The sequence below is a fragment of the Marmota flaviventris genome, chromosome 4, assembly GCF_047511675.1.
Source record: "Marmota flaviventris isolate mMarFla1 chromosome 4, mMarFla1.hap1, whole genome shotgun sequence".
Lineage (NCBI taxonomy): Eukaryota > Metazoa > Chordata > Mammalia > Rodentia > Sciuridae > Marmota > Marmota flaviventris.
The window spans coordinates 134,791,955-134,864,043 of NC_092501.1; the positions used below are offsets into that span (position 1 = coordinate 134,791,955).

Sequence of the window (72,089 nt, forward strand, 5' to 3'; positions counted from 1 at the left end):
TACTAAATAAAAGAATTTTAATTATCTTAGCCAACTTTTTAAAATATAAGATTATGGTCAAAAATTTCTTTCCACTGAATCACAATATTTGATCAAAATGAAATTATTTTATGCTTCACTATAACAACTGTTAAATGGTCAGGATTCCAGTTCATGCTGTTCCTTTTAAAAGAGCTAGGAATAAATTGACATACCACAGTCTGAAAATTGAGTCTGAATCCAAATAAACTGCATTTCTAATGCATTTTCAAATTACAAGGTATTTTCCTACATCTCTATGTGATAGATTTTACCAAGTGTGAGAAAGCCAAACCTACTTTCCAGTACATTATGTAAACTGACTTATGTGAATGGCATTATGTGCTTTTAATTGGGGAAGGTGCTTGGTTTAACAATTTGTCTGCATCCAAAAAAAGGAAAGGAGGCTGCCAGGGTATTGGGTTTGTGTGAAAAGTCAGTCAACAGTGTTCTGATATTTTCATTAAGAATATATTTTTTTAGATGTGTAGTATCCATTTTCTTAAAGATCCAGGGATCCTTTTAAACTAGATTAGAGTCATTTAACAATTGTGAACTGGTTGAATTGAACTAATTTGTACAACTTAAAAGAAAATACATGGCAAAGAAGAGATAAATTGGTAAACATTTCAAATGAGCAGGCCAATTGGGGCAGTTGCATAGAATTAATAACAAATAAGACAAAGATTTCAAAATAGAACCTACAGCAAAGTAGAATATTTGAACCAGAAATAATAACCAAAAACATAGTGAAAAACAAATTGCTGAGCTAAAAAAAAATTATCCTAAGCTTTTGACCAACAGAGTGTTTGAGATACTGTACATTTTTTTTAGTAAATGAATGAAAAAGACATGTTAGCCAAAATTTATTTAAAACTGTTTGACATGACAGAAGGTTTGCATTTGTTGTTCCTAAAGCATTAAGAATGTTCTGTTTTATGGATCCAATCATAACTAATTTGTTATAATTTATTTATACAGAGATTTTTTTCCCCTGTTATTGAAAAATATTATATTCCTGATGTAATCAGGCTCCAGTATTTCTCTCACATGAGCATTCAAGTTATGTAGTATGAAAATTTTGTTAACATAATCCATTCTGAACATATTAAACAAAGGATAGATACTCAGTTATTATTGTACAATTAGTAAAGACAGGAAAATCAACAGGAAACAGAGGCATGCTGGAACTGACTTTTGGAAGATCAGGAAAGTCATTCATCGAATTGGATTTTCAGAGATGACATTAATAAAAAAATAATTATATAAACTTATTGTTCAACAATTTATGTTAAAAACAAAGGTAATACACAATTTAAACTCATCAGTTTCTAATTATCTTACTACCTCTTGCTATCATTTATGTTCCTGAGTTTATGTAGATTAATTGTAACTGTGTGGTGAACACGCTCTCATAATCGTGTGCCACTGAGCATATCTTCTCACTTCCTCATTGCAGGCTGCTCTTGTGTTGGTTTGTAGATTCAGCACTCATATACTGAATTTCAGTCTTAATTTGAAATTTCCCAACTTTTTGGTCAGTGTAAGCTATTCACACAAAGTCTTTAATAACGCGGTGAACAAGACCACATCTTCTCTTCCTTCTATATCTCTTAAATTGCAAATGAGCAACAGCTAATACTTGGAGATGTCAGAGAGCTACACAGGTATCACTGAACACTCAAAAGTTCAGAAAGGATCAGCATACCATACTGAGCATAAAGAGCCTGATAGTTTACCCTTCTGACTCTTCCCACCAGCACTTTCTGGAAATGCAATTATTCCATGGTTGGAGACTTCCTAATTATTCTGAGGATAATAGAATAAGTGCAAGAGCCTCAGTACAGAATTGAGAAAAGGAGCAGAAGGGAACAGAACTGGGAAGAATACAGCAGCCATATTGATTTGAACCAAGAAGGACAGAACACTGAGAATCAAGAAAGGAACTTGTAGCACATACCTCCAGGCAAGTCAGAGGAATGTCATCAAAAGTTCATAGATTTCAACAAAAAGGAAGAGTATCAGGAGCACCATTCCTACTTAAGCCACTGCTTTCTTCCTCCAAATTTTATGTCAGTTGCAGGAAGTTGTTCCTTATCTTTTATTTCCAGTGAGGGAAAAACAGAACACTCTGGGGCTCATATCCTGAATTTATCTAAAAATTCATAATCTAGTTTATCTACTGTGATCAGAGATTTTTTTTTCTTCAAGTTCCAAGACTTCTCCCCAGAAATTTTCTGTTGCAGCATAAGGACTCATGTTTCTGATGCAGCATAAGGACTCATGTCCTGAAATCTGGATAATCCTTCTCAGGTCCACTTGCTCATCACAAAATTAATTAAAAATATAAATCTCACTTTCTGGTGGAATTTACTAAAATATATTGAAATTAAAAATTAGCTTAAATTGAATTAGGAGGAAAGAATGAAAATGCCACAGGCACATCAATTTAACATAAACCCCAAAGGCACACCCCCAGTGACCTACTTTTCCCAGCCACACCCTACCTTCCTACCATTACCACCCAATCAGTCCATTCAAGTGGATTAATGAACTGATTAGACTAAGACTTTCATAACCTCTAAATTTTCTTGCATTGTCTCACACATGAGCTTCTGGGGGACACCTCGTATTTAAACCATAGCAGTGGCAAAAAGCTAACATAAATAGTGTTCACTATTCTCTTATGTTTTTCTATAAAATCAACTTTTGAGAATATGTGACTTATTTTGCTTCATATAATGACTCCCAGTTCCTCCAAGGTTGTTGCAGGTGACACTATTTCATTCCTTTTATAGCTGAATAATATTCCATTCTGTGTATACATATCTGTGTGTATCACATTTTCCTGATTAATCTGATGGACAGCCAGATGAATCCCACATTTTACTGTTGTGAGTGGTGCTGTCATAAACATGGGAATACAAGTATCTTTTGGTATAATGATGTCATCCCCTTTAGATATATATACCCAGGAGTGGAATTGCTGGTAGTTCTATTCTTAGTTTTTTGAGGATTCTCCATACTGTTATGGAGAATCATAACAGTTATACTAATAAACAGTCCCACCAACAGTGTATAATAATTCCCCATTTCTCTACATCCTTGGTTGTATTTGTAATTTTTTTGTCTTTTGATGATAGTTATTCTAACTGGAGTGAAATGATATCTCACTGTGGTTTTGATTTGCATTTCACTGATGATTAGTGAGACTGAGCATTTTGTCATATACTTGTTGACCACTTGTGTGTCCTCTTTGGAGACATTAGTTCTTTAGCTAGTTTTAAATTGTATTATATTTTAGGTATTCAGCTTTTTTAGTTTCTTATGTATTCTGGACATTAATCCTTTCTCAAATTATTGTTTGCAAATATTTTTCTCTCATTCTATAGGTTGTCTCTGAATTTTGGTCATTATTTTTCTACTGTGCAGAAGTTTCTTAGTTTGATGTAATTTTACCTATCTGTTTTTACTGTAGTTGCTTAGACCTTTTTTTTCCTATGTAAAAATATTACTCTTTATACCAATCTTTTGAAATGTTTTTCCTGTTTTCTTATAATAAGTTCATAAAAGTTTCAGGTTTCACATTTAGATCTTTTCTCCATTTTGAGTTGATTTGTGTATAATGAAAGAAGGAATCAATTTACATTCTACTGCATATCCACATCCACTATTCTAACAACATTTATTGAAGAGACTCTTTTCTCCACTTATGATTTGGCACCTTTGTCAAAAACCTGTTGGCTGTAGGGTAACGAATTAATTTCAGGGTTTTCTCTTATGTTCCATTGGTCTACATATCTTTTTTTATGGATGGAACTGTGCTATTTTTGTTGCTATAACTTTGTAGCGTATTTTGAGGGTCAGGTATTTGTACTACTATGTTTCCAGTTTTTTTTTTTTTTGGTGGGAGGAGGGGGATACTTTGTTTTTGTTTTCCTCAGGATCAATTTGGCTATTCTGTGTATTTTGTGGTTCCAAATGAATTTCATAAACTTTTTATATTTTTTTTTAATTTTCCTATCTGTGGAGAAAGTCATTGGCATTTTGATGGAAATTGTGTTTAATCTATAGGCCATTTTGTTTAGTGTGTCCACTTTAACTATATAAATTCTTTTGACACATGAACATGGGATACTTGTACATTTTTTGTGTGTCCTTTGTAATTTTTTTCATCAATTCTTATAAATTTCATTGTAAAGATTTTTCACTTCTTTGGTTAAATTTATTCCTAACTTCTTGTAGGTATTGGGATGAGATTGCTTTCTTAACTTATTTTTCAGTGGGTTCATTATTATTTCTGTACAAAAATGATACTGTTTTTACATGTTGACCTTTATCCTGCAACTTTATTGAATTTGTCAATTCTAACGGCTTTTTTTTTTTTCTTTTTTGTGGTGCTGGGAATCAAACCTAGGGCCTTGTGTATGCAAGGCAAACACGCTACCAACTGAGCTATATTCCCAGCCCCATACAGCTTTTTAATGAAGATGTTATGTTTTTCTATGTATAAAATCATGTTATCTGCAAACATGAGTAATTTAACTTCTTATTTTCTAATCTGGATGTGCTTTATTTCTTTCTCTTGCCTAATTGTTCTTCTAAGACTTCCTATACTGTACTAAATAGGATTAAAGAAAGTGAACTTCCTTGCCCTATTTCTTATCTTAGATAAAACTCAACTTTTCCCCATTCCTTATGGTATTGGTTATAGATTTTTCAAATATTTTTCATATTATGAGGTATTTTCTTTCTATATCTAATTTAATGAGTGCTTTTATCTTGAGTATATTGAATCTTATTCAATATTTTTTCTATTTTTTTCTATTATGTATTAAAATAATCATGGTTTTTTACTTTTATTTGGTTGACGTTTTGGGTGATGTTTGTTAATTTGCATATGTTGAAGCATCCTTGCTTCCTTGAGTGAATCATGATGTATGGTCTTTTCAATGTGCTAATAGTTTGGTTTGCCAATATTGACAATTCTTTTCTTTGTGTTCATTAGGTTTATGGATGTATAGCTTTCTTTTTTTATTATTATATCTTTGGCTTTGGTATCAGGGTAATGCAGAAGTCATAAAAGAATTTGGTAGTTACTTTTAATTATTTCCTTCTTTGTACTAGCTATGAGTTTGGTTTGTTCTTTTTAATCTAAGTCTTTGAGGTACAATGTTAGGTTTTCTCTTTGAGTTTCTTTATTATGTATGCATTTATTTCTATAAACTTTTCTTTTAATATTGTTTACTTGTGAAACATGTGTCCGACTCAAAGATTTTTTATTTACCTTTTGATTTCTTCAATTACCCATTGGTCATTTAGAAGCATATTATTAAATTTTCATGTATTTTATACTTTCTGTTAGTCTTGCTGATTTTGTAGTTTTATTCTGTTGTGGTATGAAAAGATGCATGATATGATTTCAATTATTTCTTTAAATCATTCAGACTTGACGATGGTTTAACATATGATGTATCCTGGATAATGTTCCATATGTAATAAGAAGAATAAGTATATTCTGTTGCTGTTGGATGAAATGTTCTGTAAATGTCTGACAGGTCCCTAGTATAGTTCAACTTAGATGTTTATTTTTTTGGTCTGGATAATTTATCCACTGAGAAAACAGGAATCTTGAAGTCCCCAACTATTAGTTATTGGAGTCCATCTATTTGTTTAGACTGAATAATATTTGCTTCAGATATGTGGGTGTTCCCATGTTAGGTACATATACATTACAATTGTTATATCTTCTTGCTGAATTGATCTTTTATCAACATATAATTCATCCTTTTGTTTCTTTTTTGTAGTCTTTGACCTAAAGTTTGTTTTACCTGATATGAGTATAGTCACTCCTGCTTGCTTTTGTTTTCCATTTCCACGATATAATTTTTTCCAACCTTTATTTTTAGTTTATGTATATATTTTCCAGTAAAGTAAGCAGCATGTAGTTAGGACTTATTCTTTTTATCCACTAAGCCCATTACTTTAGTTAGATCTATATCACCGTGGCCAATGTACCCAACAAGAAAAACTTAGAGAAGGAAAAGTTTATTTTGGCTCATGGTTACAGAGGTTCAGTCCATGGTCAGCTGACTTCATAGCTCTGGCCTAAAGTGAGTCAGAACATCATGTCAGAAGGGCATGTCAGAGGAAAGCAACTGAGAACATGGCGACCAGGAAGCACAGTAAGAAAGAGGGAGGAAAGGGTGGGGGAGAGAGAGGCAGAGAGAGAGAGAGAGAGAGAGAGAGAGAGAGAGAGAGAGAGAGAGCGCAGAAGCAAATATAAACTCCAGTGGCACTATCCCAGTGACCTAATTCTTATAGCCACATCCTACCTAGAGTGACCTCCCATTAATCCATTCAAGCAGATTGATTCACTGATTAGGTCACAACTCTCATGATTTGATCATTTCACCTCTCAGGATTCTTTCACTGTCTCACACATAAGCTTTTGTGGGACACCATATTTCCAATTTGTAATACCAGTTTATTTCTTCTGATTGTAAATTTAACTCATTTCCATTCAAGTTTATTGTTGATATATATGAAACTTCCTTCTGTTGTTTTAAAAATTATTTTCTGCCTGTTTCATTTATTTTTGTTCCTTTATGCCCTTCTTATCTATTTTTGTGACTTAGTAGTTTCATCATGCTGAATTTTGAGTCTCTTCTTTTTCTCTTTTGTGTATCTGTTCCTCTAGTGGTTTTGTATACTCATGTGCTTATCATCCTTTCCTTTATAGTTTGGGACATCCTGTCATTATTTCTAGTAGGATGGGTCTGGTGTTGATGAATTCTCGCGGGTTTTGCTTATCTGGTGTTATGGTTTGGATCTGGAATGTCCCTTGGAAATCTCATATTTTGAAATATGAACCCTAATGATTCAGAGGTCAGGTTTCAAGCACTAATTAGGCCCCTCACCTCATCCATGGATTGATAATCTGTTCATAGCTGAATGATTATTGGGTGGCAACGGTAGGAGAGGCATAGCTGGAGGAAGTAGTCACTGGGGACATGGCCTTGGACTATATCTGTCCCTAGCACCTTCCTCCATATTTCTGTGGTTCCTGGTTGCCAAGAGCTGAGCAGCTTTTCTCTATCACACTTTTCCTCCATGATGTTGGGATTCACTCAGACCCAGAGCAATGGAGTTGGCAGATCATGGACTGAGACCTCTGAAATCGTAAACCCAAAATATACTTTTCCTCCTCTGAGATCTTCTTGACAGGTATTTTGGTCACAGTGATAAAAAGTTAACTAAGACTTCTGGAAACTTTTTTTTGTTTTTGAGGGATAATTTTGCAGAGTATGGAATACTTGGTGAGCAATTTTTGCTTTTTATTTTCTTTCAGTACATGGTATATATTATTCCATTCTTTTATGGCCTATAATCTTTCTGCTGAGAATTATCATTGTCCTTTGGAAATGCCATGTTTTCTTCCTTGTTTTTCTCTATGTTATGTCTGGTATAATGATCACCTCCTCTAATTTTATGGAATATGTTTTGTAAGATAACTTTTTATATGATTTAGATAGGATATAGGACTTCTGTTGGATATGAGCTTTGACTCTGATTTTAGGAAAGTTCAGCAGTATAGTCTTCTTTGTGATATCTTCATCTTTGATTGATATCAGCAGTGCATAGGAGTGGCTACTTAGTCCAGACCATAGTAGTTCATGAATATAATTATAAGAATTTGCAATGGACATAGGTTTACAGATGCACATGTCCTCTTGCTCCACAGAGTGAAGCACAGAAGACACTAGGGCTTTTGATGGCAGTTGACATAGTCTTAGTGGTGTGGGTTGTGGGGAGGACTTACTGCAGTTACAATGAGACAAGGATAGATGATACCAATGTTGTGGCACCAGCACTCACAGTCCCTGATTCACAGGATCTAAAAGTGACTTTTTCCAGGACTATTAGGATGAATACAGGATATGCCTGGGCCTGTGGCACAGAAGTCATATTTTTGGAGTCATAGAATGGAATAGAACCTTTCCCAGGTCCTATGGGATGAGTACAGGTGACACAGACTTCAAGTTGTGGACACAAAAAAGACCTTTCCTAGATCCTATAGGGTGATTCTGGTTGCTGCTAGTATTTGTATCTCTTTAAGCCATTTTTATATAGCTCTGGAATCCAGATAATAATTTCTCCTGGTCCCAAGGGATAAATAAGCTCAAGTGCTATCATGGTTTGGGAACTAGCAGCCATGGTTCTAAGTCTGTAGGCTATGGACACGTTCCCTAGGTCCCCTGGGGTACCTGAAGGTAGCATTAGGCTTGTGGCACTTTTTCTAAATTTATAGAGGTGTACAACATAAAAGAGATCTCCCCTTTGTCCTGAGGGTATAGTACAGGTGTTGCTGGGGTTTGTGGCTTTGGTATCTGCAGTCCTAAAACTGAAGGACATGGAAAGTCCCTAGGTCATGTAGGTCAAGCTCTAGTACAGAAAACTTTTATGGCATTGATGGCCATGGTTCTCGAACTATAAGACATGCATGGGACCTCCCTGTAAAACACAGGGACAGGCCTGGATGATGCCAGGGCCTTTTCCACCTTCCTCTTCCGTCACAACTATGTGGACTGGGAAACATACCTTTGCTCTTTCCCACCAGCTGAGCACACATGGTGCCCGAGATTGGGGATCCTGGAGCTGCAGGTAGAATGTGACTAGGACCTTTCCCAGTTCTCAGAGGATAGACACAGATTTTGCACCAGTAGCTGTAGTCACAAAGGTATAAGCTGGAAAGGGTCACCTCCCAGTTCCTTCAGGGAAGCTACTGGTCCTGAAGCTAAAGCAGGCTGAAGATGCAGTCTTCTATCTGGTGAGGCATATGCAAGCCCAAGGCTTCTGGCAGCATGAGAGTTAAGCAGCCTGCCCTTACCTGATGGCAGCTCATAGTTGTTACTGTAACAACTTCGGTTCTGAAGGATGATGGAGGCCCATAGTGAGTACCTTCTTTGGAACAGAGCAGTCACTCTTAGACCAGCAGCTCCCCAACTTGGATGTAAAGCTTGTGATTACTGTGAAATTTTCCTAGCCAGTCTTCTACTATGGGGCTTGTGGGCTTGTCAGCCCTTCCTTGTCCACTTACCTTTGCCTTGGCAATGTGCCCACACTCCTGCAACCCCCGTAGCCACAAGTGGATGCAGGGTTGAAGTTGCAGTTGCAATTTGCTTCATTCTCTTCTGTATATTGGCTTTCTGTCTCTCTGCTATTTAGGACTCCCATCATTTCCTTGCTGATTTCCAGGCTTCTCCTTTAATAACTTTCCTTGAAATACAGCTTTTCTCTTGTTACCCTGGTTCTTCCCTGTAGCAGTCACATGCAGGGCACAAAGATGTATATAGCCATCTTTGCTGCTATCTCCTCAATAGTCTTTTGGTGAGTAAGTATTAGTGGACTTTATACATAGGAAAGTTGTGAGGTGTGCCATGTCATAGTCAATAAATGGACAGAGCCAAAGTTCAGAACCAGAACTGTCTGATTTGTTGCTCTGTAAGCCCTATGCTTAAAATAAAAATGTATTTGGTACACCCCACCCTTTTATTAATCTCACAAAATCGGTTGTTTTGGCATATCTCAAGTATAAATTGTGTTCACTTGTTTACAGTGAGAAAAACAAGTCATAAAATTTTTGCAATATCATTGTTCTAGAAATTTTTGTAACAAGATTGGCTGATGTCACTGACATTAACATCAACGTTTTCAAGTTTAGATACACTAACCTTGCACTAAATAAAAAAATCTTTTTAAGAATTAATTGTATATTGGGGTTTTTACAAAATCAGTCTGTCATTTCAAATATGAAAGATATTTTTGATTTGTCAAATTTTAAGGAATCAGAAGGAATCTAAAACATTTTAAAAGAAATTTTCAAGGTCTTTATTAAAATAAATATTTTTACTAAAAAATCAAGAGAAAAAAACTTGATATTATACCTCATCTATAAACATACTTAGATAAAACAGAGGTGTTTTTATATATAAATTATTTGTTATTATAATTATTACTTTAGTCAGAGCTCCAGAAAAGAGCAGGTTTTCATTTTGGATATTTGATTCTGAAAACTCATGTGTTACTGCAAATTTTGTCTGTATTAACTGACTTTAGGTGGAAGACAATTTGAACTTTGAGACAGAGAATGAGATTCACAGTGAACAGAAGTTTTTGTGTTCATTGTCTGACTATTTCATCCCCAAGGAGTAAGAGAAAAAAGTGAATAACCATGAATAGCATTTTGTTCTTAAAAGACCAACAGTAATCTCTATGGAATGAATTCCTTTGGGAAGTTTGTTTTATGCAGTTTTCAAATGTTCTTTAGCTAACGAGTGAAAAATGCTTGAAACTGTGAACGTTAAAATTTATTCAGTAGACAGACTCTCATCTAGATAGGAAAGGCTGCCGTTAGTCATTCTGTCTCTCAAAGATGTGGGTGATATTTTGCAACTCAGTTATCAAAATTTTCTAGAAAAATGCATGATTCATAGAGGAATTTCTTAAATCATAATTTGTTTACATATTTAAAAATGAAGAAAATAATATCACTTCAACAATTCTATTTTGTTCCAAGCTAAATCAAGTTAATGGAAGAGACAGCAGAGAAAAGCAACATTAAATTTGGCTTTCTTTCCTAAGAGATAACAAGAGAAAAGGGAACACTATGATAAATAATAAGGCAACGATACATTATTCAAACACTTTTCAGATGTTTTGGAGATGCATGTCAGTTACAATATTTAAATCATGAGGGGGAAAAACGTCTTTCATCTCTTGGATGCAATAGCTGTGTCTGCATGATATGAAGTAGGGGTACGATTTCTCCTTACACTATAGAAAGCCAAAACGGACAATTCAGATACAAAATAAAACAATATGATGTTGATCTAACCATATATATCTCTATGTATTACTTGCCTTAGCCTCTGCTGCGATAATAAAATACCCAAGACTGAGTGATTTTTTTTAAAAAAGAAAATGTTTTTTTCCTACTACTCCTGAAGTCCAAGAATATGGTGCTGCATCTGTAGGCATCTGGAGGGCCATCTTGCATCCTATGGCAGAAACAAAGAGCAAAGAGTGGGGAAGAAAAGGAAATCACAAGAGCCAGTTCTACTTTACAAAAAACCACAATGGTGATAACTAGCCTACTCCCCCAAAAATAAATGGCTTTATTCCATTCTTAAGGGTGGATTAGGTCTCAGGACCTAATCATTTCTTTAAAAAAAAAATATTTATTTATTTATTTATTTATTTATTCGTTCATTTATCGTTCATTGTTTGTTTATATGTGGTGCTGAGAGTGCTCAAACACTGAGCCACAATCCCAGCCCAGTCTAATCACTTCTTAAAGCTCCATCTCCTAATGGAATCACAATGACTATTAAATTTCAGCATGACTTTCTTTCTTTTTTTTTTTTTTTAAATATTTATTTTTTAGTTTTCGGCAGACACAACATCGTTGTTTGTATGTGGTGCTGAGGATCGAACCCGGGCCGCACACAAACCAGGCGAGTGCGCTACCGCTTGAGCCACATCCCCAGCCCCTCAGCATGACTTTCAAAAAGCAATTATTAAAACAATAGCAGAACTTGTATACAGAAAACAACAATATGAATGAAAGAGGTCAATGAAGATATAAATACTTGGAAAGACATATCATGTTCATAGGTTGAAACAACAAGTCAACTCTCACCAAATTGATACTCAGAGTTAACATATTCTTATCAAAATTCCCACAGTCCCACAAACTCTTTTAAGTGTCGTGTGTGTGTGTGTGTGTGTGTGTGTCTACAAGATCATTCTAAAACTTATATGAAAAGGGATAGAAACTAGAATACCCAAATAATTTTGAAAATAAATTGAGCTGGATGTATCAATTTATATAATTTGAAGCTATTAGTAATCAGGAATCTGTGATATTGAAGTAATTGACACCTAGGTTAAGGGAGCAAAATAGAGAACCCCCAAATAGAGCCACAAAAATTTAGGTAACATTTTTGACAAATATTCAAAAGCAATTTAATACATAAATGATAGCCTTATTGATAAATCATACAGGAGTAATTGGACAATCATAGGCAAAAAGAGGAGGCTCAATTCCTAACACATGTCTCATACTTAATACAAAATTAACTTCATTTGGAATTAATTGTGAAACAACAATGCTTAAAGGGAAAATCTTAAATGGACAAAATAATATTCAGGATGTAGGACTAGGATAAAAGATATTAGTCTCAAAAACAAAAGCATAGACCATAAAAGGAAAAAAAATGACAAATTGATCTTCATTAAAATTGTAAGCTTTTGCTCTGAGAAACGGTCTGTTAAGAGGATGAAAAGAAAAACTGAAGGCCAAGAAAAAATATTTTCAAACACATATTTGACAAGGACTGATACCTGAAATATAATACTTTCAGAACCCCCAAACCAAGCTTTCTCTTAAGGGATTTATTGACATTTTACCAATTCCAAAGTATAATCCATATTTAAAAGATGAGAATTTTCCATCAATGCTGATTTGTTAAAAATGTGTTTCTGGCTTTAGATACAATTCTGTAACATGCTAATCGACAATGAATCAAGGAATCCTAATACAGAGAAGCGATAACATCTATTTGAGTGCTCACACTATATGAATGTATATTTTAAAATTGCTTTTTAAAATCTTATCATGTTTTTTTAAAAGTGAAAAACAATACAATTAGAAAATAAAGAAAAGACATGAAGAGACACTTTATCCAAGAAGACATATAGATGACAAGCAAATAAAAAGATGATCAAAAAAATGATCAGAGAGCAGAATGGCAGTCACCAAAGACAAGGGTTGATGGAGGGATGATGGTTGGGGAGATATCAGTCAAAGAATACAAACTTTTAGTTAGATAGGAGGGGTAACTTCAAGAGAGCTATTGTACAACATGATGAATATAGTTTATAATAATTAGTTGTGTTCTTGAAAGTTACTGAGTAGATTTTATGTTTTCTTACCACAAAAATGGACAAACATATGAGATAAAGCTCAAGTAATTTACCTCAATTGAGCCTTTCAGTGTGCACATATTTCAAAACATATTGTACATGATTAACATGTCAATTAAATAATAAATTATTAAATACCTAACACATAGAAAGAAAACTTTAAAGAAAAGCAAATTGAAACTACAATGAGATATCATTTCACCTTTATCAGAATGGGAAAAAATTAAAAACACAGAAACATCAAAGGCTAGAAAAGTTAAGGAAAAATTGGGATACTCATCCATTAATAGTGGAACATAGAATAGTACAGAAGTTCTGGAAAAACACTTGCAGTTGCTTAAAAAAATTTAGTGTGCAACAATTATCCAAAAATTATCCTTATTCTAGAGAAATAAAAACATATGCTCACACACAACACCCATTTATAGATGTTCATATGGCAACTTTGATCATGATAATAACAAACTGGAAATAATCTAATGTACTTCAATAAAAAATGTTTAAACAGATTTGGTATACCTAAAGAATGGAATACTACTCAGCAATAAAAAGGAACAAACTGTTGATACATGCAGCAACCTGAATAAATCTCCAAAGAATTATGCTGAGTTAAGTAGAAAATTGCAGTTCATTACATACCATATGACTCCTTCTTAAATGGTCAAAATTATAGATTTGGAGAATAGGTTAGTAATTGCCAGGATTTAAAGATAGAGTAGACAGGGAGAAAGGGATAGGAAAAAATTGGATGTGGTTATAAAAGGACAACGTGAGAGATCCCTGTGGTGGAAAGTATTTGGTATCTTGAATCCAATGTCAATATAGTTATTTTGAAATTGTACTGTATAGTTTGCAAAAAAATGCTACCACTAGGCGGGGGAAACTGGGATTTCTCTATTTTTCTTACACCTGCATGAAAATCCATAATTATCTCAAAATTAGAAGTTTAATAAATGTAGGCAAATCAATTAGATTTAAATGAAAAAGAAAAACAAAACTATAAATTCGGAAATGTAGAACAATTGTACTTCAGGGATGGGAGTGTAGCTCTGTAGTAGAACATTTGCCTAGCATGTGTGAGATAATGGGACTGAGCCCTAAAACTACAAAATAAATAAATAAATAAATTACCCTTCAAAATGACATATGGGTCAAAAAAAATCATAGTGAACATATAACTGATAAAGACAACACTAACTCTCAATACTTGCCAAGTAGTTAAAGATAATTAGAGTGAAAACTATGATTTTAATTTCTTATGTGCCTCATAAATTCCAGAGATCTTATGTATAGCATGGTGACTATAGTTAATATTGTAGTGAATATTTACTTGTGATTTGCTGATAGTAGCTATTAAATGTTCTCCAACACACAAAACGAAAGTAAGTAAACGAGGTGGTGAATATGGTAGTAAACTTGATTATGGTAATCATTTCATGATGTGTGTATATATATATATATGAAAACATCATATTGTTCATCTTAAATGTATACAATTTTAATTTTCCAATTATATCTCAATAAGGCTGGGGAAACTGTTATGTTACTAAAGAAGAAAGGCAGGAAAATAAGAGCTGAGCTTCCACTTTGAGATTTTAAAGTTACACTGGATGACTTATAAGGAAAAAGACAGGATGGGAGCTCAGTCCTGGTCCAGAACTGCCCACACAGAACTGTGTGGGGACCCAGGCTCAGAATAGGCCCGGGTCCATCCTGACACTGGCAGACACCCACTAGAGCCCAGGCCCGGCCCAGATTTGCCTACACCGACCTGTAAGGGACCCAAGCCATGGTAGATCTGAGTCTGCCACGCCCCCTACACACCTGAGAGCCTGTCTAACCTGAAGGATGCTGAAGACATCACCATACCTTCCCCATTCAGTAGCCCCTACCTTTTGACAACAAACAGGGCCTAGAAGCAGCTGCATCTCAGAGCAGGCATCTCAAAGATAGCAGAAGGCCCACCCTTTCAACCCCATCTCTGTAAGACATTGCATCCATCTTGGGGCACCTCCACTATTATCTTGAGATAATTATCTTGGCTATTGCTGCCACTACCTTTAGTTGCAGTAGCATACATTGTGGGACACAAGCAAGGTCTGGAAGCCCATTAGGGTGAGGGACAAACAATCTGCACGGGTACTACAAGAATATAAGGTAGAACTGTAATATCTCAGATCTACACTGCAAGAAAGGAAGACACATAGACAACATGAAAAAACAAGGGAGGAAAGTGCCCCAAACCAACCAAGATACTACAGTGACAGAACTCATGGACAGTGAAGTGGATGAAATGTCGGAAAAGGAGGTCAGAAGGTTCATAATTAAAATAATCTGTAAATTAAAGAATGACCTAAATGAGAAAATACAGGCAAAAACTGATCACTCCAACTAAGAGATAAGAGAGCAAATAAAGGTAGCAAAAGATTACTTCAAGAAAAAGATAGAGACTCTGTAAAAAAAAAAAATTTAGAAATCCTTAAAATGAAGGAAACAATAAACCAAATGAAAAAACTTAATAGAAAGCATAACCAACAGACCAGACTACTTGAAAGAAGGAAATGTCAGATAATGAAGACAAAGTGTATAATCTGGAAAATAAAGTTGACCACACAGTGAAGAAGGTTAGAAACCATGAACAGAACATCCAAGAATTACGAAACAGCATAAAAGACCAAATCTAAGTTATTGGGACAGAGGAAGGCACAGAGTTTCAAATCAAAGTAATGCACAATCTCTTCAATGAGATATCAGAAAACTTCACGAGCATGAAGAATGAATCAGAAAACCAAATATAAGAGGCTTACAGGACACCAAATGTACAAAATTACAACAGATGTACAACAAGGCACATTATAATGAAAATGCTTAGCATTTTCAGAATAAGGATAGAATCTTAAAAGCTGCAAGAGAGAGGCATCAGATCACACATAGAGGGAGACCAATTCATATCTCAGCAGATTTTTCAACCCAGATCCTCAAAGCCAGGAGATGATGGAACAACATATACCAAGCTCTGAAAGAAAATGGATGCCAACCAAGAATCTTATATCTAGCAAAATAAGCTTAGATTTGATGATGAAATAAAAACTTCCCATGATAAACAAAAGTTAAAGAATTTACAACTAGAAAGCCTGCACTACAGAACATCCTCAGCAAAATATTCCATGAAGAGGAAATGAAACATAATGATGAAAATAAGCTGAGGGAAGTATTACATTAAAGGAAAAACTAATCAGAGGAAAAAAACCAAGTCAAGTTCAATACCAACAATAAACAAAAATGGCTGGGAATACAAATCACGTCTCAATAATAACCCTGAATGTTAATGGCCTAAACTTACCATAGAAAATTTAATAATAATAATAATACCCAACAATATGCTGCCTTCAATAGACTCATCTCATAAGAAAAGATATCCACAGACTGAAAGTGAAAGGTTGGGAAAAATCATACCACTCACATGGACTGACGAAGCAAGCAGGGGTTCCCATCCTCATATTAAATAAAGTAGACTTAAATCTAAAGTCAATCAAAAGGGAAAAAGAAGGACACTACATACTGCACAAGGGAATCATACACCAACAAGACTTAACAATTATAAATATATTTGCCCCAAACAATGGAGCATCTATGTTCATCAAACAAGCTCTTCTCAAGTTCAAGAGTCAAATAGACCACAATGCAAAAATTTGGGTGACTTTAACACACCTCTTTCACCACTGGATATATCTTCCAAACAAAAGATGAACAAAGAAACTATAAAATTCAATAATACAATCAATAACTTAGACTTAACTGACATATATAGAATAATTCAACCTGCATCAAGCGGATACACTTTCTTCTCAGTAGCACATGATCCTTCTCTAAAATAGACCATAAGTTATGCCACAAAGCAACTCTTAGCAAATATTAAAAAAGTAGAGATACTACCCTGCCTTCTATCAGATCATAATGGAATGAAATTAAAAATCAATGATAAAATAAGAAATAAAAGCTATTCCAACACCTAGAGACTAAATAATATGCTACTAAATGAACAATGGGTTGCAGAAGACATCAAGGAGGAGATTTAAAAAATTTAGAGGTGAATGAGAACACAGATACAACATATCAAAATCTCTGGGACACTATGAAAGCAGTACTAAAAGGAAAATTCATTGCATGAAGTTCATTCCATAAAAGAAAAAAAGTCAACAAGTAAATGACTTAACATTACATCTCAAAGCCCTAGAAAAGAAGAACATATTAACAACAAAAGCAGTAGAAGACAGGAAATAATTAAAATCAGAGCTAAAATCAATGAAATTGAAACAAAAGAAACAATTCAAAAAATGGACAAAACAAAAAGTTGGCTCTTTGAAAGAATAAATACAATTGACAAACCCTTGGCCATGCTAATGAAGAGGAGAGAGAAAACTCAAATTACTAACATAAGTGATGAAAAAGGAAATATCACAGTAGACACTACGTGCCGCAGTCTGGCTGGGCACAAAATCACGAGCCACTCAAGCAGGAACAAACTTTATTTTTTGAAACTGCCACCAATGTCCAGTACGCGCCAGGGAAGATTTCCGATCCACCCACACGGCCTCCTCCGGGAACCGCCCCCGAAGGAACTCCCTCCTACTGTACTTCCCCAACCAATGGGAACTCTCCAGGATTCCCTTAGCAGGCCAAGGTGAACAGCAGGAGTCCAATATCCATATGAATGCAAATCTTAACATAATCATATCATCTCAATGGCTAGCTGGTGTCACCTTTCAACCAATAATGCCATGCATCATATACTTGGCTCTTAGCAACTACAGAAATACAAAAAAAAAAAAAAAAGAAAAAGAAAAAAGAAATTATTTTGAAAACTTGTACTCCAAAAAAATAGAAAATATCAAAGGCATCAACCAATTTCTAGAGTCATATAATTTGCCCAAATTGAATCAGGATGATATATATACACAATTTAAACAGATCATTTTCAAGTGAGGAAATAGAAGATACCATCAGAAGCTTACCAACAAAAAAAAAAAAGCCCAGGACCGGATGGATACACAGCCGAGTTCTACAAGACCTTTAAAGAAGAATTCATACCAATACTCTTCAATTTATTTCAGGAAATAGAAAAAGAGTGAACACTTCCAAACTCATTCTATGAGGCCAATGTCACTCTGATTCTAAAACCAAACAAAGACACATCAAAAAAAAAAAAGAAAAGAAAAGAAAACTTCAGACAATATCTCTAATGAACATAGATGCAAAAATTCTCAATAAAATTCTGGCAAATCAAATTCAAAAATATAGTACACTTCAAACTAAAAAGCTTCTTTTCAGCAAAAGAAACTATCAGTGAAGTGAATAGAGAGCCTATAGAATGAGAGCAAATCATTACCACAAGCCCATCAGATAGAGCACTAATCTCTAGGACATATAAAGCACTCAAAAACCTTAACACCAAAAAAAAAAAACTAATAACCCAATCAATAAATGAGCCAAGGAACTGAACAGACACTTCTCAGAAGAGGATATATAATCAATCAACAAACATATGCCAAAATGTTCAACATCTCTAGCAATTAGAGAAATGCAAATCAAAACTACACTAAGATTTCATCTCATTCCAGTCAGATGCCAGTTATTAATAATATAAACAACGATGAGTGTTGGCAAGGATGTGAGGGAAAAGGCACACTCATACATTGCTCGTGGGACTGCAAATTGCTGAAGCCAATATGGAAAGCATTATGGAGAATCCTTGGAAAACTAGGAATGGAACCACCATTTGACCCAGCTATCCCACTCTTTGGTCTATACCCCATTATTTGCAGTCGTTGGAAAAATTCAAAGGAAAATGTTAACAGATGCCTAACAAATATTTTCTATTTGAAAGACCTAGTTCTCAGAATAGAGCCATGCATGTGTCTTACACTAACTATCCTGTTTCCAAGTAAAGAGTGGTCCAGAAAGAGTAGCACCAACATTAAATACTGCTAATCTCAACAATGAAATAATTTTTTCAAATGAGGTAATAAGGGGTGGCAGAGACTAGGAGTGTCAACTCTGAGGATAATTCATTGCATGGAAAAATGAAACCAAAGAAGTGAAGTCTTTCCCTAATACACTAACTACAAAAGAATTCCTGGCCCAGTGTGTTGGTGCACACCTGTAATCCCAGGAACTCAGGAGGCTGTGGCAGGATTGGAAGTTCAAGGCCAGCTTCAGCAATTTAGAGAGTCCCAAAGCAAATTAGTGAAACACTGTCTCAAAATAAAAAATAAAAAGTGCTGGGGATGTGTTTCAGTGGTTAAGAGCCCCACTGGGTTCAATCTCTAAGTCAGGCAGGCAGGCAGGAAGGAAGGAAGCTGGGAGGCGGGGGAAATCCAATACACCAATGAGAAAAAGATAACACACAAAGAAACCTGCCAAAGGATATGAGCAGACAATTAAGAAGAGGAAACACACGTTGTCAATTATGTTATTCCTAGTTTAAATTGGACATTCAAGGTCCATATGGTTTCATGAGATTACATTATTAAATTAGTTTTCTATTTGGTATTATAGTAAATCTTTTTTCAAAGTACAGGTATCCTATAAGTCCATTCCAAACTTTAATGAATTTAAAGATTTAAACTTCTTATTTTTTTTTAACTTAGGAATAAAATGTTCTTCCCTGAGACTATCATCATATCCACTATTAATAATGAAAATAATAATCTTATTAATAAAAAGAGTTTTCTATATGTCAAGCAATGATCCTAGTGCTTCACATGCAACAACCAACTTGACCTTCACAATAGTCCTGTGAAATACTGGGTGTCATTATTAGCACTGATAAATAAGCAAACTATGTCCAAAAATCTGTTGGGATTTAAACTGAGACAATATGGTGCCGTGAGCACGGTCTTAACCATTGTAGTACACTGCATCTAATTTACAACACATCCCTGGCTTGTGTAGCATTCAACTTATTTTGATCATTTTCCTCCCCATGATTTGAGTGGCACTATCTCATTACAAAGGTAAAAACATAAACTATGATGGAAAACCAGTGTGAATACAATAAACAAAAATGGTAGACATTAGACTCATACATTTAATTGTAAAACAGCTGATTCAATCTGAGTCAACATCCATTCCCCTCCATCTTTGAATTTCTCCATTGTTTGGGGGGAAAGAAAAAAGATTTAGAATGACTTGACGGCAATGGAAGGGGGAATTCCAGGCTGGAAATAGAGCCTCCAGCCAGCAGCCTATTTAAGGAGGCAAATGCAGCAGCACCGGATGGTCCAGGGAGATAAGCGATGCAGACCAAAGAAGGAGCATGAACAACAGTGGGTGCTGCTCAGTGTGTGAGAGCGCTTCAGCAGTGAGTGAGCCAGGACCACAGGAATGCAGCGCTTCTTCCCTGGAAAAGAGACAATGACCTCTTCAGCACAAAAAGCCAAAGGTCCTAAATATTAGTACTTAACTCAAAAAATCCTCTTCCTCTCTTTTTGAAATATTTACAAATTGTATTAAAATTGGCAAAAGAGAGAGAATTATGGAAAGAAATGCAAAATGCAGATTAAAACTATTTTAACATATTTGGGAGATTTTTTTTTTTTAGCAAAAATGAAAATATCTTCCAGGAAAATATAAGTTCCATAAGGCCTCCTGTGTCTTGTTCATTCTGTCCTACTGCTCTCATTACCTTCATCAGTGCCCGGCATGAGGAGATGCTCAATAACATTCATTAATTTATTAACCAATGAACCAATACTGGGAAACCTGGAGCCCACAAACAGTTGTTTGTTTCTTATACAGAATCCCTACCCAATTATGTCTAAAATTATAAGAATCATACGGGTGAAGACGTATTTTGTACATGGTATAATGATCAGCCTAAACTCAACTAATTGAAATGTTTTCAGAGATATCAGATTGCTTTTTCTCTAAAAGGTGTTTTTTTTTTCAACCAAGTAAATACCATGCATATACTTTCTTTATGCCCCATCACCCATAGGTGTTGTTTTAGTCAGTTATTTCACTTGCTATGACCAGCACAATTAGAGAGAATAAGTTTATTGGGGCACTCACAGTTTCAGAGGTCTTAGTCCATTGGTGAGCAGAACATCATGGCGGAAGAGTGTGGCGGAGGACAGTGGCTCAGGACATGGCACCAGGAAGCAGGGAGACTCCCCTCACCACAGACAAAATATATACCCCAAAAGCAGGTCCCCAAAGACCCACCTCCTCCAGCCACACCCTATGTGCCTACAGTTACCATCCAGTTGATCCCCTTCAGGAAATTAATGCACTGATTAAATTAAGATTTTCATATCCCAATCATTTCACTTTTGTGCATGGTCTCACACATGTTCAGGGAACACCTCATAGCTAAACCACAACAGGCCTATTTTAATTTAACTATAAAAATTTCACCAAGAGATTCCCCCACCACTCTCTCTCATTCTCTCTTCTCATGTCTCTCTCTCTCTCTCTCATCAGCTACTAATTAAGTAGTCCTGAGCTCTTACTTCATCGAAAAAATAATCAATCCATTCACAGATGCATATGTTTCTTTGTTGCTCCTGACAGAACAAAAACTCCACCCTACCAAAAGCTTCTTCCTGTTCACCCTTTTTCAGAGACAAAGAAAGCTTTTAAGAGCCAATGTACATCTAAGAGTCTACCCATCTGCCTATGCAAATGAGAAACTGAAAATTTTATAGAGCATTAATTAAAAATGCCTCAGAATCAGCACATAAATACTTCTGGAACCATCATCTCTATACCAAAAGGCACTGATTAAAAGCGCATACTATTAAACAACAGTTATATTCTAGACTTTTCCTGTTTAAATAGCGTGTCAGATGTCCTCATTATCTTCTAAGAGGCTTCCCAGGACCCTTGCCAGTCATGCTGTAGCAAGACAAAAGTACTGGGAGTAAGTACTTATTCATTTCTGTTAATACTGCTTCTGAATGAGACAGTGAATTAATGTGGAAATGGTAACTGGTACAATGCCTGGTACCAAGCAGTCCTCCAAGAATGGACTCTGTCTCTTCCTCCTTTCCTCTCCATTTAAACACAACTCATTCTCATCTCCAAATTCTCCTGCTAAAATATTTTAACTACATAAGATTTAAGTTGAAAGTCAGTGTTTTGGCTCCTTTTAATTTTTTTTTCAGATTTTTTGTGATAGATTTAATTAATGTAACTAATCTAATATAAGCTAGTTACATGTTACCTCTATATTACGATGAATGTACTATTTAATCATAAAATTCAAGTAAGAGAGGAAGGAGATTAATTTTTCATCATTTCTTCCTGGGTGACATGCACTAACCTTGTATTTTCACTAACATTGCAATATATACTAATATAACATCTTCCTTAGTCAAATTGGTCTATTTATTTTCCTCCCAATTTTCCATGCCTTTGCTCAGGTCTCTGTCTTGAATGATTTGAAACCCATGTTCCATGGAAAATCCTCGGAAACCCAAGGTATGGCTCTACTTTCCACTGTATTATTAACAATCTTCTTCCACAGACTGTGTACCAAACAACTCTATATCTTATTTATTTTTGAAAAAGTTTTCTCTATGTATCATTAATTATACAGACAACTGTGAAAAAACAATTGTGCTATTGATTCTTTCATTAACTAATACTTGATAGCCCCCAAATCCAGAAACATGATTGAAAAAGTGTTTATCTACTTGTCTATTCCTCTTAACATGGGCATTAGACTGAAAGTTACATAAGATTTCAAGGAGGATATTCGACAGTGTGGAAACTAGATATAAGCAGCTGCTTGAATGAATCCAACTTTCTGCAACAAGATTCTATGAAACATTTTTGTGAAATTGAGCTGATGCCTCTGTGTTTTGATCTTGATGTCTGTATACAAGATGTCTAAGCTATCATATTTCCCTGAGGAAAAAGTCTAGTATGTAACATCTGGAGGACAGCTTGGAAAAGCATAATACAAAAACTAAGATTCCACAAGGGAATATGTTTAAAAGCATGAGAAGTTGTCTTACTTCAAAGTCTCTTCCTGTTTCTTACAGTTGATGATCTTTGAGGCTGCCTGCATTTTAACACATCATGCCCCAGGTTTTAAGTCAATTTCCTCTGTAAGGCAATTAGTCTCAGACAAAAAAAAAAAAAAACAACTTGCCAATTCATTATTTCCTTCCTCCTTTTTCAAGAGAATAGTGGTGGTGAAAATGATATCATGTTAGAAGTTATGTTCAGCAGACTCTACACTAGTCTTTATTTTTAGCCTTTATTCTTAGTTTACCAAATAATGAGGTAAGTCTAGATACGATATCCCAATGTTTTACTGCCATTGGTGGCCCCATACAAGTACATGTCTTAAAATTCTTGAGCGTTAGTTCCAGTATAATAACATAAATGGGCTTGATGAAATGGGGTCCAGGTCCTGTTTCTTGAATTAGTATTTAGAACTATCCACAACTGCAGAATTATGTAATGGAATGGGATAAACTGTAACAAAATAGAAAAATGAAACAAAATTCTTTTCAGAGAAGGTTCCTATACCAAAATAATAAACAACTTACGCTGAAAATAATTATCTGCCTCACCGAAGGCCTTGAGGGAGTTGGTTTGTGTAAGAAAGGGTAGAGGATTTGAGGTTCCGGAGAGAAAAGTCTGGATGACAACACAAAAGAATCAGCATGAGGGGCACAGAAGGAGGGTGAGGAAGAACAGCACTGGAAGAATGATAAGGTGAGAGTTTGGAGTAAACAGAAATATTTAATGTGGGAAAGGGTTAATGGTGTGTTACAAGGGCCACCCTCTCTCTTCTCTCAGAATCTTCATTTAAATCTATATCAGTTTTAGTTTAGGGTTGTGTCTGAACAGACTGGAAATGAGAAGACACGGAAACATCCCTACTTAGCTATGGAAGGAGGAAAGATCCAGCCTGTGAATGCAGAAATGAGGCTGAGAGAACCAAACATGGACAACAGAGAGAGGAAAACATATCTGACCAATCGTCACAGCCTTATCTTCCTTTGGATACATGAATCAAGCCTTATTGTATAATTCTCCTATAAACATGCGAACTTTTCAAAGGCTCTAGAAATAGCTAAAGAAGTGAAACCTCTGAGGGCTAGAGTCGTTACTAAGAGTTGTGGATTATATACTAAGATTTACCCAGATTGGATGTAGAGAAAGAGAACACACAGAATCATTTGGCAATTTGACCCTAAAATTTGGAGGAACAGGAGTGGTGTTTTTGCACACAAAGCACTGAATTGGATTAAACGCCATCTCTAATCCCACATGTGTCTAATTAACACAGTTCTGAAAGAACTTTATATTGTATAGTAACACATGATTTTTTTAATTATAGACCTCAAATAAATATGAAATGCATTGTCATTTGCTATTATGCTCTCCATCACAAATTTTGGGGGACAAACTTGGATTTATGGATACTATATTGATATAGGAAAAGTTATTTTAACTACATCAGTGCAAACTAGGATACAATAGCTCACTTTTTCCCAAAATATACATCTATACAATGATTTATTTCATGTCCAAAATTATTAAGAAATTTATAAACATGATTTATCATCTTAGAAGAGCATAGATTTGGGTAAATAGTTATATTGCCACCCAGTATGTCCTCATATTCAGCAAGCATGTAGATAATATAGTTCACTTAAAATTCTTTGTATTTTCAAAGTTTTAATTGGCCTTTTTCTAAATATATAACCAGGAAATTAAATGTAACTTTAAAGCTAATGATTTTTCCTTTAAGAAACAAAAACATAGCCAGGCACGGTGGTGAACACCTGTAATCCCAGTGTCTTGGGAGACCAAGACAGGAGGTTCATGAGTTCAAAGCCAGCCTCAGCAATGGTGAGGTGCTAAGCAACTCAGTGAGACCCTGTCTCTAAATAAAATATAAAAATATAGCTGTGGTGTTGTGTCTGCCGAAAACTAAAAAATAAATATTAAAATTCTCTCTCTCTCTCTCTCTCTCTCTCTCTCTAAATATATATATATAGCTGTGGATGTGTCTCAGTGGTCAAGAACACCTGAGTTCAATTCCCAGTACCAAAAACAAAAAAAAAAAAAGAAAAGAAAAGAAACATTTAATAAGTTTTATATGCTAACTACAATATGTCTTTTAACTATAGCTATTAATAGAATTAAGTTGTAAATAATTAGTTAAGGAAAACAACATAAAACCTAGTTGCAAGGTAATTATTTTCCTCAAAATAAGAATATGTGTTATAATGATATGACTTCTTACTGGCTATCTGCCAGGGCACTAGGAACCCTGCTAGGTTCTTTTCATAATTTTCATTTAAATTTCAACCTTTGTCCCTGAACATTATTTATTCTCATCTTATGAGTGAGACCATAGAGATTCAGAGATATCAGGTAACTTGCCAAACATCACAAAGCAAGAGGGCTGAGATATTAAATCAAATCTAACTTCAAAACTCACAGCCCTTCCAGTGAGCCAACTTCAAGAGGATATGAGTTCAGTGTAGTTTAAAATAATCTAGTTTTAGATTAAGTAAAAAAAAACTTAAGATAATATTATTCCACGTACAATGAAGCATGGATGCATATGCAGCACCAGATGTGGCTTAGACTGAGGAAAAGCCAGGAGCCTTCGAAGGGGAACTGAACAGTTTCCTTAAGTGTTCTAAGGGCTAATGGGAAAGTATTTGAAGCACAGTCAAAATGCAAAGGAAAACTTCCCTTTCAGTGAAAGTTAATGATGGAAACAACAGGCAAAATAATTGACCATTTCTGCAGAATTCAGTGTTTACTGGCATCTTTGACAATCTCATTTCAGTGACTGGTTTTGGTTGGTTTGCTTGTTTTTGCCTTTTGTTTTTTTCAAAAGGTTTATTTCTGTTCACAAAAGTCAACTTAGAAAATTTGTTTCCAAAAGTATTTCTCAAGAACAACTTTAAAAAAATTGTATTAATTTTATAAGGTTAACACAATTTAAAATAAAGTTAACCGTTGTTAAAGAGGTGCATTTAAGCATGATGGCTTTGAAGCTGGGGGGCTGAGCTGTGTGTTTCCATGTTGTCAATCTGCTCTTTCTTCATGCATGCACATGTACAAACCACTCAGAATGTCTTTTCTTTTTTCAATTTTTTCTTCTTTCAAAGTTCAGTAAGACTATAGCTAAAACATGGAGTTAATAATATAAGTCAAGCCAAGCATACATCTTTGTATGAAAAATTGAGATAACCAAGGTAGCATGTGTATGCCTCAATTATCTGGATTCTCTGGTTTTTATTTCATTCTGCAAAGAGACACTGGTGGAGTCTCTGGGACACTGATCTCACCTCTTAACTTCCTGGGAAAAGTTGTGTTGGAAGAGGCTCCTTTGCAACATCACTTGCTTATTTATAAAGTGCCAGTGAGTCTCCCTTAATACTTAATATGGGAAACAAAAATAGGCACTGTGTAAAATACTTAGGTGAAACAAAGAAACAATTGTGGGTTATTTTTTTCCTAGTGTTTCAGACAGCCTGAATGAAAATTACATTCTTTATACTCATAGTCACTGAAACTCCAAGATGAATAAAGATTTAGGAAATAAAAGATTCACAAATAAACAGATTTCACATTCACTTAAGAAATCTGTTAAATACTATCTTGGACATATAAATAATATTCTGCCATAGAAGTTTCAAATTTCCTTGATGCTATTACAAAAGATAAAACAAAATAGCCATAATCTTTAAACAAAACTATATGAAAATGTAGTCAATGGAAAGAGAAAACACATTTCCTGATAGACTCAACAGAGATTATCAGTGAGCAGAAAGGAAAGACATTTCTAACTAAGTAGAAGTTGATTTGAAATAAATGTAAAATCAGTTTAAAAGAAAAAATTGTTATTGAAGATCATAGAAAACATTTTATTATCAACAAAAATGTCTTGGCTTGTGAGTTTTAATTGATGATCCTTCTATTACAAGTCAATTATATGCTATGGTATTTAAAAAAAAAGACTTTCAGAAGTGAAGAAAGAATATAATTTATGAAAGTAAGAAAAATTATCACACTATCATCCCCATTTGCTCTGTTTCTTAACATGATAGAGAATTAAACACATTGTGGAGCAGGGACCTCAAATATACCGTGCACAATCTGGTCCAAGTGTCCTGCCGAGTTGTAGCAACCTAGATACGATGGTATCATTGTGAAACAAGTGGTCATGTTATTCAGTTCTTTTGCTTGTAAATGGAAAAAACAATAAATGAGTAAAAAGAGACATAAATCCAAGTAAATGAAAAATCCAAGTGGGGAACTAGTTAGGTACAGTAGATTAAGAGGTTTAAGTTAAATGTCATCATGGATATCCATGTCTGATCTTTGGTCTGTTTTATGTCTAGCTTCTTCCTGAGGGGGCTTTTGATACAGGAGAGCCACAAGGGCCACCAAGCTTACCAGAGTTTGGAAATCACAGCGAGAAACTAAAGCAGCTCATGCTGTTCCATCTTGCATTTGTGAATCATAATTGGAGAACCATGAAAGATTCACAAAGTGGTCATTTCTTGGGCCAGTCACCACCAACAGGAGAAAGGATGCCGTGAGTGACCTGCTGTGGGATTCCTGTCTACTCCTAAAAGCCCAACAATCATACTTTCATCAGCAGAATCACTCAGAGTGGAAATAAAGGCACTAAGGAGCTGTGCAAGCAAACAAAATAAGTTGAATTAAAATGTGGTGAAGCCCCTGGCCCTAAACAGGGAAAAGAATAAGTTCCCTGTCCCTTGTTTCGCATGTGAAGGCGAGAAAACCACCGAAGTCTGAATTAGCCTTGTGGGCTTCCACCGAAGTCTGAATCAGTCTTATGGGCTTCCTGTCTATTTGCCCTCACAGAGAGCCTGGGACAGATTGTACCTACTGATTAGCTGGCACAGCTGAGCCTTGCATGAGCACCCTGCAAAACCAGACCTAGTTTGCTTAAAGCTGCCTGAAACCGCTTCCTGCAGTAAAGAATGTGTGTATGTGTGTGTATGCTTAACCCAGAGTATGGGAGGATATATAAAAGGGGGGGGAAAAATAAAATCGCTCTCTCCTGGATGAAGAACCTTGGTGTCCTGTGTCTTTTAACCTCGCCGTCCCTCGCCGGACTCGGCTCCCTTGGCCGGACGCGGCATTAAAAAGGATGTGCACCATGGTTCTTTGGAAGTCAGTGCCTTTCTCATTGTTGAATATGTTTGAGCAGGAGTTTAATAACAACTTGTCAATGATAAAAGCCCACATCTGCCCTTAACAACTAATGGACTCTGAACAAGATATCCCTCATTTACTAAATCAGTCAACAGATAAAACAGCACCACAACCCAGCAAAATCCTCTAACATGATGAAGCACAAGATAGCTGAAATACCTGCCCTGAAAGTACTGACAACGTATACTCTCTATTCTCTAAAAGAAAAGATATTTGTCACATAATATGTGAGTGATTAAAAGAAAAGACAAACGTGAAACTGAAATCATAATACAATACATCCATGCAAACTATTAGTGATCATAATTAGAATTATGCATATTTGTGCCAGGAGAAACAGGAAGGAGATGAAAGTAACACTACCTCTTAAAGAACTTAATGTTCACATGCCACATGCAGATCACAAAGGTCTTGCTTGTTCCTTTCCTATTTTTATTATTCTCCAATACAACATTATTTTGTGTTGAGAAGGATGAGGCTTCATGTGTATGTGTGTGTGTGTGTGTGTGTATGTGTGTGTGTGTTTGTGTGTGTGTCTCCATGTGGGTGTCTATTTATCTTTCTTTTTGTCTGGAGAACAAAACATTGGAACCTCACAAAAACTGTATTTTGGTTTTCCAAGAGTGTTTTAATCAGCTATTTTGCTACTGTGACTAAAAGATCTGACCAAAACAATTGCAGAGGAGGAAGAGTTTATTTGAGGGTGCATGGTTTCAGAGGTCTTAGTCCATAGAAGGCCAGTTACATTCCTTGGGACTTGGGATGAGGTAGGACATCATGACAGAAGAGTGTGGCAGAGGAAAACAGCTCACATTATGATCAGGAAACAGATCTGTTGACTGATTTAGTAAATCACCAGATACAAATATATACCCAAAGCCACATCCCAATGCCCACCTCCTCCAGCTACACCCTACCACTTCAGTTACCACTCAGTTGATCCCTATCAGGGGATTAAACTACAGATTGGGTTAAGACTTCCACAACCCAATCATGTCTCCTCTGAACCTTCTTGCATTTTCTCACACATGAACTTTTGGGATACACCTCACATCCAAACCATAACAAACAGGTTCTGCAGTTCAATCATGCCACTGTACAACCGGGATCTGGTCCCAAATTAATTATTTTATCCAGTAAAGATCACTATGGGGAAAAATCCCTCAGGTTGACTTCTGAGTCAGATGCAGCATCCTGCATTGGAGGTAGCAGTATCTTAGCTAGCCCTGTGTCTCCAGTGCCAAAGCACAGTGCAAGAACACCTGGGGTGTGAATATGGCTGTGGGTGGAATGAACTGCTTCTAAACACACTTCTGTGGGCAGGTACATTATGTGAGTGATAAGTCACCTCCTCTTTCTAAGCCTCTACTTCCTGACAAAATGGAAGTGAGAACTCATTTATAAACTAAAAAACCTAAATAAATTTAAAAGATAAAATATAGAAACATTGACTCACTGATCTTAATTCCTGAAGGTGCCCTGCTGTTTCCATTTTATTGTCCTGAATGAATCCCGGTTTTCCAATTGAAATCCATCTACCCAGAGAAGGAAGTCTAAGATGTAAGGATTTACAGTTTACTCGTTGAACTCAAATACTTTTGATTCATTCAATGGGAAAAAAAGAAAAAAAAAAGGCGCTCAGTTAGTCTTCTGGGGGAGTGCAATTGGACAATGTGGAAAAATTAAAAGTCACTTACCACTCTCTTAAATCACCCCTGGTTATATCATTCGTGGTCTTTCCCAGACACACATATAATATGATAACAGTTCTGATTTACAATGGGAAATGGTGGGATTAGGAGAAACCTTTAAATCAGACAGGGTTTGCCTAGTTTCCAAACCAACTAAGCAGGAAGAATCGCCTGCACCAGCATTAGATTTGCTCCATTTAAGAGCCTTTATATCTTCAAATCAGCCATAGCTTAAAGTGGATATTTCCTTCTATCTCCAAAATATTGATGTCATATCTTCATGCCAAGAATAAACTGAAAATAATTTGGAGAAGTTTCACTTCATCAGAGCAAGGCAAGTAGTACGTAGAAACCCTGCCTAGCTGACTGAAAACATGAGGTCAAAATAATTACATTGTCAAAACAATTACTTCAAAGGGGACATTTAAATTGCATAAGGAAATCCATCTGTAGATAAGGACCAATGTTTTGTGATAGCAGCACCAATGACATGGTGAATGAGTCTTTTGTTGTTCTATGTTTTCAAAAACAAAGGAGGTTTCTGAGTCAAAATTTTTTGGGGGGTATCAAGTGTTCCATGGGTGATATAGATCAATGGAGTGGGAGGTGAGTTTTGGGGTGTGTGTGTGTGTGTGTGTGTGTTCTGTAAGTCTCATGTTTCCATTGTTGCAGGCTCCAGTCATTTGGCAGTGAGAAGACCCGAAACAAGTAACTTTCCAATAATAAGGGAATGTCTTGTCAAAAGTCTGCTTGTTCCTTTCCTGTTTGTTTTACTCTCTGATGCAACACTTTTTTCTGTTGAGAAGGACAAGAATGTATATATGTGCTTGTGTGCTTGTTTTTCATTCTGTACTGACGACAATAAAATAGCCAGATCTTAAAAAAAAAAAAAAGTATCTTCAATTTTCCTATAGCTTCTGTAGTTCAAACATTTCCCATCATAAGTGACCCTGTTTCTTTTTTGACAGATATTCTATTACCTCATCTCTGTGTCTTCCAACATTTCTCCTGACACAGTACACTCAGAAACAACAAGACATCTGCTGGAGGTGGGCAGCCATGAAGGAGCTCCCATCTGGAGGATCACAACCAGAGTAGGGCATCAGCCATTTGGACTTTAGATGCCAGAATTAAGAGACTCCCTCTCCAAAGGAGCCAAAGTATGCATTCTTTCTCTGCAAACAGTATGACTAACATGGTCACCTAATTTTTCTGGAGCACCTTACAGACTTACAGATCTCTTTCTCACTGAAAACACATCATCACTCATTTTGGGATGAAGTTCTGTATGGGTTAGTGTAGTCTTCCTCAAATGCAGACTGCCTAAATTAGGCCTTTCACACTTTGGACTGACAGATTTCTCTCTAGATTGTCTGGAGACAATCCCATTGTCTCTGATGGGATTCTGTCCTGTATACTTTTGTTGCATTATTGTGCACTCAGGTGGGCTTTGGTAAACACGCAAGAAACTCATGAATGAACTTATAATGTATAGATTCACAGGATTTCTTTCAAAATCAAAGATGAAGGCTTCAGGGGGGGAAAATAATATTAGGGTATTTGCACCTACAAATCAGTGTATGAATGCAAATTCATTCAGGGATGTGCATGGTGGTTTTGATAATTGTAGCAGAAAAGAATGCGCTTTTGCCTAACCGGGCCTGGTCTGGCCTCTGCCCAGGTATCAGGAGAGCCACCTTCCTGAAAGAGCCCTTGAGAACAGAAGTGTTCAGAAGACATTCTGAATAGTGAGGAGCTGAGGACACTGTGGTTGCTGGGCTGTGCTGTAGTTGACGATCACAGGAAAGAATGGTTGCTTCTAAGTTTTGATTTGTATACAACAGTGATTTCAGAGAGCTAAGGAGAGCTGGGCTGCTAATCCTTAAAACTGCTAATTCTTTGCTTGTTTTTATAAGGAAAGAACATAGCGTTGGAAGTGCTTGCATTAGTAAGTCTAAATTTATGTGCAAAATCTTTCTTCCTAAATCAGTCTAAATAAAGTCAGAATTTTTTTCTGATGGAAGATTTCTTTTGTGTCCCCTGAAGCAAATTAACTTACAAAAATGAAGTGGCACTTTCTTCACTCTGGTTCATTCTTTCCATTTTTTTCTCAAGCTCCACCATATGAGGCTCAGGATTTGGACTGATTTTATTCTTAAATTGTATCACACTATCTTGGCAAAAGAGATAGTTAACTTTCAAAATTGATTCGCATGGCTTAAACGTTTGTGAGTGTTCTCTGTTGAATTATTTTTAAATGACGTTACTATTAGTTGGTTTCAGCATCTCCCTGAGGAAACTGATGTTCTTATATTTTAAAGATGCTGCTCAAAAACCTGGAATTGTTTCCCCCCCCCCCCTTTTTTTTTTGTTTCCAGTTGAGGCTTCAAGAAATAGATCATAATCCACAGCAAAACATCAAACATCTCTATTTTTTAATTAGGCTAGTGTTTAATAAAAATAAAAATATTTGGCCACTTATCAGAAAGTCTTTACTAAAATGATGTCTAAACAATAATAAATATGCTTTAGAATTTGAAAAATAATAGTGTTATTACACACTATTGTGTGTTGGAGGGAGTAGCTTCTGTCATCATTTAAGAAAAAAGAAAAAATCTTAATTAGTTATTTGAAAATCTCATCAAAATATTATTTACTTAACAGTTGATTTAAAATATACATAACTGGAGACAAACATGGCTCTCATCCTAATTCTTTAGACTTCAAAATTAGAAACTTTGGAAGAGAAAACCCTGCTGGTTTTCTTCTAATGTCGTGGCAGACTCAGTCGCTTCCTATAATTCAAACAAAGATCATCGGACTAAACAATCTGCAAAGCCAACTTTTTAAATACATTCAGCAAAATTTGTGCACAACAATTATTAAACAATTGGGTAAATTCCTTCTTGAGTGGGATCTGTACATATTCACACACACACACACACACACACACACAGTCACACACACACACACAGTATACATGTGAGGGTACATGGAATAAAAGCCATCCTATTGTGAGTATAAAGTTTCTTTTCAGTGAATCCTAGTTTAATAAAATCTTGCCTGTGGTTAAGTATTTGAAAAGGTTCATATAAAAATCAAAGATTCTTATTTCCTCAGCTGCTTTCACTGGCAAGAAAAACAGGTCTTTCTAAATTTTCAGAGATATAAAAGATAGTGTCAAGAGGAGCTCAACTAATCCCAACTTGTGACACTATCATGCTGGAATGTAATGCTCTCCTAGCCACGCTGCTGAGTAATTGCCAAAGTCTGACTACACTTGGAATGAACTGTTGTTCAAAATACAGGTATTCTTACTTTCTAAGGTTAAAATAAGAGAACAGAGAAATACTGTGAAACATATCGGATGAAATATCACTCCATCTATAGTCCTATTACATTGACATGTCTGAAGAATACTTGGACATTCTCGCCAACCTCAGACTCTTTGGTGAACCACTGAATGTTTTTCTCCATTTTTATTTCTGCCATGTTTTTCATTCTTTTTTAATTTCCCAGCTGCTACTGTGACTCCTGCTCAATATTTTTGTATCTTCCCTTGTGTGTCTTCTAATAATTCTCCAGTCCTTTTAATCATCATCAGCTACCACTGAGACTGTGATAAGCTCATGATTTAATCATGAAAAGCCTTTTCTCTTTGCCTGTTTTGGAATACTGCTTGAAATGTACAACAATTCGTCACTTCTCTAGTTGGAACATCAGCTTTCCCCCAGCTGACACCCTCACCCCAAAGATCATTTTGTCTAACTGAGTCTGTAAAATGGAGCATCATCCATGCTGGGTTCTCCCAACAAAGTCCTTCCATTGGGCTGACATTTCCTTTACAGAAAAAGACTGATTCACTGTGGCTAAACCCGCTCATGTGGCCTGCCCCGAATACTACCCTAAATAAATTGGCCAAGTGAAACACTGAGTCTGCTTGTATGGCAAGAACACTAATATGCACTCTTCAGTAAATGACTCGAGTGTGGTTTCACTGAAAATTATAGTGGTTTAAAAACAAAAAGATACAGAGTGTGTGTATGCTCATGCTTGGGTGGCCAGGTTTCCACAGACACACTCATTTACCTCATTAATCCATTCTTTCCTTTCAGAGTTATAGAATTTTTATCTGGATCACATGGCCACGGAGAATAAAGGCAGGATTTCTGTTTCCCTTACAGATGGATGTGGCATGTGATCATGTTCTGGCTAACAAGATGTTTGAAACACCCCTCCACCTTCTTTCATTCTGCTTGCTGGAAAAGGGTTATGGAGACAAGGCAAGACAAGAATGGGGACAACACCAGAGAGATGGAATAGCCACATGATGAAATCACCTGGTTCTCTGAGAACCTAGCAGAATTGCTGTCCTCCATCTTTTGCATAAGAAAAAAAAATGAAACTCTAGTTTGTTCAAGTCTGCTATTTTAGGTCAGTGTTTTAAGTAACTGTAGCTAATTCTGTCCATAAACCACCAGGTTTCACATGCTGGACTTTGGGCATCTCAGAGTCACAGCAAGCATGTTCTGATAACCTCATATTTTTACTGCTGTCAGGAACAGTCTTTCACTTTTAGCTAAACCATCTGGACTTTAAAGTTGAAACCTCTGAGATCACTGCCTCAGGGCTGCCCAGCAGATTCCACTATTGCTGTAATCAAAGTACAAGTAAATGGAAATGGGCCTGAGGGAAGAGTGTGGGTGTCGGACCAGGGTCAGTTCACAGGCATAATCACAGAATGGAGTCTAGACATTTCACCAAGTTTCACCAGGGACTGATGCCAGTGTTTCTTGAATCTCAGCCTGGTTCAGAGATCTTTCACTGCCGTATTGTCCTTCTTATGTATAAAGTGCTCTCTGAAATCAAATCTCAAATGTACATACCTTGTGAACTATTCTAGTTTGCTCTTCTCTGATTTTCTACCTATGTATTCCTCCCGATCAATTTTTTATTTACTAAAACTTAAATTCAACATCTTCTTTCCTGACTAAAACTAATCCCATGATTTTAAAGTGACCATTGTGCTTTAAAATTTGTGCTGAAAGGATAGCAGAATAAAATAGACACTAGTATTGTTGTATGTATATATGTGACTGTATGACCAATGTGATTCTGCAACCTGTACACTCAGAATAATGAGAAATTATACCCCATTTGATTCAAATGTATGATATGTCAAGGTCATTGTACTGTCATGTGTAACTAATTAAAACAAAAAAAATAAAAATAAATAAAATCTGTGCTTTTTTCCACTTCATGTTTTGGGGAATGAGGCAGATAATGGCTATAAATTTATTTTTATTAATGTTTTGAATCCATACCTATCCATATCTCTGACTTGGGAAAAGGGTCATTTATTTGCTGTCAATGGTGTCCTATTTATTTGTCAGACCCCTGGATGTCTGTTAGATTCATCTTTCATGAGAAATTAAAAGAGACAGTATTTCATGGAATTATCCTGTCTTACTGTTGAAAGTCCAAGCTGACAATTAATGCAAACACCTATTACCATGATTTACTATGTATGTTTGAATGAATTATACTACTGAAGTTAACATTGCTATCAAGTATTGTATTTCAACAACACTATCAATAATACCCAACAAGATCACTGCTTGCTGTAATTGCTGATGTTATTAATGAAGTTTATCCTCTCTTGTCTCTTTCACATCTGAGCAGTTAAAATATTTCCGTTACTCTCTGGATTGGAATGAAAGCCCATTCCCTATGAACTTCATTCATCTGTCCTGACTCTTTCTGCAGGGGAAGTCCATTCACATGACATTGATCCTTCCCAGTAAAGCTTTCCATTCCTTAGGCTGAACATTCCTGTGACTCTAACTTTCTCAGATACAATAGACATTCAAGCTTTTGGTTTTGGTATTTTTTTCCCCAGAAAGCTAGCTTCTCTCTTCTGGCTGATCCCCAATGTCCAGCATCCCTATTAAAGAATAGTATGTAGACACAAGCCAGAAAGTTCAAAGGGTGACCTGACTTCCACTTCTGATGGGAACACCTAGTAATATGAAATCATTTGAGGATGTTACAGTTTAGATATGAGGTATCCCCCAAAAGCTCATGTGTGAGACGATTGTGTGAGATGATTGGATTATGAGAGCCTTAACCTATTCAATGCATTAATCCACTTGAACAAATTAACTGGGTGGTAGCTTTATGCAGGTAGGCTGTGGCTAGAGGAAGTGTGTCACTGGGGTCATGCCCTAGGGGTTTCTGTTTTGTTTTTGATGAATGGTGCTTTCTCTACTTCCTGATTGTCATGTCCTGAGCTGCCTTCCTCCACCACACTCTTCTGCCATGATGTGCTGCTTCATCTTGATCCCAGAACAATGGACTCCCCTGAATTATTTTAAGGCTTTATAAAGATGATTTTTTTTTTGGTAAGGCAAAACAGTTTTACAATAGAACTTAAAAACATCTTTAACCATGCAGTGCCTTAAATCCTGATCCTGAACAGCAAAATGCTGTTGGAAGAGAATTTAGAAATCAAGTTGATCTAGCCCATTTTATTTTTCAACCTTCCCTCACCGTGTTGGAAAACAGAATTTTCTGTTATTCCCTTACTAAATACAATGTGGTTACAAGTGACTTCTGTTCTTAAAAACATCAGATCTTGTCTAAAACTTCTTTGTCCATTCCCCTTATTCTTTCCCAACAGTCATGATCTCATAACTGCTTAGAGAGAAAAAAAATCATCCTCTCAAAACATCCTCAAATGCCCACTTAAGAATGCCCTTCATTCCGTGTTGATTCATTCATCTACTACAAGAGAATTTTGTCATTTATCAGCTGTCTATTGAGTTTTTAGGCACTTTGGAGATATCAAAATAAGTCTTTCTCAATCCCAAATACAAAACAAAGGATTCGTGTCTATTTTTAAGGAGCTGTGATCTCCCAGAAGAAAGTCCTCAAGTACACAACAATTAGTATAGAACACAGAAAGTTCTGAGTGTCATTAAGAGAAGTATTATTAGAGCCATCATTGAAAGAACTATATGGAAAGATCATAGCCAATTTCAGGGATCATTTCCAACGGTTCTTATAATTTGAGCAAAAGGATATGAGAAAGGAGAGAAAAAGAAGAACGGGAACAAAGGAATGGAGGTTAAAAAAATTGCACACAATGTACAGAAATATTATAATTAGTGTAACTAATATGACTGTCCTGATTCAGAGGAAATCTATAGGAGAGTATGAGATATGCCAATGTAAAAAAATAGAATTGAGTTTTTAATGTTGAACTAAATTTTATAGATTTTTAAATGGAAATTGTGAGCCATTGATGGCTATCGTTACCAGAGGTATTTAAGAATATAAATCTGACAGTACAATTAATTTTAAGACAAAAAACTAAAGTCGTAGCTATAAAGACTTTTACTATAATGACCTAAATGGTAGGCAAAGGAAGCCTGAAAGAGGATGCAGAAATGGAAGACAGGAAATAGATGGATATGAAATAAACATAGAAGATGGAGGACTTAGCAACTTCCTCAGATATGATGAAAGATCCATAGAGTCACAGAGAGATAGAGAGACAAAGAGAAAGACAGAAACATATACAGAGAAAATTTTCATGTTAAATCTAAGCTATTTTAAAATGTATATCATGATAATATTGATGTTGATTTATGGCCTATTCCAATTTCTAAATAGACTAGAGACAGTGTTGAAATTTCAGAAAAGTAGTAAAGAGAAAGGTGTTTCAAAAATATTATACAAATTAATTCAGCCAAGTCAATATGCCAGTCTTAATAACAACATAATGCAGCTAGTTTCCTAGTTAGCTAGAATAAGACCTCTGAAAAAAGGGTGCCCTGTTTACAATGTGCCCAACAATAAAAAGAAGAAATGCGCACATCATAAGAGACAAAGAATCTAAACAAATACTCAGTATGTATATAACTTCCAGCTAAATTAACAATGCAGAATTGATTCTGTGCTTAATTCTGCATTGAACATTCTATTCAGATACCAAATCTTAAAATATGAATAACCTAAATTTGAGTGAACTACTAATACTGAATTAATTTTAAAACAACACAAAATTCAGCATTCTATTCCTAACAAGCACTGTAATTCTATCATTTTCTTTATCAAATAAAGTATATATATATATTATATATATATATATAATATATATATATATATATAATATATATAATATATATATATAAAATATATATATTATATAATATATATATAATATATATAATATATATAATATATATATATAATATATATATATAATATTTATACTTGAATCATTCCTCTACAGTTCTATGAGAAAAATTTAAAAAGTGCCACCCGCAGCAGGGCATGGTGGTACATGCCTGTAATTCCAGTGAGTAAGGAGGCTGAGGCAGGAGGAACACAAGTACAAGGTCAGCCTGGGCAACTTAATAAAGTCCTGTCTTAAAATAAAAAATAAAAATGGGTTGAAGATAAGGCTCAGTGGTTAAGTGCTCCTGGGTTCAATCCTCAATACCAAAAATAAATAAATAAGCGAGCACCCCACAACCACCACCACCACCATCACACACATGCATTAAAGCACAGGCAAAGCAAACCTCACTTCAGAGTTCCTTCCAGAATGGACTGTAAAATAGAATCTCCTAAGTGCAATGATGAAAGGCTTGTTTTAAATTTGGAAAGATTCAGAAATGGAGAAAGGAAGTTGAGGGGAAAACAGAGGTAGACTGAGAAAAATAAACAACATCATCATACATGAAATCAGGGTTCAGATTCTAGATTTATATACCTCCTTCTAAAGTAAATATAAATTTTTTAAAAAATATAAATCTGCACAAATATAAATTATTCACATAGAACTGCAAACATTGAACACAAGAAGCTACCTTGTAGGCACTCAATCAGAACCCTTCATTTTATGGACAAAAAAGCTGTTGCCAAAGAAAGTTAAGACTTCATCAATCACTTCTCCCTCTGTCCAGTTTTTTTATTGATAGTATCAACATCATTAAAATAAACTTCATTTCTAAAGTGCAGTCATTTATTTTTTAACAGGAAGATTTTAAAAAAGATGTGAATATGAGGTGTTGTGATCAGTGCCATTTCCTTCTCATATTCACCGTGGGTGTCCCCGTATCTCCAGTGACTCAGTGCCCAGCCTCTCCCACCTTTCCCATGGCTCCAGTCCCCCTGCTTTCCCTCCCAGTGTGTACTGCTAACATAGCATGGGATCTGGGCCTGGCAATTTGGAAGCTTTTCAGCAAGGGCCTCTGCCACAGCTTATGAGTGTGTACGCTGTTAATTTTCTAGATCAAAGAATGGAAAAAGCTACAGGCCATACCCCTAATGTAGCTCATCCAAAGCAAGTATGCAAGAATAGGATAAGATGACTCAGAAGCTTCACAAACTGCAATCATTTCATTAAAGTATTATGAACTACCAAAATGGATTAAGTGAAGAATTTCCTTTCAAGGAAAAATGGATCCATGTCAGTACAAATACCTCAGATAGAAATAAATAAAGGCTAACATAGATATAGAAAAGGAAGCCATTTAAAAATGTTCACTAAACATGCTCACTAAAATCAGGTAAAATGATTTGGGGTTATGTATCACTAATTAAATGTCAAACATTGGTACTCTTCTTAATTACTGAAAATGGAATATTTGTAGAAATGATGAATTTGGGCATTACAGGACATCATTAGGAATAGCAAATTTGGACAAAAACAGCTGTGCCTAATTCTTGCCAAATTAGGTGACACCATGATATAAATTAGACTTGACATGTGATTAGTGTGAAGTTCTTTTCTTTTTCCTACTTTATTTCTATTTCAATAACTATGGCAAGGCAAAACAAAAATGTGTAAACAGTTTATTCTAGAGCACTTGTAGGAAATCTGTCTTAATGTTGGCTGAACTCTTTCTCATTTGCCCCATGAAATACAATAGTGGTGTTGGATGAAGAACTGTACACGTCAGTCCTACTGCAGCCATTATGCCTGTAGGTATAATTACATTTTCTTGCTTGAAATCCATGCTATTATGTGAGTCCATGGCATGCACCACTGTGACCAATCATCATTGAATGTCTACAAAAGGCTTATAATGAGACACATATTTGTATTAGCAGAGTATATTTTCCAGTTGAAGTCACCAGCTCCTTTTTCTAAAGATCTACAGAGAGAGAAAATGCAGCATCCTATGTGATCCTAAGCCATAGCCTCAGAAGTTAATAGCATTTTACCTAGATAGAAGCCTATTTTATAAGTACTCATGGATAGCCAACCAGTATACACCATGAGGAAGAGAAGGGGACACGGGCAGAAACATTTAAAAAAAAAACTTTCTATGTTTATATTAGTTTATATATATATATATATATATATATATATATATATATATATATATATATATAATATTAGTCATTATATATCTGATTATATTAAAAGGTTAGTGTATTATATATATATGATTATATTAAAAGCAAGTGTATATCTTATATGTACATGCTTTTATAATATCCAGAATTAATTCTTATAAGTAGAAGACACACAAAGAAGGTAGGATTTAAGATGATCCACTTTTTCAGCAATATCTGGGTTCAGGTACTGACTGTTCTGGTCACTGGCTACGTAACAAAGTTCTTAGTCTCTCTAAAACTTGATTTCTCTACCCATGAAAAACAAACAAATCTATTTTATAAGATTTATTCTCAATATGTAATAAAGAGTACTCCTCCCCCTTCCTCCCTTCTGTTACTCTGACCAAGAATGCCTAACTGTTGTCCTCTGACCAAACTTCAGGCTGTCTTTCCCCTAACTGTTATGTTCCTGACCTCCCATTTCTTAGAGCTTATTCCAGCCAAATCTTATTCCAGCCAAAGCCAGCTTTACAACCCAGGAGTGTTCTTCTTAGGACCTGAAGGAAACCCTTTGGAAATTTAATCAAGAAGGATGGGGCCCCTGATTCCCAATTTCTATGTGAAGCATCAATTAACAAACATAAATGCCCTGATCACACTGATCACATCCCTCTTGAAGTCCTCCAGGACTTATTCATTAACCCAGAGCTTGAAAACTCTTTTGCAATACAGTTTAGTTCTCCCCTATTGCAACAAACTTTCATTTAATTTTTATTTAATGCTGTTGTAAGAAAATTTAGAAATCAAGTTGATCTAACACTGGGAAAATCTTAATAGCTTCCAATTCTATATCTTTGCCCATATGTAGAGCTCATATAACAGCCCTGGTGTCAAGGGGAGGCATGTGGACTCAGTCTATTGGATTTCTATTTTGGCTGCAGTGTTTCATTGAACACTGCAGTGTTCTTGAGCACCAAGAATCCCTCGGTGGTAAAAATCCCATGGCACTGTGGATCTTGGTCCTACCCTAGTGTTGTGCTGGCCCTGGAAGGCTTCAGACTCTAGGTATGACAAAGTATGTGGTGTTGGTGTCTGTAGGCATGACTTAGCACTTTGGGGCTGATCCATTCATGGTGATTCTACCCAGAGCCACACAGAATCCTACAGGGCCTCACCTTGGGCCAGTGACTATGGACAAGGATTCTGGGCCTGCTCCATCTCCATGGAGAGGCTTTGGGTGATGGACTACCCTTTTAAGGTATTCATCTAGTTCCTGATGAAAAACAAATCTGGGCTTCAATTGCCTTCTAGTGATGATAGAGCAACAACTCAACAACTGGGGTGTTGCAGCAAACTTGGGCTTAAGGTACCACCTACTGATGAAATAGCAGATTGACTACGGACACAAAGGAGAGAAGCAGTCTGCTTAGAATTTCTGAAAAGCATGCACACATAGACTAGCCAGATTATGAAAAATGGAATAAATATCTAATTTTTCAATACCTAGGTGGCATTCCTCACAAGCATCAATGGATTTCAGGATACCTCAACCTCCCCTAATAATCAAAATAAGGTGCCAGATATCATCACAATAGAAATCAATATAGGCAATTTCTGATGAAGAATTTAAAACAATTGTTTTAAAGCACTTAGAGAATTCAAGACTTCAACCAGTAAACTAACAGAGAGATGGAAGCAATTAAAAAAATTCTTGAACTGAAAAATATACATTAAGAGAACATGATAGAAGGCAAAAACAGTAGGATAGATCAAATGGAAGAAATAACTGGTGAGCTTAAAGACAGACTATTTCAAAATACACATTTGGAGAAGAAAAAAGAAAAAAATGAAGAGGAGAAAAGAAAACCATGGAGACTTTGGGAAAGAATTAAAAGAGAAAATATTTGGGTTATTATAGTTCAAAAAGGACTTGAGAATACCAAAGGAATAGAAAGCAGCTATTCAAAGAGTTAATAGCAGAAGGCTTCCCAAACCTAGAGAAGAATATAAATACCCAAGTAAAGGAAGGTGGAAGGTTACAATTCAGATTCAACTCAACCAACTCCACCCTAAGACATCTTATAATCGAGCTTTCAATTATGAAAGATAAAGATTCTAAAGGCAATTAGAGAAAAGAAAGAACACACAAGGGTGATCCAATTCCATTGGATATTTTTTTCTTCTCAGATCAATAACATATTAACACTAGAGTAAATCATGTAACCACAAAAAAAGAGAAAATGCAACAAAATAGGCACTACAATAAAACTAGAAAACAAGTTCCAAAATAAATGTATGTAATGGTTAATTTGAATTGTCAACTTGATTGGATTAAGAGACTTTTGGGTGTGTCAATGGGAGTGTCTAGCAATGTTTGGCATGTGGGATAACCAACTGAAATGGAGACCCTCCCTATGTATGAGCAGCCCATTCAATAGGATGATGACTTGGATGGAATAAAAGTTGGAAGAACTAAGAAGCAGCAACAGATGCAAGCTCAATTCTTCTTTAATGCGTTCTTGATTGCTGCTGTGAACCTCTGAGAATATCAGACTTCACTTCTTCACTCTTCTAAAGTGAACTCTTGGGCCGTGCCATCTTTCACTGAATCCATATGAACTTTAAAAAAACTATTGTGAGAAATATTAAAGAATATCTTTATTCTGTTTCTTGGAATCTATCTCCTTCCATAATGGATTGTTTTACATGTTAGGTTTCTTGCATTTTTTTCACTTGGCTGTGATGTATCTGTGTGGTTGCCATGTTTTTTTCACCTAAAAGTGGAACCACACTGTGCTGTTATTTTACTCCAAATCTTATGGGTTCCTATCTTATCTATCAGAATCTCCCTTTGGAAATTTTCAAATTTTTAAAATATTAAGCAGATGACATTATATGCATTTATTATGTACAACCTAATGTTTTGGTGGGAAAAAAAAAAATATATATATATTAGCATTGTGATTAAATCTAGCTACTTAACAACTGTAGTACCTCCCATCATGATTTCTGTGGTGAGAACATTTAACTTTGTATTTTTCCAGACCACAATACATCATCAATAACTTCAGTCATCTTGCTGTAAGAAAAAAAAAGTTCTTTTGAATGAGATGAAAGTATTGCAGAAACAAGGAAACACATTAAAATCCCCACATATACCCTTTCCTTACTTCAGAAAAAACAAATGCATTAGAAGTAATATAAATAATAAAAAACAAAACAAAGTAAAATAAATTCTCTATATTCACCATGAATGTAATAAAACAAACACGAAGTAGTTGCCGAAACAATCAGATATACAAAGACAATAATAAACCAATTTATGGGCTGGGGATGTGGCTCAAGTGGTAACGTGCTCGCCTGGCATGCTCGGGGCGCTGGGTTCGATCCTCAGCACCACATAAAAATAAAATAAAAAGATGTTGTGTCTACCGAAAACTGACAAATAAATATTTTTTAACCCCCCCCCCCAAAATAAAGTGAACTCTTCCAGTGATTCTTCAGAAGTCTTCAGACATGGACTAGGGTAGCACCATTGATTCCTCTTATTCTGAGGCTTCAGCCTCTTGGACTGCACAGCTACTGGTTCTTCCAGCTCTTTAGCCTGCAGATGGCCATTTTGGACTATCCAGCTTCTGGTCATGTAAACCAACCTAATAAGGCCCCTTTTTATAATTATACTGCCTGTTGTCTCTGTTCCTCTAGAGAACCCTTATAGACTGCAGAAAGACTTTATCTATCAATAATTACTCTGAATGTAAATGGACTAGATTCTCCAATTAAAAGTAAAAGAATGACTGAATGGATACAAGAACACCAACAAACTACTCATTGCTCACAAGAAAATCACTGCTAAGGACATGTATAGGCTTAAGGAGACAGATGAAATATTCCAGGCATAGGGAATCCATAACAAATCAGAAGTAGTCATAATTGTATCAGATGAAATATACTTCAAATCAAAAGCAGATGAGAAAGGGTTATTATATAATGAAAAGGGGGGTTAATCCAGCAAGAATAAATAACAATTCAAAATATATTTGCATCCAATAATGAAGTCTCAAATTTAAGAAACATTGGTAGACTTAATGGAATAAATACACTTCAATGAAATAACAGTAAAGGTCTTTAATGCCAGTTTCACCAATGAACAAATTATCCAGACAGAAAAGTCAACAAAGACATGGTAGAGTTAAATTGTACCCTAGACTAAACTGATCTAACAGCATCTACAGAACATTCTAATCAACTGCTACAGAATAGACATTTTCTCATCAACACATGGAATATTTGGGGGGATAGATCATATGCTAGGCCACAAAACAAATATCAACAAAGTACGAAACTTGAAGTCATAATTTGTGTCTTCTCCAACCACAATGTAATAAACTCGAAATCAATAACAGAAAAACTTTGGAAACTATACAAACACATGGAAATTAAGCAATTTACTTTTGAATCAAGGAAGAAATCAAGAAAAAAATTAAAAATTTCTTGAAGCAAATAAAAATGGAGATTCAATACATCAAAACCTATGGAATATAGTAAAAGTATTACTAAGAAGGAAGTTGACTGCAATCAACATCTAATCAAAAGGCAGAAAGATCTTAAATAAATAAACTGTCACTGTTTCACAAGGAACTAGAAAAATGATAACAAACTAAACCTAATATTAGTAAAAGCAAAGAAATAATAAGATCAGAGAAGAAAAAAATGGAATAGAGGCTAAAAAACATAAAATATCAATAAAATGAAGACCTATAAAAACCATAAGCAAAATGGATAAACTCTTAGCTAGACTAAGGAAAAGAGAGATGACCCAAATAAATGAAATCAAAGACGTAAAGAGAGACATTACAACTGACATCACAGAAAAAGAAAGGATCATTAGAGGCTTTTATGAAAAGCTATACACCAACAAATTTGATAGTTGAGAAGAAATGGACAAATTGCTGAACACATACATCTTTCCAATATTGAAACATAAAGAAATAGCAAATTCGAACAGGCCAATAACAAGTTATGTGACTGAATCAGTAATAAAAACTCTTCCATCAAAGAATTGCCCAGGACCTGCCAGCTTCAATGCCAAGTTCTGCAAACATTTAAAGAAACATTAAAATGAATTCTTCTTAAGTTATTTTTTTAAAATGAAGAGGTGGAAATTCTTCCAAACATGTTCTACAAGGCCAGCATTACATTAAATGAACAAACAAAAAATTAGAAAGAGGAAATAAAAGAAATCCTTTCAATATCCTTGATAAACATAGATGCAAACATTCTCAACAAAACACTATCAAATCAAATTCACCGTCATATTGCAAAGATTATACACCATGATCAAGTGGGAGTCATCCCAGGGAAGGAAGGATAGCTCAATATAAGCAAATCAAAAAATGTGATCCACCACACCTAACAGAATGACGGACAAAAATTATATGATGAGTTGCTAAAAAAGAATTGGCAAATACCTCAAACAATAGGTATAGAAGGAAATTTCTTCCACACAATAAAGTTCATACATGAAAAGTCAACAGCTAACATTATACTGAATAGGAAAAAGCTGAAAGCTTGCTTTCTTAGATGAAAAGACAAAGATTCCCATTTGTACACAACATAGTACTGGAAGTTCTAGCCATAGCAACAAGCCAAGAAAAGGAATGGGCATCCAAATTGGAAAGGAGGAATTAAAATAATCATTTCTTTCAGATGATATAATCTTACATATAGAAAACCATGAAAACTTACCAAAAAAAGAAACTATTAGAATAATTAAAGAAATTTTGGAAAGTTGCAAGATTAAAAAAGATCAGTATCATTGATATATACCAATAGCAAATTATCTGAAATAGAAATGAAGAATGTCATTTACAATAGCTAAAAAATAATAAAATACCTAGGAATAAGTTAAACCAAACAAATTAGAGATCTGTATAATGCAAACTATAAAATGTTAATAAGAGGAATTAAAGACAACAGAAAATGAAAAGATATCCAATGTTTATGAGTTGGAAGATCAATGTTGTTAACATGTCCATACTACACAAAGCAATCTACAGATTCAATATAATCCCTATCAAAATTCTAGAGACAGACTTCACAGAACTAGGACAACCTTCAATTTATAAGGAACAACAATAATAACAACAACACAATACCTGACTAGCCAAAGCCATTGTGCAAAAAAAAAAGCAGAAGGCATTACAGTACCTAATTTCAAAATATACTACAAAGCTTTAGTAATCAATTCAGCATAGTGTTGACATGAAAACAGACACACAGACAAACAGAATAGAAAAGCCTAGAAACAAATGCATGTATCTACTTGCCAAACAATTTTCAACAAAGGTGCTGTTTTAGTCACCTTTTCCCTGTTGTTACCAAAACACTTGATAAGAACAATTTTAGAGAAGAAAGAATTTATTTTGGGCTCACAATTTAAGAGGTCTCACTACATAGATAGCCAGCTCCATTGCTGTGAGCCCAAGGTGTGGCAGAACATCATGGCAGAAAGGTGTGGAAGTAGCTGAGAATATGTTACCAGGAAGTAGAGAGAGACAGCTCCCTCACCATGGACAAAAATCTAACCCCCAAAAGCAAGCCCTCAGTGACTCACCTTCTTCAATCACACCCAATTAATTCCTATCAGGTGATTAATACATTGATTATGTTAAAATTTTCATAATGCAATGATTTAATCACTAAGCTTTCTTGCATGAGCTTTTGGAGGACACACATGAGCTTTTGAGGGACACCTAATATCTAAACCATAACAGGTAATAAGAAGTTGCATTTGAAAAACAAGATTCTTTTCAATACACGGTGTTGGGAAACTTGAGTACTTATATGCTAGAGTAAAACTAGATCCCTATCTCTCACTAGTTACAAAAGTTAACTTAAAATACATTGACAACTTGGGCTGGGGATGTGGCTCAAGCGGTAGCGTGCTCTCCTGGCATGCGTGCGGCACTGGGTTCAATCCTCAGCACCAGATACAAATAAAATAAAAAGATGTTGTGTCCACCGAAAACTAAAAATAAATATTAAAAAAATTCTCTCTCTCTCTCTCTCTAAAAAAATGCATTGACAACTTAAATGTGAAACCTAAAACTATGAAACTACTGGAATAAAAATCACAGGAAAATTGCTTTAGGACATTGGAATGGGCAAGGAGTTTTTGGACAAACCTCAAAAGCTTGAAAAACAAATGCAAAAACAGGCTAATGGGATTATATAAAACTAAAAGCTTCTGCATAGCAAAGGAAAAAAATCAGAGTGAAGAGACAACCTACAGACTGTGAAAAAATATTTGCAAACTACATATCTGACAAGGGGTCAATATCCAGAATATACTGGGAACTCAAAAGCAAAAACTAAACCAAACCAACCAAACAAATAACACAATTTTGTAAGGTGCAATAAGCCAAATAGACATTTCTAAAAAGGGTTGGGGTTGTGGCTCAGAGGTAGAGTGCTTGCCTAGCATGCATGAGGCACTGGGTTCAATCCTCAGCACCACATAAAGTAAAATAAAGACATTGTGTCCACCTATAACTAAAAAATATGACAAAACCGTTCAACCACAACAGTGATCAGAGAGATGCAAATCAAAACCATAATAAGAGATCACCTCACTCAATTAAGAATAGGTATTATCAAAAAGTCAAAAGATAAAAAAATGCTGGCAAGAATGTGGATAAAAGGGAACTTTGCATCCTGGTGCTGGGAATGTAAATTAGTACAGCCTTTATGGAAAACAGTATTGAGGTTCCTCAATAAATTAAAAACAGAACTAGTATATGACCTGGAAATCAGTATGTCAAGAAAACATTCGTACTCCCACACTCATTGCATTAGAAATGAGTAAGGATAAGCTCATGAATGGATAAGTAACTGTGGTGTACATAAATCACAGAATGCTACTCAGCAACTTAAAAACAAAGAAATCTCATTTATGACAATATGGATGAAACTGGACATCACTATGTTAAATGAAATAAGTCAAGAGCAGAAAGACAAATACCACATGATCTCACTCATATGCAGAATATAAAAATGTTGATTTCATAGAAGTTAAGAGTACCATGGTACTTCCCAGAGGCTGGGAGGAGCAGGGGGAAGGAGGGATGGAATAAGGTTGCTCAGTGTGCACTAAGTTACAGTAAGATAGGGGCAAGAAGTTCAGGTGTGCCATTGCACAGTAGGGCAACTAGAGACAATAATAACATACTGCATATTTCAGAAAGCTAGAAGAAGAGATTTTGTGTATCTTCACCATAAAAAAATGATAAATATTTGTGGAAGTAGATATGTTTACCCTGATTTAAGAATTACAAATTATGCATGTATCAAAATTTCCAACAAGGCACCCTTATTTATTGAAAGAATCTCTGAGTCCTGGAGAAAGTTGAAGTAACACTGCTGAAATCACTAATTAAAAGAAAAGAAAAAAGAAAATCAATGGATCCTCATGATTTAGAAACCTCTTCTCCAACCATATGTGCACAAAAAAGGAAATGTGGTAACATTCCACAATAAAATTCATAGTTCTCAGGAAACTCTTAGTTCTGTCAAGATAGATTAGCCTCTTTGCCCCCAGGTCCTCCCGCTTGCAATTAAAATCCCTGGACATAACACAACAAACAAAACCTAGGAGAACCCTGAAAAGTAGGCAAAGGAAGTTGACCACCTAGGACCTGAGACAAACCACAAAGGTGCATCAGTTTCCTTGGATCTTTTTGGTCGCCCAGGTACCCTGGAAGAGGCCCTGCAGCAGCTTCCAATCCAGATTTTACAAAAGACTTTAAACAACAACAACAAAAACCTGTTCCTCCTTGACATGAAATCAGGAAAACAGTAGCTTTGGATAATAACCTGCCTTTCTCCTGCACACCAACAAAGATGACACCACTTCCTCCGCTTCTCCTCACAGGTTCAGCAGCCAAGAGAGGGAGTTGATCTTCCATTCCACATCAAGGTCAAAGGGAAGCCGACTTGACCCCTCTAAGCAAGCAGCTAGCTATGCCCCTGGCAGAAGCAGGAAGCAAGCTGACTCCCCTCCCAAGCAATGGGTAGTTTGGGCTGAACAGAGTGAGGAACCGCTCTTCCAACCCCACTTTGGGGAGGCAGCAATACTTCAGTTTCCCGGCTGGAATAGTGTAAAGGGAGAATATAAAGCCAGTTCCCTGTCCTCCACTCAGTGAAAGCACGCAGGGCTCTGAATATCATTAATCATTGTTCTTTTTCTCTGTTGCTGTTTCTTTTTTGTTTTACAGTGTATGTCTTAGCTCATTGTTCAGTATATCTATATGATTATAAATGCATTTAAAGTAATAAATATATTCCTAAGTACTGTTAGCTGCATTCCATGAATATATTACCATTCCCTAACCTATTTGGAAAGAGGCTGCTGCTAGAAGCCTCAAGATTCATGGAATTTCTTTTCAATTTTACTAAAATTTATTATGTTTTTACTTGTTCTTATTGATAATTTGAGGCCTACATATTTTCTTATTTGGGGTAATTCTTTTTTTAATTTTTTTTAGTTGTAGTTGGACACAATACCTTTATTTTCTTTATTTATTTTTATGTGGTGCTGAGGATCAAACCCAGCGCCTTGTACATGCTAGGCGAGCGCTCTACCTCTGAGCTACAACCCCAGCCCCATCATTTGGTGTAATTCTTGTATCATTCTCCAAAATACTTTTATGAGCTAATATCATTTTTTGATCTCTAGACAATCATGTTAATAGTTAACTTCAGATACTGTATTTATATCTAATATACATACACCCACAAATATTGCAGTATTTGATTTGTCAATAAGTTTGATTAGTTTCTTGAAAAAGTCCTGGTTTTCATGACATCACACTCCTTAGGTTCTCAACCTATTTCTCCCTTGGGCTGTTCCTAGTCGATAGCTGTGTATGGCAGGTATACTAAGGCAGATCTGTTCCCTGGACATAGGGGACTCCTCTGTGACTCAAGAGCTCTCCATCAGCCTGGCTAAAATATCTGTGAGAAAATGGATATTAGCTTAGAAGATGAATACCTCCTTATTTACAATGTTTATAATTTTTAAAATAATTTTACAATTTACAAATCACTATCCCACCTTCTTGGAGCAAATTATATTATAAGAGTGATTTTAGAAATACAACTGGCATCAGAAAAACTTTTTGTAAAATTCAATGTGCTATATAAATGTATCCTTATATTAAGATTATATTATCTGTTAATCTTTAAAATTATTACTATATGTTTAATTCTGTTTCACAGTCTTAGGATAAAAGTGATATTTGCAGTAAGAATTTGAATTTTAGATGGATCTTCCCTTTCATGATTCACTGGGCAGCAATTTCTCAATCATGTTTTCCTCACTCTTCTTTTACACACACGTACTCACACATGGAGTTTGAACCTAGGATAAATAGATTTGAAAATGTCATCTGGTTTTATATTTTCTTTATCTTTAGCAAGGATTCTAAATAGGAATTTTATTTATACTAACAATATATATTCCACTTGTCATATTTTAGAGCATGGGTTATCTTTGAATGCTGCCCACATATAACTCAATTCTAATGTCATAAAACATCATAGCTCCCTCATAAAGTTTTCCAGACTATATTTCATTTCAAAGAGTCCTATCTGCTATATTGTTATATTCCTATCTGCTATTATATTGTTATATTCCTTATAAGGATATAACACAGACCTTACCTTTTCTTAAGTGTCAGGATTTGTCAATAATATGATGCATATAATAGAAATAAAACAAAGGTTTTCTCATGCCAAGACCTCATGCAATCTGACCCCTGGCTGTTCCTTCAGAATCTGCAAATCATGAGCAAATACTTGGAAGAGAACAGATATAGGGTTTGTGTTGGGAGATGGCTACAAGAGGGGTGTGAGATGACTAAAGTGCAAATTGGATACACTAAAAAACTAAAAAGCAAAAACCTAAAAATGGACTGGAAAGTAGTCCCCTAAGTAGACAAATTTATTTTAGGACCCTTTATAGAGATAGCATTCACCAAACTTATTTATAATCATATGTTTCTGAGGTTCCTGATGGTTTCCTACCACTTGCCTGATCATGAAATTCTGTACCATTTTTCTTTAATTAAGCACCGTTTTTGTTTGGGTCTTTTATTTGCTTTTCAACACTTGTTTTATACCCCTTACGAAATCATGTCCCACTCAACTCAGCTGCTTCCTAAGAAAAGTGAGAGAAGTTTTAAAAACAAGATCCAAAGGTAACTGGAAGTGCTGGATGCCACTGGTCATGCCCCATGCTATTGGTTCAAAATGTACACACAAAAAAACTTTAATGATAGAAGTGCTGATTGTATAATTTTTTTTGAAAAATATAAACAAATTGGCAAAATCTTAACTGGATTAAGTAAGAGATACTCAGAGGAAAAACCTAAATAATAAAATCATAATTGAAAAAAGAGACATTAAAATTGATGACATAGAAATAAAAAGGATTATCAGAGATTACTATGAACAATTATACACCAACAATATTGGATAACCTATAAGAAATGGGTAAATTCCTAAAGCTCAAACCTCATAAGTTATGAAGAAAGAGAAAATGTGAGTAAATCTATAATTAGTAAAGATATCAAATCAGTAATGAAAATCTCCTATCAGGTTCAGGACCTGATGGCTTCACCAAGGAATTCTACCAAGAATTTAAAGTATTAACACCAATATTTCAGGAAATTTCAAGAGAGAAAACAACTCCCAACTAACTTTATGAGACCAGCATTACCTTGATACCAAAATCAGACAAAAATGTGATAGGAAAAACAAAGTACAGACCAATATCCCCAATGAATATTGACACAGATATTCTCTATAAAATAGTAGCTAATAAAAACCAACAGCACACAAAAAGGATTACTATACAATGATCAAATGATGCTTATTCCTGGAATGCAAAATGGCACAACATAAAAAATCAATCAGTGTAATACATCACATTAACAGAAGGAAGGATAAAAGCTACATGATCATCTCAATACATGCAAAAAATCATTCAACAATTTCAACAGCTTTTCATGATAAAAAAATCAAAGTAGAAGTATAAGGAAATTGCCCCCAAAATAATAAAAGCCATATAATAAAAGCACATAGTTAACATCATACTCAATGGTGAAAACTGAAAGCTTTTCATCTAAGATCAGGATGTTCATTTTTACTGCTCCTATTTAACAGAACGTTGGAGGTTTAGCCAGGGCAGTCAGACAAGAAAAATAAAGAAAAGGAATCCAAATAAAAAAAGCAAGAAGCAAAATTACCTGTTAACAAGGGATATGATCTTATATGTAGAAATCCCCAAATATTACACACACACACACACACACACACACACACACACTAGATCTAATAAATTTAGCAAAATTACAGGATGAAAAATCAGTGTACAAAAATCAGCTGAATTTCTATACACTGATCATGAAAAACCTGAAAGATAAATAAAGAAAACTAGCCACTTTTAATGACATTAAATACAGCAAAATTTTCAGTAATAAATTTAACCAAAGTAAATGACTACACTGAAACCTATACAACATTCCTTAAAGAAATTAAAGACAAATAAATGAGAAGAAATACGTGCTCATAGATTGGAAGGTTTAATGTTGTTAAAATGTCCATAGTATCCAAAGCAATCTGCATATTCAATGTAATTCCTATTTTCAAAATCCCAATGTTATTCTTTACAGAAATAGAAAAAAAAACATATGAAATTCATTATAAACCACAAAGGACTCCAAATAATTAAAACAATCTTCAAAAAAAATAAACAAAGCTGGAGGTCTCACACTTTCTGATTTCAAAATGTATTTCACAAAGCTACAGTAGTCAGAACAGTACGACACAGGTATAAAGACAGACTCATAGGCCAATAGAACTACGGCAAAGTGATCTTTGCACAGGGTACCAGGCTGCATAATGGAGAAAGGATAGTTCCTCAAAAACTGGATAACCACAAGCAGAAGAATGAAATTAGGTCTTTACAACATATAACTCAAAAAAACAACTCAAGATAAATTAATGATCTATTATAAGACCTAAAACTATGAACTCCTAAAAGAAAGCACAGAGGAAAAGCTTCATGACATTGAAGTTGGCAGTTATTTGTTGGACATAACACAAAAAGTACGGGAAATAAATGCTAAGATTAACAAATGGATTGCTTCAAACTACAATGCTTCTCTACAGCAAAGGAAAGAATCAATGGAGTGAAAAGGCAACCTATGGTATGGGAGATCATATTTGATAAAGGACTAAAATTCAGAATATATAAAGAACTTCTATAACTCAAAGGACTAATAATTAGAACAAAAATTATATAATCCAATTAAAAAGAAGCAAAGAACTTCAAAGGACATTTCTCCAAAGAAAATATGCCAACATCCAGCAAAGAACATGAAAAGAAACTCAATATCACTAAGTACCAGGAAAATGCAAATCAAAACACAAGGAGATATCACCTCATACCCAGCAGGATGGCTACTCACAAAAAAATAAATAAAAAATGCTGGCAAGGATGTACAGAAATTGCAACCCTTGTACACCGTTAGTAGGAATGTAAAATGGAGCAGCTACTAGGAACATTATGAAAATTCCTAAAACATTAAAAATAAAATGACCATATAATCAAGCAATCCTACTTCTTTTTTATTTATTAGTATTATTTTAGTTGTAGATAGACACAATATCTTTATTTATTTATTTTCATGTGGTGCTGAGGGTTGAACCCAGGGCCTCATACGTGCAAGGCAAGTGCTCTACCACAGCCACAATCCCACTTCTTGGTATTTAGCTAGACAAAGCAAAATGAAATTTCTAAGAGATTAGCACTTCCAAGTTTATCACAGCATAATTCTCTATAGTCAAGAGGTGAAAGCAGACTAAATGCTGCTTTCACCTATAATAGATCTTATAATAGATCTTTTAAATAAAGAAAATGTGTACATATGATAGAATATTAATTAGTCTTAAAAGAAGAAAATCCTGTCATGCTACTAAAACAAGGATAAGCCTCAAGGACATTGTGCTAAGTGAAATAAACCAGCCACAAAAAATAAATACTGCTTGGTTTCCACTTATGTTAAGGTATTTAACGAGTCACATTCTAAAAAATGGAACAGAAAATGGAACAATGGTTGCCAGGTACTGGGAAGAGTGAAAAACAAAGAGTTACTGTTCAATTGGTCTAGAGTTACAGTTTTACAAGATGAAAAACACTAAAGATCTGTTATACAGCAGTTTGTATATAGGTAACACTACTTTATTGTATACATAAAAATAGTTAATGTGGTAAATTTTATTAGTGTTTTGTTTACCACAATAAAACATTGTTGACTCATTAAGGCTTCAACTGGACATGTTTTGCATGATTTAAGCATGTAAACAGAAGAACTAGTGAATAAAAACACAGGGAGACCATGAGTCAATAGGGATCACTGAAAGAGACACAGAGAATTTTTCCTTGCAAAATAATACCAGCTAATAAACATAGAAATAATGATGGGATTTTTAGATGAAATTTTATAACCTACAATGAAATAATTGATTCATTAAGGTGATGAAACTATTGGGTGAAGTGTTGGTGAAGACAGAATTTTTACATGGACCCAAGGTACTGCCCCCAAAATGATTTAACAATTTCAGAAAGGAGAACATATTTTACAATGGAGAAATCTGGCATTCAACAACTGGACCAAATGGCAATTGGACATTTGGCCATTATGTGATATAATAAAAATTGCATAACATCACATAGAATTCTTGCCAAGAATATTTAACCTTAATCTAATCATGAGGAATCAATCATATAGACTTAGATTATGAGTCAATCTACATGACTCGTAGTCTGGACTCTTCAGAAAGCCAATGTCACGAAGAAAAAAAAATAGGAGACTGTTCTAAATGGAAAGAGACATAATGGCCAAGTACAAGATATAAATCTTGATTAGATCCTACAATTTAAAATAGAAATTAGCTATAAAAGAAATTTTAGGGATGAGTGGAGAAATGTGAATATGAGACATCCACATTTTGGTATTTTTTAAATTACCGTTAATTCTTACATGTAATAGTGGTTTATATAAAATATTCTTTGTTCCTCCAGGTTTACATGCCATGATGTATGCAACTCACTTTTAAATGGGTCAGCAAATAATTGAGTTTATGGAGAGAGAGAGAGAGAGAGAGAGAGAGAGAGAGAGGCGCAGATGTGGTACAATCATAAAAAAACATGAGTCTACATGAGTGTTACACAAGTGTTCAGCTTTTTAAAATTTTCAAAATGAAAAGTTGGGAGAATAAAAAACATAGATTTCTACTATCATTTTTTTGGACAAATCAAGAAGGGAAATATAGTGAGCATGAGCGAATTTCTCAAATATACCATTTATTCATTTCTTTATCCAAGTTCACTGCCCACTGTAGCTACTACTTTATTCCTTTCATTTTTTCTGTCTTCTCTGCCTCACTCCTTTTTCCATTCTGTCAAACACTTACCAAAACAGGCACACACATACACACATGCGCGTGTTCATGCCCCTGAGCACACAGACACACCCCTAAATACTTATTCTTTGCAAAATTCATCTAGATTTTCCCTATACAAAACCAAAGCTAGGTGATTTGCCCAACAGCTACAATATAGCATGGCATTACGTATTTCTTGGACGAGAATTAGCTTGGCAAGTTAAAGAAAATGCTGAAGTCATCCCTATCAACAAAGACCAACACAAATCCACAGGCAAGATAAGGTTTCTGCTTTCTCACTCCATGCAGCCCCAACATGGAACAACCTTTGTTTGCTCTGCTGGAGAATCTGTGAAAAATACTTCAGGAATAGTTTGAGGTTGAGGTTGAACTTCAAACCCTGCCAACCCTCTGAACAACTAGACTAGAAATTGTAGTTTTAAAGTTTGGCCCCATGGAACAGCTAACAACCAATTAAAAAACATGACAGACCCAAGAAAAATCCAAATACAGAAAATTAAACCCCAAAAGTTCAAATCACCCCTTTGCCAAAAGAACAGAATGATATATACTCAGGCACAACCTTTCGAGCTGCCAACCTTGAATCATATCTAGGTTGGGAAGGGTTTAAACAGCCTCATCCTGAGCAGAACGTAAAGCTTAGGAAGCTCTATGTAATCTAAAGACATTCAGTTAAGAAAATTCTTGACTTTTGCGCCAGACATTTAGTGATAAAGTAGACATCAAGTAGACTTACTTTATCAGAAGCCTAGTTTGCTAGGCTCATTTGTCCCAAATAATGGTCAAAAATGCTAGAGCATAAAAGGTAAATAGTTTCATGTGATATTTGTTCTCTTGGCTTTGAGACATCCCTATTTATAGGCATGACACCCAGAGGGTCATGTAGTAAATTAGAAATTGTCTTCTGTTGATTTTCGTTTACTACATGTGAAGCAATGCAAGACTTTCTTGAAAGTTACCTCCCTCTTCTTGGGAAAAAATGGGTGATGAATATCAATTATCCTTCAGTAAACTCAAATCTGCTAATTTCCTGAGTTGGAACCTTCATGTGAAGTACAATATATTCAACATTGTAGGCATCTCTTTACATTTCTCATAAATTCTAATTGTGATATGATGTGAAAGATAGGTTGTGAAGAGCAAATCCTGGCTGACTGAAAGACTGATTATAATTGCTTTACATTTTCAGTATTTTATGTTTGCTTATTCTGTTAAAAAATTGTGTCTATGTGGCAGAAGAAACTTTTTGGAACAGGTGAATCAGTTGCCACTCAACCAGCACAACACAACCACAGTACAGCTAATTAATAATAAGTTTAAGCAGATATCCTACATGCACATAAAAACTTCCGAACCAGAAAAAAAATTATCTTATGAAAAAATGAATGAAATATTCCCAAGGGAAAAAAATCATGATGCCATCATCATATTAATAAGCAGAATCATGATTGACAAAATTACTAGGAAGTGGTTTCCTTTCTGCTACTGGCAAAAGGGAAAATTTGGCCCTTGAGGTTCCTTCCAATAACATGATAATTATTTATGCATTTGTTTATTTAGAGCTGGGGAGTGAACCCAGGGCTTCTTGCAAATGGGGCAAGCACTTCACCACTGAGCTATACCATCAGCCCAATATGCTTCTTTTAAAGCAGTGTTTGTATAAAACAAAATTAGCTGAAGAACTATAATTATTAATTTAATGTTTCCCCCTGAAATTTTTTTCCAATTCTCCAATTTATTTACAGAAATGAATTGAGAAAAAATACCCTTGAAATAAAAGTTATTGTATTTTTAATGATGCAAAAGATGTGATTCTTTATTTTAGAACACAGATTGTCATATTTGAAGTTGTGGTTGGTTATTAGAATGTTTGTAGAGCGGCAATTAGCAAAATATGTTTAAAAGAGTTCAAAAGCATTACAGGTTATTATAAAGGTTGTTTAAATTTTCTCAATTTTTAAAATAATGCACTTTTAAAACATTTATTTGTGACCTCAACTGCTTTGGGATGGATTGCTTCTTAAGTCAGATGGCAATAAACATTTGAAAGGTTGCAGTTTATTACACTAGGGCTCATATATGAGAAGCGAAACATCTCAAGAGATGTTATAATGAAAAAGTGTTTTTTCTGTGGTCACATCTGAAAAGGATTCTGGGTTCTTGGCTGCAGGAGTCCTGAGAGACAGTTTTTTTACAGCATGACTTAGAGCTCCAGGAAGGCAGGAAGGGTTTGGCCATAAAACCCTTCTTTGTGAAGCCTCCAGGGACTAGTGTTCTGAAGGCACACACTTTGGAACCTTTCTGCTTACATACTATAGACTTCTAATGACAGATGAAACCTGGGATGGGGATAAGATGTCGTATTAGCGTTCTGAGGTTGCCATTAACAGAGCACTACAAACTGAGTATCTTAAACAACACAGGTTTATTCTCTCCCAATTCTAGAGGACAGAAATCTGAGATGGAGATGTTAGCAGAGCCATGCTCTCTTTGAAGGTACCAGAGAAAGATCTGTATCAGGTCTCCCTCCTAGCTTCTGGAAGTTCCTTGGCTTATCGTCGCATAACTCCAGACTTTCGGAGGAGTTCTCCCTGTGTGCTTGCCTCTGTCCAAATTTCTCCCTTTTTATGAAAACACCACACTCAAGTCTGACCTCAACTAATTACATCTGCAACAATCCTGTTTCCAAATAAGCTCACAGCCTGAGACCCTGGAGGCTAGGACTTTTAACATATGAATTTGGAGGGACATAATTTAACTTTTATCAGATGCCTGTAAGGTTATGCAAGGCTGAAAGGAAGACATAGCCACACTCAGCCCCAGAATGACAAACACATGACGTGTGACCAAAGTGGGAAGGTGTGTCACAGCTAATCTGTTCCAAAGAGTAGCTAGAAGACCTAAGTTCGAACTTAAGCGTTACGGGTAACACTGGTTATCGGTGACAAAACATTAGAGAAGCACTCCAAGGCAAGCATATAAAATAGGGTTTATTTAAAAAGGGATAACACAGACTTTTCCTGGGAGGAAGAAGGGGGCCATAGCTGGTGTCCTAGTTTCCCAAGAAATGAGAGCATTCTGCCTTTTTTTGTATGTCCTAGGCGTTCTTTGTTCTCCTGCTCTCCTCCCCTTGTCTCTCCACTTCCTGCAAACAGGACTCAGTCCCAGATGCTCTGGTAGGATGGCCAAAAGGTGAGAAGCAGATGGACAGGAGGGACCAAGGTGGAGTGATTCGGCAGGAAGGGGGGCCCAGGGTGTATTAACAACTTTTATAACTCCCAAAAACTGGAGGGGCAATCCCTGGACAGGTTACCTTAGCAACAGGTGACAGCAGGGCAGGTTTTCTTGATAAGGGTGGAGGAAGGGCTCTGAAGACATTAACATTTCAACCCCTCTCCCACTTCCCAGACCTGGTCTATCCGTACTGACTACCTGTCTTTAATTCTGTCTTCATTACGAGGGCAAGAAAGCGAGGATGAGGAAATACATGCATAGATCAGCTTTGTTCAGTCAGGATTGAGTTACAGCACTGTTGGCCATGAGTTTAATGTTAATGAATCAATAATATATATTTACTGATCTGTGCAAACAGAAATACACATAAAATAAGGTTCTATGTTGTTTGGTTGATGAAAATTTTGTGACCAGAGCATCCCAGGACCTAAACCTGTACTTCCCCTGGAACAATAGTTCAAAGTTTGCTGACTTAGTGTTCACAGTGACTTCACATAAAGAAGGATCATGGTTAATGAGAATCAGCTCTAATGCTCCAAAGACAGCTTCAGTCTCCACATTTCACTCCATTTCACTCGTCACAAGTAGTCCTGCAGTTAATTTGTGCTTCAGTTTACCATTTTCAAATTTTAAAATGGGAAATAAATCACTATAACACAAAAGAAGTGTTAGTGGTGGTGCTTGGTGACAGCCCTAATATATTCTAGTAAACTATATGCCAGATATCCTGAGGTCTATTTTTTTTTTTGGAGGTGGGGGTATGGGAGATTGAATTCAGGGGCACTTGAACACTGAGCCACATGCCAAGCCCCATTTTTTATTTTATCTAGAGACAGAGTCTCACTGAGTTATTTATTTCTTCACTTTTGCTGAGGCTGGTTTTGACCTTGTGATCCTCCTGCCTCAGCCTCCCAAGCTTCTGGGATTACAGACATGCGCCACCCACCTGATGTGTATTATTTATGTCTCTACATAACACTAGTTACTTCCTTTTTCTGACTGGCGACAGAATTATCTTGGTCATATATTTTAACATTGGAAATATTCAGTTTAGTTCTTTATTATGCAATATTGACTTGTGCTATGGTCCAATAATTTTAAAGAGGTTCTACATCCTTAGAGATCTACTGTACACTCCACATTAATTTTATACCCTTCATATTGCCTGACTCAGATCTCAGTGCACAGTACAGGCTCACCAGAAATTTGTTGAAGGAAATAAATTATTCACTATTCTCTAAAGAGAAATATCAAACAATCATAACTAGCAAGATCATCCAGAATTCTAAACAGAAAAAAAGATAAGATTGAATCTGCTCCCCAAGCCGTCTCTTGACCGTAAGGAGTAAAAGGCACATCAAAGTGATTACTTTCCACCACTGAAAATTTCATGCACCTGTCTGCTCTTTTTCTATACCTTCTGATGCCTTTTTCTTGGATTCCTTTGCCTCTTTACTCCCCACAAACATTGGCAACTTCCAAGGGATTATGCTCGGTCTGATTCACTTTTGCTAAATTAACTCCCTGGACAGTATTCACACACTTCAGTGGATGACTCTACAGTAGTTATGATTGGCTGGACATCCCCACTCTGCCTTCTTTTCTAAGCCCAGAGATGAATGTACAACTTTTGCTCATCTGTAGTTAAACCTATTACCATCCCTAAACACAGCACTTTCTTCTGTGATCTTATATTTTGGAGAAGAGCAGATTATCTAACCCTCTCAATTTTGTTTCATTCCTTTCCTTCATCTACCAGATCCCAAACCTTGCCATGTCATGATAGCTCCATCTCTACACACCTTCCCCGACTCCCCTTTTCCTTTGTGATTAATAGTGCTGATCAAGTTCAGACCCTTGGTGTCTTTGTCTGGACCGTTATGACAATCTCCTTCAATCACTGGGTTATCTGCCTCATTCTCTTGACATCCCAAATGACTTTTCAAATTATAACTGTGTTGAAGGTCCTCCATGTGCTTCCTCAAATCTACTCTTTGCCTTTTCCACACCCATCTATTCTCCTGAAAGCTGGACTATGTGGAACACATCAACAATACTACTGTCCTCTAGCTTCTAGTTGAACATGACCATTGGGAAGTGTGGTAGAGCTCAGGGTAGGCAGAGAGGGCATCAGAGTAATGATACCCACTGATGTTTCTGATATTCTCAGGTGATGTCTGTCCATTTTCTCATTTAGAGGTATGGATGGTAAAACCCTGCCCCTGGCTCCAATTTAAAGACCTAAAAGGCTGTATTTCTTTCAATTTCTATACGTTTTGTCAACATTTTTTGCAGAACTCCTGTATTAAACTTTTCTCAAATTACCTTATTTGAATGTGCCATCTGTTTTCTAACAATGCACTCACCGAAACTATTTCCCAAAATCAGATCAAATCAGGTTTGATCCACCCCCGCAGAAAGTTTATTCATTGTCTAAACTTATTCATTGTTCCAAACTCTGTAGCCCATACTCATTCCCCCACAGCATTATCACCTTCCTTGCCCATTATACCCACACTACTCCATGCCACTGAGGCCTCAGCTTACTGAGTTTACCTAGACCCCCAAAGTCATATATTTTTATGCTGTATGTGCAGATGTCCCTCTATTCCTTCTCTTCTTGGTGAGACGTTGTTTACTTTTCAATTCTCAGTTTAAAATACTATCTTTCAAGTGATGGGTTATTTATTTATTTATTTTTTAGTTGGACACAATACCTTTTATTTTGTTTATTTTTATGTGATGCTGAGGATTGAACCCAGGGCCTCCAATGTACTTGGCAAGCGCTCTACCGCTGAGCCACAACCCCAGCCCAAATGATGACTTCTTAATTGAAATTATCCTTTGTTTTTTCATTCTTCTAAACTGAAGTATTAAATGTATTCTGTCTTAAACCAACATATTAATAATATTTAAAAGAGCCATGTACTAATAAATTAATATTTTTGTGTGTTCATGAGAAAAAATGTAGCTTTTTCTTTACTTTTCTACCTTTTTTCTTCCTTTAAAAACGTATGTATTAATTGCATCAAAGAATAGCCTTCTGTGTACACCAAAGTTTCTGAGAGTAAGGGTGCTGGGTGCAACACACATTTGTAAAAGTCACACTGTCTCAATCAAACAACAACTTCTATGCTATCACATATTATCGAAAAATGATAGTGAGACAAAATATGGAGGACAGAATTAAAATGAAGACAATAGATAGTTCTTGGTGAGAGAGAAAAGAGTCTGAGACAAACATGAATCTTGGAATGACATCTCACTTTTAGTAGAGAACACGGAGGACATGGGCAAAGATCACAGATTGAAATGAGGCAAAATGTTCTTCTATGCTCTGATTCATAAACTTCTGAACTTAGAAAGGAAGTTGAGAAATTCCCCCAAGAGATTCAAGGAACTTCTCCCTTGGTTGTTTTGTGTTGAGAATGTTAAGTAAATATTACCCCAAATTTTCCCAATTACTAACATGCACATTTTTTAAAACTCTGGGTCAACAGTCAAATTTGAGGTACAATTATCAACAATTACCAAAGATATTAGCCTTTGAGGATATATTTTCTATATGAGGTATGAGTTAATAAGGTACAAGTGGAATAAGATTCAATATACTTATGTATTTAATTATTTATTATCCATATTTACTAGTGCTTACGTTTCTTGGATGCACATGGTAAAATTTGAGAATATCTCTTCCACACTGAATGACAAAAGCAAAGACTTAAGAGGCAATTTCTAGTGTGAAGACGGATATACTTGGAGGAAAAAAAGAAAAAAACATTAAATGCAAGGGAAGAAAGACAGCCCACCAAGCAGCCATGGGCTATAAGATGAGATATAACTGGACATTTCAGAATCATAAAAGTATTAACAAACTTTTCACTTTTTGTCAAATACTTATGTCTTTCACTTATACCAAACTGAAAAACCACTATTCGAGTCAGCTCCGAAGAAAGTGGCACATGCAGCCACACACATCTAATGCTTAGGTGGATACCTGGGGTTCTTCAACCACTCCTGCGCACAGAGGAAATCCTCAACATGACATGAAGGATAGCGAGACCCAAAAGTGTTAGCCAAGTACTGTGAGCATCAAGGCTCATCTAGAATTTCCCTTAAATCAGGCCTTTTCAAATGGGGAATATGCATCCAAGACTCTGTGGGAAGAGTGAGCACATCAAGGCCAGACCAAGGAAGGGTGGAAGAAAACACATGCAAAATGGGTCTCCCTATTCTACCAATCCACGCTGTTGCCGGCTCTAATTTAGTGGAACTTTTTCTTGCCTCACTGTGCATTTCTTTTCCCACAATTTCCACTGTTTCCACAACCCACAGACCTTTCTTACTCCCCACCCAAGCCACTGCTGACAGAACACACGATTAGATTTAAAGCAAACTCAGATGCTGAAATTAAAGATGGCCTGTCACAGAAGAGACCTCGTTTACTGCCATTGTACGGTCAAACTTTTAAACTAGAGGGACATTTGCTCTAGGAAACAACAATGGATAACAAGAGGCTCAGGAATGTAGGTCATTTCTTTCTGTGTAGTGGGAATTCAACTCATTATTATTTGGTAGTCATTATCATTTCTGAGTTGAATCTAAAGCACATTGCTCAGAAACCTAGATTATATCTTCTCTTTGTAAATACATGAAGCTTCACCTAAGAAGAGAAACATTTGTTTGCAGAAAGAAATAGTGTATTTTAGTTGGAAAGTACAGTAAAATTTAATAACATGCAATATATTTTAATAATAAATACCAGTTGTATCCATTATCAAATATATTTTGAAAGCTATTTTTAGGTTGCATTTTAAATCCATACATGATGGATCTTAACAATCCCCCTCTTGGTTTCTCCAGAGTGACTCCCTCACTACACAGCTAAGAGCAGGGATTTCTGCATGGGCCTACAATTTTCATCGGAAGAGAAGTCACTTCCATGTTTAAGCTGAAAGAACATAAACACAAACTGTTTGGTTACTTATTTTCCCCTAATCCACAAAAGTGGCTTTGTTTTATCAGAAAGGAATTCAGCATTCAAGTTTGTGGTCAATTATCCTTGTTTCCCTTAAAATACCATTACTTAGAATTGTGGTTATAAACAAACTTAAAACACATCCTTTTCTTCCCCAAAGTTAGAATATAAAAATATTATAGCATCTTTAGAAGAAAATGCACTTTCTGAGAACAGGAACTTGTGTTCATTGCCAGAACAAAATTAAATGTTTGATATGTGGTATTAAAAATAGATATAAATATCCTACAGTTGCTATATTATTATTTTAGAAAATTGAAATGGCCAGCTTGAATTTCTAGCATTACCTACAGTGAGAAATTCTCACGGAATATTTCTTATTTTAGTCTAGATCAAGTACTATATTTTTCACATTGATGGAACATAAGAAGGAGGAAAGCTCACCACCATCTAAAATAAGTTTACTCCACAGTAACTTGGAAAATGAGCCCCGTGGTACAATGGCTGCAGTAAAAATATCAATTGTAGGCTTGGATTAATGGACATAGCACATGTTAGGTAAATCAAACCAAGGTTACTGTTCCAGAAAGCACAAAACAAAGACAGTACTTTCAGAGCAGAAGGCAGAGACATCAGTCCACTGAAAAAGAAATATAAACTTCTGAACTCCCAAATTCACACCAGGATCATATAAATGGGAGCAAAGTGTCAAAAAGATCAATATTTTCTCTTTCTGAAAGTTTAGCTTTCAGGACTTAAGACCAGCTACATAAACGGATTTACCTTTTTTAATATGATGAAATAATATACCACATAAGCAACAGCAAATATTTCGGGTGACTATTTCTGATCTTAGTGAACTTCATAATATCAGAATTTTGCAATAAAGTTGTAACTGCAGGACAAAATATAATACCACACCCTTAGATATGAACACAGTTCTTGTCCATGACACCTCACCCAGACTAGCCAGTGTATACTAGTGTATACCAATTGGTGGCATGGAACAAGACCAGGATCAGTTACTAGTCACTGGCTAGGCGTCATGCTAATCAGACAGAAAAAGGAGCAAGAGAGACACCAATGCCAAGTTGTTCTACTGAGAAGAAAGGAAGGTAAAGAGAGAAGGAAAATTCCCTGCTCCCTGTTTACTTGACCCTCCCACACTGGACACATGTTCCTCATTCATTTATCATAATGAATTCCCGTCACTTGCTTTATGCCCCGTACTGTTCTGGGAACTGAAGAAAGAACAGCATGCAAAAGAAAGACCCTGTTCACATGGAATTGACATTCTACTCTGATTGCCTCTGTGTTATCTCAAGGTTATGGGATGTGGAGGAAATGGATTACTGGGAAAGCGGTCAAAGTCACAGGGAGTGAACACAGGGTAGATGGGAATATGTTCTGGTATACATTTGAGTCTTTCCCAGGGGCCCACTTGTTATTCTGTGCTAAAGATTTTATACACTTCAGAACAGAATTGACTCAAGATCCATAAAACATCATGGAGGAGGGGAGAGTTTATTAGGAAATCACTTGAGGCACAGAGAATATCAGATTTCTTTCTGTAGGATGAAACCATTCTTTAAATTATTTTTAGCTAATTATGATTTTCCTGAGGAATCCCTAGAGTCTCTCTTAACTGTACTCAGAGGTCAAAAGCAATGTGTGGGACTGAAACTGATGGTAGTAGAAGACAACAAGAAGTGAATTGTGGATAGTACCTCTCCAAAATCCCTACAAACTTATTTTTCAAGAATATACACAGGCTAAATTTGTCCCAAACACCACCAAATTCAAACCTCTGCCATAGTATTATAAAAATCTATACTTTTTAAACTATAAAAACACTAATATAATGATTGTTATTGTCCATAGGGGTATTTTTATTATAGACCTCATCTTTTTTACTACCCAGAATCCAGTCATCCTTCCTATCATAATCATAATTCATTTTTAATAAACATATAGCAACCAATCAACCTCTATTTTCTGACACATACATTGAATGGAACTTCACTCCAGGAAGAAATGCAGCATCTGGACATAAACCAAAGCCTTGTAATTCTCAGAAAAGTTGATGATTGGTTTTGTAATAAGCACATGACTCAAACAAATTTAATGAATGTAAGATGAAATAAATTCTTCCTGTTATTTGTGGCAAACAGATTTTTTTTTTTCTTTGCTTTTCATGTTTGGTGTTGAAATAACACAGTGTAAGGCTAAAGCTGTTTCCATCAACTTTGGAACATGAAGCCTGTTTGAATGAATAGTATCAAGAGTTTTCTATCTGCGTTGCCATGACAACTTAACATTTCTGTGGCACCATTTACTAAACTCTAAAGGGATGGTCTAGATCAGTGATGCTTAAATTTTTCTACCTACAGAGAAGAATAAATGCTTAACCTCAGAAGGCAGAGCAGTATAACACCAATAGCTCCAATAGCTCATTATCAGTGGAAATTTTATTCAAATTTCAGGGTTTATTGTAAATATAGGCACTTTCTAATTTTTATAACATTTATTTTAATATAAAAATCATCTGCAACTAAAAACTGATGTTCCAGGTAGGTAAATGATGGATATATTTATTTTCCAGCTTTATCAATCCCCTAGCACCCGTTATTGCTCTGAGGTATTGAGAGACATGAGTCAAGATTGTTTACAAACAATTCCCCCATTTAATATCTATTAATTTTTATTTTTGAACACTTGAAAGATGCTCACTTAAGAATTTAAAAGACAGCTAGGCCCAATGGCACACGCTTGTAATTCAAGAGACTCAGGGGGCTGAGGCAGGAGGATGGTGAGTTCAAAGCCAGTCTCAGCAACTCAGTGAGGCCCTAAGCAACTCAGTGAGACCCTGTCTCTAAATAAAATGCAAAATAAGGCTGGGATGTGCCTCAGTGGTTGAGTGCCCCCACCCCGAGTTCAATCCCCAGTACCAAGAAAAAAAGAACTTTAAAGCAATGAAATAATTTTATTGAGCTTTCCTATAATTCAAACAAATAAAATATTACCCAACAAAAGGGTCCCTTGAGAATTCTACTAGGTCTCCTTCTTCCTCTTTCTACTTCTTCCCATTACTGCCATTCACAAACTCTAGCACTTACTTTCCTCTCTCTATTTTGGCCATTAAATAAGATGAATTTACAGATCGCCACCTAGGTAACTTAAATAAGCAAACTTACCTGTCCTCATCCAAGATAAATATATGTATTGAGTGTTTTTAAGGAGAATATCTTAGGCCTTCATAAGTTAACAGACTGCTTTATCAACATCATTCTAAGCAAAAGAGGTTTAAAAGTGGGAGGGGGTCTAAAACAAGTTCTTAACTCCCCCAGGGTTTTATTTCAAAGTCTCCACCTCTGAGGATGCAGGGGCAAAGTGCCACAAAAAAAAAAAAAACCTGAGGACATTCTGCTAACTTGAGGAGTATTTGTGGAAACAACATGTTACAGAGACGCTGAAAACGAATCCTGGATTTTCCAGTGTAATGTACATTTGCTGGAACATTCAACTCTCCCCAGGCAGAAGTCAAAATGTTTATAACGTTCAGCCTTACTGTTTGTAAATGGAACACTGAGCTCAGAATTCATAATCACTGATTAAGCTCCTGTTTTTTACCCAACGTTGGGGGAAAAATCCTAGTGGGTTCTCTCAAACTGAACCATAAACACATGTTATGTTGTGTGTAATAAATTCCCTAACATTGCAGTTCTTTTGAAGGGAAGGATGAGGGATGTAACAGAATATTTTGAGCTAAAATCTAAAAGACTCTGTCTAGTCGGCATATTAAGTAAAAACTGAGAAGAAATTTACAGCATAATTTAGTACTATATGTATCCCCTGTGTGAGCATCCTAGTGGGCTAAAGCTAGAAGCTAGACATACTTTAGAGGTTACCTGTTCTAATTCCCTTTTTACAAAAAAGAAAACTGGAAAGCAGTGAAGCAAAATTACTTTTTTTAAATGCAATTCTTCTGATTTCTAGTGCAGCATTACTTTACAGCATAAAGAATGCATAGAACATACACTGCAGTCAACTACTCATCAGTGCCACATAACACACAGATCATGTGACATCATTTTGAACACAGAAGAGTTCTTTTTCTTTCTATCTTCACCACTGTTGTCCTAGGTGTTTGGCTCTTAACGTTCATCTGGAACTTTGCTCGTTGGAATTGCCTTATAAATGAATGCCTTTGGCTAAGCCAGAAGCTCTGAAAATATCTGTTAGTAAGTCTGACTTTGCTGAATCAGGAAGAAACAGATTGGTTAGGAGTTAGGCGGAATAGCAATGGGTCAGATATGATAATCACATTTTCTAGTTTGTAGATTTGACACTGTGACATTTTAAGGCCTTGCAGACCTTGGAGAACTTCTCCTCCTGGGGCCAGTTAATTCCCATAGATAGTTAAACTCTGACCTTCAAATGTATCTTTCATTTGAAAACCAACTTTTCCAAAACCCAATCCCAAATCACCTCTTGTATCAGGCTTTCACATTCTGGACTACTAGCCCTCTGCCCTAGTCAACACACAGACTGGTACCAAGTAATGAAGGACAAATCCAAGATCTCAGGGCCTGCTGAAACCCAGTCTTCGGCAGGCATGCCCTGCTTGACCACCACTTCCAGCAGAAACTACAATAAATGCCATTGCCAACATTTTCTCCTCATTATTTCTACCTCCTAACTGGCACCAGTGCTTCCCTATATTGGGAGTGACCCCTGTTCTTGGGAACTCTGAATAGCAAACTGTCCTTTCAATGATAGTCATCTCCTGATCCATTGGCCTCATCATACCTGAGTAAATAATAAAACCTACACTTTATAACAAAAGGTCAAAATCCAAGAAAAAAAAAAAAAAGATTGCCCAAATAAGAGACGAATTTGAAATAAGTAAAAAAAAAAAAAAAAAAAAAGCAAGAGATAAATCACCAGCAGGAATGATGTGGCAAATGTCTGGCTCAGGAAACTTGAGAACCCAGAATTCTGATAGTGGCATGCATCTGGGGCCTTCCTGCTAATAAGAGAAGATTGTCTTAAAGTGGCACATGAACAATTTCCTTCCGAACACAGTGCCTAACAAATGGCATGTGAGCACTTCAACATTCCTAGACACAGACTCACTGTGTAATATTCTGATGACCAGTGACCTAGTCCTAGTCTGTAGTAGAATGTTAAAATAGCCTCTTAGTCATCCCCTGATTTTTTAATCACTTTTCCAGGCTAAGTCACAGCTTGCATATTCATAAAAATATCCCATAGTTCCTCATATTAAATACTGAATCTTCATCATTACTGGAACTCTCCAAAGTGTTGCCAGCCCAGTCTGTACTTCCACATTTCCACTATACTCTCTATGGTCTGGCTAAATTAAACTACCCGTTATTTACTTCATGCCTTTCCTCTGAACTGAAGTACCATAAAGTGTGTGATGTGTAGGGGCCACAAACATACCTGGCTATGAACTCTTGGCTCCCATCAAGAATGCTGTGACCATGAAACTCTATTTTACCTTCTTCTAAATGAAGTGTAATCAATAAAACACATGTTAAAGGACCACAAAATAGGATAAATGAAGTCATATGTACAAAGATCTCAGTACAATTGTGGGGTAAATAGCATTAGTTAACAGCTATTATATCATTATGTTAAAAGAGTGGGCTAGAATTTTTGAAGTATGTCATATGTTCTATATTATTTAATACTCATGAAACTCTGATACATAATTATTGCCATTTTTCAAATGAAAATAAAAACTCAGATTCAAGAGCAGTGACTTGCTCAAGATCATAGAATCAGATAAGAATCACAAAAGTCCTTGGCTGTGTTTTACTTCCACTCTTTTCTTCTGAACAGTATAATGGACATGATCCCATTTTTAATGAAAGAACTGTTACTCATTTATCTTTTATTCTTCCTGTAACTAAGAATCAAATGGAAACTTTTAAAATTTAACTTGAGTATTTGCGTACATGTATATTAATTTTTATATAAACAATGTCATTGAAATATGACAACAGATTTGTAAGTTATATATTTTCTACCCCTTTTCAGGTGAGGAGGTGGAGAATCACAGAGACTAAATTGCTTATATTGCTCAGGTGATGGTTGTCAGCACTATACACACCCATCAAAAACAAAGGCTAAGGTTACCTAGGCATGCTTTTCATTTCCATTGAATCAAATTTTAATTGACATCTGAAAAACTTCTACCTCACTGTTATAGAGTGAAAAATAATGAGATTTTCTAGAAAACCTCTGTGTGTGTGTGTGTGTGTGTGTGGTATCTGTGTATGTTTCAGTAAGCATTCTTTTTTTCAGCCACAATAGAAATCTGTTTAATCTAAGCACGTGGCTACTCCAGGAACACAAAGATAATCTTTCCAGACTCTTGGCACCTAGCTTTGACCTGTTGGAAAGTTCTGACTAAGGGGATATTATGTAAAAAAAATTTACAAGATACATCTTAATGCAAGTGAAAAATATTTCTTGATCCCTGCATAGAATCCAGATGTGATGACTGGAAGGACAATATAAAGCAGGAAAATGAAAATGAACCCCTAGGAATGGCATTGTAGAAATTTCAAACCAGCCTGAGTCCCACACTATTACTGAGTCACCATATAAACCCTGAACATTCTAAATGTTGATTTTTACATGAGAAAATATTGTCTATGCAAACTACTGTTATTTTGGTTCCGTGCTACATAGAATCAGACAAATTATAATGACTCTTATTTCTTAATTACTTACTGATGAGTAAGGGAAGGAGGAAGGAAGAGAGGGAGGGAGGAAGGAGGGATAGAGGGATGCAAAGAAAGACAAGAAAGAATAGAAATAAATTTTGAAGGGCATGTGGGTTAATTATCAACATGAAATCTCAGAGTTTATAAGGACATTAACAGTAAACCCATCTATCTACAGAGGCAATCCTCAAATCTGCTCTTTAAAATTAGCAAAGTAAGGCCACAAGAAAACTATAAACAGATGTACTGAATTAGGAGTCTCTAAAATAAAGTGTGAAATTTAATAATTGTCAGAGCCGCATCTATGTAGCTATGTTCTCATTCCTTGGGTTGGATATGTGAAGGGCAGTGACATCTGTCTGTCTAGAATATGCTGGGTCTATATGAAATGATATGGAAAGGACAAAACTACAGAAGTCATTGTGAAGGCCCAAAGGAGGATATCGATCAAAAGATCTAAGTTGGAATACTTTGCTTTAAATCCTAGAGTCTCTGAGAAGTGTTTTTTTTCCACATAGCCCTGACTGCAACATCTTCAATGACTTGCTTCATGGGAAACAGGACCAGATCACATGTGACTCATTATGGGTTTTAAAATATGTGTGTTATAAGAACTGCATTTAACATGGTCATGCAGACAAATTGAGAGTGAAGTCATTGCCGCTGTACCCAACAAAGTTGCGGTTTATTTCGCATTTTCATGCCAACAGTTCAAAAGGAAAATCAAAGATGCTGACATACTGATAATGCTCTGGGTAGTGAAAAGGGCAACACTGTGATCCTCAGCATTGTTACACAGCATCTGTCCAGAAGCCTAAGAATGTGCAATATCCAGGCACTAGGCAGAGCTTCCAGGAACAATAGGACACATTACTTCCATCTGTTCCTTAAGGGGTGGGGTTAAGTATGAGGAAAATAAGCTCACCCTTGAGCAATCAGGATTTTCCTGGTTCACAACTGAATTGACGTATCTCCTCACCTGGACAACCTAAGCAAAGTCTGTTCTACATCTTCCTGAAAATATCTCTAAAAACTGATAAAGAATGACCAGCTTAAAATATGCTCCAAAACCTGTTGAGAATCCAAATCTTTTCATTTAAAATAATTGCTTTCGCAAGCATTTGACATTTCTTTATGCTTTTTTCCCCTAAGATAAATGATTAGGATGCTCCACTGAAGTTCACATATACTATTACAAAAGGTATTATTGCAAGCAAAATCAGGACTAATTAGAAGGATCTGTATGATTTCTGTTCTTCATTTTTATGTACTTATAAACAGTGCTGTTACTAAACATCCAGACAATTA

The 72,089-nt window shown here is 35.7% G+C and overlaps 2 long non-coding RNA genes across 2 annotated transcripts; one reads left to right on the forward strand and one right to left on the reverse strand.

Annotated features, from left to right (window-relative positions):
* Positions 1–20,077: 20,077 nt before the first annotated feature.
* On the reverse strand, positions 20,078–21,492 carry LOC114087482 (uncharacterized). The gene is made up of 2 exons (XR_003581832.2): positions 21,079–21,492; positions 20,078–20,407 (listed from the first exon to the last, which is right to left on the reverse strand). It is a non-coding gene; the product is annotated as an uncharacterized lncRNA (long non-coding RNA).
* A 218-nt stretch (positions 21,493–21,710) lies between these two features.
* On the forward strand, positions 21,711–28,093 carry LOC114087464 (uncharacterized). The gene is made up of 3 exons (XR_003581827.3): positions 21,711–21,928; positions 22,431–22,488; positions 27,393–28,093. It is a non-coding gene; the product is annotated as an uncharacterized lncRNA (long non-coding RNA).
* Positions 28,094–72,089: the final 43,996 nt, after the last annotated feature.